The sequence below is a fragment of the Rhipicephalus sanguineus genome, chromosome 9 (assembly GCF_013339695.2).
Source record: "Rhipicephalus sanguineus isolate Rsan-2018 chromosome 9, BIME_Rsan_1.4, whole genome shotgun sequence".
In the NCBI taxonomy this organism is placed as follows: domain Eukaryota; kingdom Metazoa; phylum Arthropoda; class Arachnida; order Ixodida; family Ixodidae; genus Rhipicephalus; species Rhipicephalus sanguineus.
Genome location: NC_051184.2, coordinates 97228327 through 97300415, shown reverse-complemented (window position 1 = coordinate 97300415; position 72089 = coordinate 97228327).

The window sequence follows — 72089 nt, the reverse complement described above, 5'->3', positions numbered from 1 at the left end:
TATTGTTGTGGGACAAAAAGACGCCCTTTTTACTCGATCTTTTCTTAGAGTGCTCTCGATAAAGAACAAACCCACTTCCCCGGCGATTTCGTTATTCAGGGGTTCGACTGTACATCTACCCCCCAACGTTTTTGTCTCCGTGGGTAATAAAGCACGTGGGCAAAAAAAAAAAAAAAACGCGTGACCTGCAGCATGAAGCTCAGTATTTTTAAATACCGAGAACCACAAAACAAGTATCAAAACCGCGCGATGGATGATAAGGTGCCCGTAACCGCCTACATGGCGTCAATAGCGATATGAAATATTAACTACAGCGCAGGTTTGCAACAACACAGTTTGTATCGCTGGACCTGACGTCACTATATTACATATATATAAAGGGACCCGCCTAGTAATGTATTGCATTTCTGTTGTGACGAGGCTAGGGGAAGGCCATTATAGTGAGGACTCCAGAAGAGTAACCTGCATACGTGGAGCAGCATCGAACACAGAGACGAGAATGTGAACCACAGCGTCGAGCTCGTGCCACGGATGAACATCGTGTCTAGGACGCTAAGAGTAAGCAACGAAGGTACAATGCTATCAGCTGTTTCAGGAGCGCTGATTCTAAATTTTATGTACGCTCTTCTCCATAGGCCGCTCTACAAGTTCAACAACATTCGCTTCAACCCAGACTTTCAAGGTCTCCCTGATGAAGGGGAGAGAGACCGAGCCGATGTGGAGAAGCTGATGAACGTCGACGACTCCAAAGCCTCCAAAACAATGCCTTGTGGTTATGAACGCGTCCAGTCAGACAGTTGTGTACAATGAAACATGCATGGCCGGTTTGTAAAATCAGACACAGCTCTTGGAAATCGCTCCCGGTGAAGGTCAGACGCCAATCTCACTCTTGTACGAATCTACTGCGGAAGATCATTCAAGCGACGTTGCCATGGGCAATCGTCCTCCGTGTCGTTTACAGGGGACGTGCGCGAGATTTGCATTCTCCACATCTCCAAAACACACTACAAACATACAGCGTGATCCCAGTGGTGAAACAGTGAAGACGCAGATCGTAGAGGTGCGGGAACAAGATCGAGCCGGAGAACGCAAACGACACTGATACGAAAAGGAAGTTGAGCTTGATGAACAACAGGGGATAAATCTAAATGAAGGCCTAGATGAACAACACGCCAAAGGAGGTCGGAATCAGTTTGTGGCAGAACTGAAACGAACAACCCACAACAACGCCGTCACAGGTAGCCAGGTAAGCCCACCAAGAGACAAACCGTCAACGGGCCAAGTTGAAATACTAGAGAAAGCACTATATCAATAATGTTCGAGGCGATAACCCTGGGAAGTCAGACATTCCCAAATATTCAATGCAACTCACGGCAGATATCAAGAATGAATACCACACGTCACGCACCAGCTAAAAAACACAGCTCAAGCCAAAACAGCCATGAAACATGCCACAGCAGTCGGCACTACATCGGCAGAAACTAAAATGAACCATCACATATTTTTAACGATGGCTCGACTATAAAGCTGCCGAAACAAAAAAAAGAAACCAGTGGAAGCGATGCTTAACACATTTGAACAACATGGGAAACCAAAAAATAGTCGCCCGCATCTTCCACGGGGGGAACTCGACTAAGTGCGTCGCAGAGTGGTGGGGGTACCGCGTGAATGTTGCGTAATTGGGTATGGTTTGGGAATGCTCAATTGTTACACGATGCGCACACCAAGTACGACTTAAACGGCTCCAGCGTGCACGAAGTTCCGGGTCCACACCTCGCTTCAAACGCTTTCGTTCAGCGTCGTATGCTGGTCTCTTCGGAGCATTGTCTTCTGCGTTGCTTGCTGTTGTTGACGCCGACGACGGTGAGGGTGGGGTACCGTCGCCTTCAACGAGTGGTGGGACGCTGATTGAAGGTACTGTTGCTTCAGTCGCATCTACTCGAGTCGAGTCAAGCAAAGCGTCAAAAGTCAAGCGAAAGCTAAGTGAAGACGCCCTTGACTTAATTGAAGACGCCCGTGTTCGAGGGAGGGGAGGGAGGGACGAAGAGGAGAGGCTTGCTGCCGGAGCGAGACGAGCCGAGCATGCGCAGTGGGGGTGTGGACGGCACCGCCGACGCCGAACGTGCGACTAAGAAATGCTCCGCATTTAAAATGCCGGAGGAGTTAGTCACGTCGTAATGGGACTACATTACCTTAACCTGGGAACCGGCAGCACTCCAGCATTTTAGTGTAAGCACTGAGGCAGCTGCGGACATGTCGGCTTGTGCTCAGAGCGAACAACTGACTGAAGAACAACTGTCATATTTCTTCGTAATGCCGTTGTAGATTGGCAACAGAGATACGGTGTTCAGTGGCAACCGCATCACTATGATTGCGCAGCTTCCACTAAGTCACGCAAGGCTGGATCAAAGCAGAGCTCTTGTTAACCATCTGTACACTCTACATAATGCGTGGGCGCCGTCGAGCACGTGCCGGTTCACGATCACAATATTTGTTCTTCGACGACACAAGGCAAACTTTGACGATAACAGCTCTGCTGTGAATGCGTCACTGCAATCAGAAGGCGTGCAAATCAGTACGCGGGCAGTGACCAGAGCTTGATGGAGTGCAGAAACCAAAATTTTCGATCAAGATTTCGAAACCTCTCGCCAAGAGGCAGAACATACCCAGGAATTCGGGACATCGCTTTTAGTTCACCTTTTTTCACACCACGTGGCGTACGGACCTTCAACGTTCAAAATTCGCGCGATGACGCTTGCCGTAGTCGCGCGAATCGAGAAAACCACAATACATAAAAAAAGCACGACGACGATATCCGCTACAAGCAGCGAGCGCGAACCTAAATCGACGACTGTTAACCGCAGCGCATGCAACGAGCGGCCGGTTGGGCTGCTCGACCATGAATCAGCAGTTCTGTTGCAATGAAAGGAGGCTTACATGTCACTTGGCTGCGCTTGATAACGACGAGCTCTCGAAAGAGCGTGCTGCCCTTCTTCGCATCCCCTGCCTCTTCAATATATTTCGTCCGATTATATTGTTGTTGGCTCCCACGGGTTTCCTAAAAGTTCTAAAGCAAGAACGTCCTTTAGCACTGCTGTTTTTGTAGTGTGAAAAAACCTAACTTCCAGAAAATAATACAAGCTTGTGAGGCGGTGATGACGATCGCGGGTTTCAAAATGTGTAGACAGACGCTTGCCGTCCCTAATTTCAGTTGGTCTCAATTTATGAATTCAATATTTTGCGCTTTTACAAGACGTCTTGTCGTGTTATATTCGCTGCCCACAGACATTTTTCTTTAAAGCTCAATTACGAGCAGAGGTAAAGCAACAATACCTTTGCAAGCACAATATTGTTCAATGATCTTCTCAAAAAGAACCATTTTAATAAAGTCACCTTAGTTTCAACAGCGCCCCTAACACGCTCTCGCGGCTATGCGCCCGTGTGTCTGAGAAAAACAATAAGGCCGCCTGTGACATACAGCATGTAAAACCGTATTGTCCATGCGTAGTTCGGGTGGTTTACGAAATACCCCTCAGCTGTGGTAGGACATATAACGGCCACACTGGTCGATGTTTAAATATCCGATTAATGGAACATGAAGCCTCCCTTAACAATGTATCTGGTTTACACTTGCCTTCGCACTGCAAGTCCTGCGCATGCGCGCCCCGGTTTTCGGAAACCAGGGTGCTTGGGAAAATTCGCAACCAAGTGGCCAGAGAATTGTTGGAGGCTTTTTGCATAAATAAGAAGGGTGCCCAGTGTGTTAGTGTGCCTTCCTTGAATTTATATCGCAACGAATTGCACTTTTTAGACAAGTCTTGATAACTCAAAGTAGGTTGTCATTCTGTTACCATGATTGTCAATGTGACTCGCCCATGCGCGTGAAGCTACCTGGAATGCAATGTTCTTTCCAATAAAACAGTTTTTAGTTTGGCACCAGTCCTGTCATTTCTTGTCCTCGTTCCTTTGTGCCTCCAAATTTTTGTCAGACCATGCACCAACTAGCCCAAGAACGCGTTTTAGTCGATAACTAAAGACGCCGGAAATCACCGACTTCATTATGCTCATGACATGCTACCCAGGCCGCGTTTTCCTCTCCGCTAAGTGTTGGTGAAAGAGGGATGAAACAGATTAGACTGATATAAAGTATCGTGGAACTCGCCTTCTGGTTTGACTGCCTATGCTGATCTGCAACCCTTCAGGGTGGCCTAGTGAATAAGGTGCTCGACTGCTGACCCGCAGGTCGCCGGATCGAATACCGGCCGCGGCGGCCATATTTTCGATGGAGACGAAAACGCTAGAGGCCCGTGTACTTAGATTTAGGTGTATGTTAAAGAACCCCAGTTGGTCGAAATTTCCGGAGCCCTCCACTACGGCGTCTCTCATAATCATATCGGGGTTTTGGGACGCTAAACCCCAACAATTATTATTATATTATGCTGGTCTGTAGAATTGCAGGAGGTCGCGGCTTGAAACCCGGTTCTTGCGGCCAGTTTTATTCTGGACAAAATAGCTTGTTTCTATTTTTACATGGTAAAGTTCGTTAAAAAGTCTCTCGTCAGGACCCATTTAATATTTTCATTACGAGTTGAAATCTTTTGCATATGTTCGCAAGTGACGTGGAAGGTTCTCGAAAAGCCGTTTTATGTTTATTCTCTGTGTCGTGACTTTGTTTACCGATAGACAACGTAGCACCACATGAGGCGATGTTTCTCAAATAGTGGATTACACAGAAAGTTGTTAAAGGCAAGCTGAGCAACCTTCCACGATTATATTTCTTTTTTTTAGTCAATTAGTTCACTGTTGAGCGTGAAAAAGCGCGCCGAGAGGGGACAGAAAACGAAAAGAAGCACACATACACATCGCTAGTGTGTGTGCAACTCTTACAATTGCGGGGTGTACCCACTATTATAACAGTTGCAAGGCATTGAGCTGCCCTGTTACCGTGCTGCCAAGAGGTTAACATTGCTGTCAACACAGGCCTTGTGCGCCTCGGTGGAGCAGTAAATATGGTGCTCGGCTGCTAACCGGAAGGCCCCGAGTTCGATCCTGGCCGCGGCGGTCTCATTTCTATGAATGCGAAATGCTAGGGGCCCGTGTATTGTGCGATGTTAGCGCACGTTAAAGAACACCGGATGGTCAAGTATTCCGGAGCACGCCACTACGGCGTCTCTCATAATCATATCGTGGTTTTGGGACGTTAAATCCCGGATATTATTAACGCAGGCCTTACCTATACCACGGCGATGGTCTGCAAGTCTGCAAGCGGAGTTCTTTCCCTGCATTTCGTTACGTACCGTAGGCAATGTACATACTCTGTTTTTCTTACGTGATGAGCCCCACTTTTTTTCTGTGTTGGTTCGTGGCGCTTCTAGAGTGGCCGCACTGAGCTTCTCGCAATGGGAGCTTAACTGAAGCCACGTGCTGCAGTCAATGACGCTGAAAGCAGTGTGTTGCAGTGTGCAACTCACATCTCGCAGAAAGTGTGACCCCCCCCTCTTAAAGGTATGGCCTACTTTTTGATTATTTTCATACTTAGTAGACACGATATTTGCCTGCTAAGTGACGGACCGAATTTGTCAGAAATCTTATATGATCAAATTCTTCGGTTTCCTCGCATCACTCATTGCCATCGTCTCAATCGTACAGTAATGCCAATAAACACTAGAGGGTGCTAAGTAATATCATTAATTAAGAGGGCAGTGTTGTATGGCTTGTGATTTTCAAAGCTCCTAGTGACCCGGTGAGCTTGGAAGCGTGGGCTCGTGCCATGCCAAGGAAAGATCGAAAGCGCACGCCTCGTGACTACGTTTGCGAGAAGAACTTCTCGTAGACAAGGCCTATCATTCGTATAAAAAGAAACGCACTGGGCTCCTTATGCATTAGACTAAGACGACTCGAAGGTGAAAGTTTTCTTCTTGTCGTCATTAGATGTGTCTGTTCTGCCCCACCCTCGTGCAAAAGCTTTCTGCACCTAACGTAGTTTTGCACTGCATCTGTGATTGGCCAACCGATCACAGAGGCAGTGCAATGCGACAATGTCATGTGATGAAGTCACGTTATGTGACGTCATCATGCCGTCATAATTACGTGATCTTGGGAATGTGTGACGCCATAATAACGTCCCATCGTGATGTCATCACGTGATGATTTTTTGTTGACGCCGCCAACGCCGTGGAAGCAATTGGCTGATAAAGTGTGGCGCTGCTGAGTAGCGAGGTCTAGAGTCACTGTATATGCTACCTTTAGGTAGCAGAGTAGCGCATAGGTCCGGCCAGCAACCACAGCTATGCGGTGAAGTCGCACTCCATTTTTGCAGGCGACATGCCTACCGCGTCGCCGATAAACATGTCTGGCGTGTCGAAGGCCGGCGATAAACATTGGCTGTCGATGACTAGAGTTAATTGAGTGAGCTGCAGCGGCGGCGTCGAGAAATACAAAAATTGGCCCGAGCGTCAGCTTCTCCGCAATGCATCGTTGCTAGCGGCGTTGGAAAACAGATGCGCAACTCTGCTACCTAAAGGTAGCATATACAGTAACTCTAGCGAGGTCACGTGTTCTATTCCCTGCCACGGCGGTCGTATTCCGGTGGGGACGAAATGCAAGAACACATGCTTACTTAGGTCTGTTAGATGCACGTTCTAGACCCCCGTGTGTTTAAACCTATTACAAAATCTCCCACTGCGGCTTGGCGATAATGACAATGGGGTTATGGCACGTAAAGACCCTTAAAGTATTATTGTTTACGTAGGCCGCTTGGGGGCAACAAAAATAATGCATGAAAAACAACCTCGTACACACGCGTCATCATTAATGCGGGAGTGTCACGCACAGAGTTCTGCCTAAATTAATATTCTGCATGTTCCATCACAAGCATCTGCTTATCAATAATTCGGAAGTATCCATGTGAATGCGCACATGCATACTTCGGAATTACGCATGCTCTTGCCGCAGGATAAAAAAAAATCGAGATATAAAGGGAGAAGGCTATGATATTCCTCTAGTCTTGCTTGCTTTATTCGCTAGGCCATCTTCTGGGGCTGCTGTCGCATCCGAAAAGCTACAGCGCAGTGTGTCTGTATTTTGGCGGTGTACAAGTAAAGAAATGGCTCCTCCTGGTCTCTGTGTATATGTTTTTTTTTTGCAGTGAGATTGCAAGTTGTGATATCCACAACCCGACTAGACGAATTAATACGAGTGCGGTTTAAACCGATGCACCGTGGAGAAAACAATAAAACAGTTTGAATATAAATGCTTCAAGCTTTCATTTGTGGTAATGCAATTTACATAAACCAACACTCTACCGGTTTCACGCCTTAGTAATACTACTACTACTACTACTACTACTACTACTACTACTACTAATTATTATTATTATTATTATTATAACAATATTATTAATAATAACAAAAATTGTTATTATTGTTATTAGTAGTAGTAGTACTAGTGGCGTTTAATGTCTCAAAACCACGATATGATTATGTGGGACGCCGTATTGGAGTGCTGCAGAATTATTGACCACTTAGGGTTCTTTAACGTGCACCTAAATCTAAGATTTCTTCCAGTATTTTTATATACGGTTCGTCGACGCCCTGATTCCGTTGTGCCTGAATGACTGCTGCCATCTCGACCGAATCAAATACCTTCTCGTAATCTCTGACGGCTATATGTAGGGGTTGGTTATATTCCGCGCATTTCTCTATCACTTGATTGATCGTGTGAATCTGTTTATTGTCGAGTAGCCTGTACGGAATCTTGCTATATTTTTAAATCGCTTGTAGACAACGGACAGTAAGCAGATCGGTATGTAATATTTCAAGCCCTTGACGTCGTCTTTGTTATGAATTAAGGTGATTTTAAAATTATTCCAAGATTCTCGTACCTTCATCGTCAAGAGACACTTTCTATACATGGTGGCCAGTTTTTCTAAAACAATCTGTCCACCGTCTTTCAACAGATCTGATGTTACCTGATCCTAACCAGCGGCAATTGCCTCTTTGCGTTCCCTCTAAGGATTTCTTTATTTCCCATGTCATTACTGGTGGGTTGTCCGATTCCTCTTGCCTACTTCTTACGTTATCGTCCTCGTTGTCCTGGCTACTGTACAGATATTTGTAAAGCTCCTCAGCTATTTTAACTTTCCTATCCATATTGACAGTGACTTTGCCTTCCTCATCCCTTAGTGCATACGTCCGGTTTTTGCCTGTGGGCAGTTTCCTCTTGACCCCTTTGAGGCTTCGTCCGTTCTAGAGATGACCGATAAAAGGATGGGACGAAGTCAGTCAGTCACGTGCGAGTCACGTTTGAGACCCCAGCCCTGCAGCAAAAATTAAATAAAATGATACCACGTGGCTTTCTAGATGAAGTCCAGGAGCGGTCTATACAATTCGCGCATCCATTTGGAATCAACGTCCATCGGCACTGTCGACGAGCGCAAGGTGAGGTTGTGATATTTACAGAGTACTCGAGAGACTGATTAGACTGCGTGCGCGTCGCTCGCACCGCATATACATGTATATAAAAATGATAAGATTCTAGCGCCCTTCGTTGATACTAACTGCAGTTGTTGCATTTTAGAAACGCTGGTTGTACTTTCACGTGTTTACTCGCAGGTGAATGATGCCATAGATATGTGTAGTCGTGCGCAAGGTGAGTCTCTAACACTGAAATTATCTTTAAAATACGCCATAACGGCTAAACGCAGTGAGCAAGCGCAAAAGTGTTCATGACACCAAAGGCTGAGGCGGAAAATTCTATGGCATTTCAATACGGCCCATTCGCATTTGTACCTTCCAAGTATTCATACACTAAACATGAATTCGGTGTTCCGCTCACATTATTGACAAACGAACGTCGTGACGGCATCGGCACGCGATAACGCACATATCGATTAACTGCTACGTCCGATATACATACGCTCGACAATACCTACACTGACTGTGTTATTCCTTTCACATTTCATGCGTAGATATACAGGCAGATGCGTTTGGATAAGTGTAGTCTTTTACGAAGTAAGAATATTCAACAAGCCGCGACGTGTACGTTCCTTTCGTTTCGTGCTCCCACGGCACCAACGAGCCGCGGGCGACCGAACTGCCGGCTCGCTCGATGTACAAACTTTTTCCATAGTGCGCCACGCTCCCGCGGGGCTTTCTGGGATTGCTTGAAAAGGTTCATTAGCAAGAGAATCTCGCAATGCATTCACCCTCTCTCTTTAGACTATCATCTGATGCTTTGCAATCATATGCCTAAATTTATTTCTATCATATATCAGCACTTAATTATTAATTTCCTAAAACTATCAGTAGATTTAATTACTCCTTTAAATTGCAGAAGGGTGTCTTGAAGGGTCAGTTGGTACATGTTACTGCGTTTCAAACAGCGCAAAAACGGGGCGAAGGCTTAGGAACAAACAACAGAAGCGCTGTTACTTTGTTCGTTAGCCTTCCTGCCGTTTTCGCGCGGTTTTGAGTGAAGTAACATGTAGCAACTGGCCCTTGAAGACACCCTTCTGCATATTGTTTCTCTTACATCAGGCTCTTTTGCACCCAGTGTTTTGCATAACTCATCAATGTGCGAGCGCTTGTGTTGTTGTTTTTTCCTTATAGCCTTCGTCCAATTTTCGCGCCGTTGTCAACACAGTACTCCTTTAAATCGTCATCTCTCGTAAACATTTCTCTTGACACTTGTCGGTGATAGATGGTATCTATATTAAACGAATAATTATAATTGATTACGAATTAATGGTATTTATGACTGCTAATAATGAATGATATTCTACTACTTCCCACCACTGTACTGTAACTGCATACATTGAGATCTATAGCTGCATAGATTAGATACTATCTATCTATTATACTGATGTCATACACTGACAGCTTTCACCCTTAAATTGAACATATGTTGAATTCATTGTCACCATTCATTAGTAATGCACTGTGTACCAAGGTGCGAATGTAGATCAACATTAGTAAGATACTCTTACCGTGAATTCTGCTTAGCTGACCTAGTTTTCAAAAATTTGCGCAGCTTGCACTGCGTCGCGCGCCCCGCCACGGTGGTCTAGTGGTTATGGCACTCGACTGCTGACCCGAAGGTCACGGGATCGAATCCCGGCCGCGGCGGCTGCATCTTCGATGGAGGCGAAAAAGTTTGAGGTCCGTGTACTCAGATTTAGGTGCACGTTAAAGAACCCCAGGTGGTCGAAATTTCCGGAGCCCTTCACTACGGCGTCTCTCATAATCATATCGTGGTTTTGGGACGTTAAATCCCAGGTATTATTATTGCACTGAGTCGCGCAAACCTTGGCTAGAGCAGAGCTGGTCGTTACTTGGCTGGTCTTGGCTTGACTAGACACACGTGCATTCACACGACGATGCACGAAGTCTTCACGGGGTCACATTGGTAATCACGAGTATAGACTATGCGTTGATCGGGTTCGATTGGGTATCGCTCGGCAGTCACAACACCGAATAGGTTAATTAGCTTAATCAGATTAATTGGAATAATTAGCGTAATAGGTCTAATTTGCACATTTGGAACTTGGTCTAGCTTAACTTGCATCCCTAGTCAAGCTAGCATTAATTATATTTTAATTAGATTAATCATGCTAATGAGCTTAATTAGTATAATCTACATACTCGAGGCTTCATCTCGACGAGCTTTCACCACAAGTCAATCTAGACCTAATGAGTTAATTAACGTAATTAATGCTAATTCGACTCAAACGTAATTAATATATCGGTATCGCTCGGCATCTCTTGCCGAGCTCGGCATGACTACGAAGACTAGAATCTCAACTCGGCTTAATTAGGGCTAATTAGCCTTCTGGCTGTATTATTCATGGCTAATTAGTTTTCATCGTGCTCAACTAAACTTAATTACAATTGGCTATGATTAACATGGCTTAACTAAGCACAGCTATGCTGAGTGCGCCGGCATAATGATGATTGTGTTTTGTCTACATCGCGAGTAGTACAAAGCGTGGGCATAAGTCTGCTGTAAAAAATATTAATATTATTTACGCTGCAGAGCCCCTAAATGCCAATTAGCACACATTCCAAATGTATTCAGCCTCTTCCTATATGCTTTCATTTGATGCATTACTATGTTGTCGACCTATTAATTTATTGACTATATACCCGCACATGGCAACTGCCTACAACAATCACTAATAAGCTATAATCGTCATCTTTAATTGCTAGGTTCCATAGATTTTCCCCAAATTATCCCTGATTACTAATTATCGATAACTATCACTAAAGATAATTGCATGTTACTATCTATCTCGGATGTTAATTTCATACATTGAATACCCTATATATATCATGTACATATCCTTCTATACTGAAAGATTTTTATTATAACCTTAAAATTGGTGAATTCATTACAAGTGATTACTTATATGGTCAGGGTGCAAATGTGCATAATGTTGCTGAGTAAATCTCACTCAGTGTGAATTCTTGGGGGTCATTGTCAACTCTGTTAATTTTTCATAGTAATTAAGCTAAAAGACCCCTAATCACTAATTAGCAACCTAAGATTCTTATATCTTTGATCCTCTTCGTCTCCACTTCCATGTGATACATTACAACGCAATCCTCGGATTAGTTGATTCTTATTGACCCCTTTTCTATTTACTTCAAGGCGTAAGTATTAATAATGACAGAGTACAATTACCATATCTCTTATACCTTTGATTACTTATTAGCTATAACAGTACCTACTGCTAGTTACTTGCATGCGAGAGCCATCTAATATTAATGGCGTGCATTGCAATACCATATCTAAATATATATATAATATACATGTCCTTCTATACTAACCGCTTTCACCAATAAGTTTTAAGTAAATTGTTAAATTCATTAGTACCCTTGATTACTTCACGCAGTGGAGCAAAATTCGTATCCGTATCAATATATCTTGTCAATTCTTACTTACTTTGAATTACGAGGAGCTATTCTCATTTTTTACCATCTGCTCTAATTAACCTAAGACTTCTCATTGCTAATTAACAACTTAAGACCTCCACAGTATTCATACCCTCCATATCTTTAGCAGCTTCAAGAAAAACAAGATTATATAAAAACACTGACATTTTCACCTGTTTTAGGGCAACCGTAAACACTATGAAGCGTATGCACCCCTATAAGGCGGTTTCGCTGCAATGCACCTTAGACAAAAGTTCCCGTCGAACCTCAGAAACTTCGCCGTCATCCGCCAAACTTCACAGGTACGAATATTGAATCATCGAGATTGGGTCCCTTCCGTGATTTAAGCAGGTGAGGGCGCATTGTTTTTATATTAATTTTTAAATTATCTCCTATGGAGTTTCACATAGCACATAAAAGTGGCTCTCGAACCCAGGAAGTTAATGGGAATAGAGCAAAACTTCTCGCACTGTGGCATAATGACTCCCATATTATATGGACGAAGTGATTTAAGCGTACATTGAAGCGTTACACTACAATAAATGTTCAAAGGTCGTTTCCCATTGAGTGACGGTGCCCCTTAGCAGCTAACACAACAGATGGCGCTAGTTGTCGATGTCCCGAATTCCTGGACATGAACATCTGAGTGACGGCGAAAACTAGTATCACGTCACACAAATAGCACGTGGACGACGAAAATGGACGACCAAAACAGATACAATTCACTCGTGCGCCTCCACTTTTGGGCAGGAGTTCTACCGAAACGCGCAGCTGCGTCCATCGGCAGCGAGACTATGTCTTTGTTGCTATCGAAGTCAAGGAAATCCGATAATGAGCGTCCACCAGGACGCGAGCAAGTGCAGGCGGAAAACAGTTTCGGCTTATAGACATATCAATTATACGCACATTCTCGCTGGGTTTTCGCCGTCACTGTCATGTCCCCTATAAAGTCCGAATTGACACAATCCCTCCGTGCATTGTGTTCTACCCAGGGTAAACGTGCGCAAGCGGGAGCGACGGACGCGGCTACAGCAGAGATGAAACGTGCCGACCCATCTCCGTCGCTCGGAGGGCGGATGCGATGACATCGCCCCGCTCGAGAGGCGTTATGGCGCCGACACGAAGAGCAAACGCCCTGTCCGTCTTGAACGAGCACGCAATGGAGGAGGGTGGGATGTAACTCGAGCAGCAACTTTGAACTTTGATTCTAAAGGCACGGTCGCGATCGCTCGCGCGCGCGCTATCTCGGCAGCCATTAGCAGGTGGCTCGTACAGCCTTCTGCGTGCTGCGTTCTGAACGTTTTGACTCTACGGAAAGAGCATCTCTCCTAGGAGCGGCCGTATGCTTTTTAACCTGGGATTTGTAGAGTTACGCGAGATCGGCTCGAAAAGAGTTAGCTGCCAAACTCACTTTCTATAACAATATGATCTTTGCTATCGCATTCATTGCTTCACCCTTGCGGTGAAACTGACTTTCTTGATCCATTGATATTGCGCGCTGTCATACATTTATGCTACACGTGATCGCGGTCATCATTTTGCCGTAAACATCTCCAACATCACGCATTTTGTAGCTCTCTCATCGCGTCTTGCTAATGGTTTCGCGACGATACCCGTAAAAGAGGACGACTCGCTTCTAGACTTCAAAATTCAAACTATTTTGCTGTAAGTCACTTGCTCCCTCTCCAAATTCGTGGCAGCATTCTTTACGAACACTCAAAGTTCATACTGCAGTCACTTTCGTGTCAGGATAACGTCCGGTTGTGGTGCCTACCCTCTAACATCCTTTCATTAAGCTTAATCAATGAATGAATTATTAATGAGTTTTAGAACTGGAGACCCAGAGAGATAGGGGACTGAAGAAATTTGCGAGCCGCCAGCGCGTTTGCGTACAAAGCAGGCCACTATTTGGCTCTAGCGCTCGCGCCGTCCCAAGACCCAAAAATCGAAAACTAGCGTGTGTTGCCAACGAAACGACGCAGGTACAGCGCGGGCCACCGCGCCGTACGGCTCGCGTCTCTCATCAATTTCATTTGGCCACGCTTGGAGTCCCGTGCGTTTGACCCAAAATGGATCGTTTTTAACCCAACACTCAAACGCGCTTGGTCCTCTGAACACAAGAGCTGCCTACACAACGCAACTTGGGGACGCAGTGTCTTGGGTGCCCAATTCTAAAACCCACTAATGAATGGTCTGCTGTTAACACTCACCGTTCGGATCACTCAACCGTATTCTGTCGTACAGGTGATAGGCAAATATTACAGGTGATAGGCAGATTACATTTTTTTCCAAAAGACTATTAGACGTGCTCATATAAAAGGAAAATCATACTGGTGATATCCACAGATAATGCCTCAATGGCCAAGTATGAGTTTTTGCAAAATTGCCAGAAATAAAAATAAACATCGTGAGAGACAACGGAGGACGTAAGATGGTCGTTCAGATAAGAAAGAGAGCACATTGCGTATGCAGTTGGGCTCCATGAGCAGTGCGCATTCGCGTGCTAGGTTCCTACAAAAGTGCACTGAGTGCTCTAAGGCAGTCACAAATTGTGGTAATCACACGTTTCAGTATCCCATCTTATATTCATTTAACAGGGTGGCTTTCAGAACTCCCACAATAGATTTCACACCGTACTCTAAATCCCACAGCTAGTGTTCTAAACATATTAGTACCTGCTGTTGCCACGCCTCGGACTGTCGGAAACGTAAGTTCTGTCGCCATCGAGTAATAAATATATGCTCGCCCAGAAAAAAAAAGATACCGGGATGCTGCAAACTTTCTAAGAGTGCTAAGGCAAGAGCCTAGTGAGTCCATTGCGCTGTGAAATGAACCTTCGAGCCCACGTAGCGACGTAAATGGCACCGAGAAGAGGGGTTTTCTAAATGCTACAGCAGCGGAAGAAGTCACGGAGTAGCGAGCACAAACAGCTAAATTGGGCCTGCCGCCGGCTAGAAGCGAACGCGACTTGAGCATTTCCGCCCGTGTAGACCGCACATGCTTCGAAGAGCCATCGCTGCAGAACCGCTCACCATCACATATCTCATCCATTCTCACGCCCCTGCGGCACTGCTACTCATGCGAACGGCACAATCAGGAAGTGCCCACAGGTGGCTAGATGGTTGAGCGTCCGCTTACAATCCGGTAAGACGTGGGTTCGATTCCCAGTGCCGACCGGAAACCCACCGCTTTTTCCGCGGGCACAGTATACCGTCCATGCGCTCGGTTGTTCATGGGTACCCATCTCGAAAGATGGCCCCACCAGGTTCTGCAAAGGTTCCTGGGCGTACCTTAACCCTGAACAGCCTTCGTGAAATACTCGAGCATGCGCCGCTGCTGCAGCAGGCAGGGAATTGCTGCCGCCAGGTACTTACTGTTGAAGTAGGTTAAAGCGCGCTTCCATTCTGGTGCTCTGTAAAACGAAGTACATAATTGTTTGAGAGGGCACCCGCCCCGCGGGAAATCGGTGGCATTGTGCCGCTCAACCCAAAGATCAGGTCATCCTCTTTTTCACAGCAAAGCTGTGTACTGTTACCCCCCAACGTTTTCCTCTGCGTGGGCGAAAAAAGCGCGTGGCCAAAAAAGCACTTGGCCTGCAGCATATGCTCAGTATTTCTTTCAAAAGAAAAGCCACGAAACAAGCATCAAAACCGCACGATGGATCAAAAGGACCTGCTACAGGCGGCCTGACGTGAATAGCCATATGAAATATTTATTTAGTTATTTATTTATTTTATTTATTTTTACATACTGCAGCCTCAATGAGGCTATTGCAGGAGTGGGAAAAGAAAACAAAACAATAACAGCAAATCAACATTCATGAACATGCTTCCAGAAATTCTAAAGCGCAGGTTTGCGACAGCACAGTTTGAAATTCTGGACCTGACATCATTACATTATATATATATATATATATATATATATATATATATATATATATATATATATATATATATATATATATATAAAGGGCCCGCCTTGTAAGGCATTGTATTTCAGTTGAGAGGGGGCTATAGGAAGGTCGTCTATAGTGAGGACTCCTGAAGAGCAACGTGCATACGAGGAGCAGCGTCAAAAGCAAGGCCGACACTCTGAACAACGGCTGCGTGCTCGTGCCACGGATGAACATCGTGCCCAGGGCACTCAGCGTAAGCAATAAACATACAATGCTATCAGCCGTTTCAAGTGTGCAGATTCTAAATTTAATAGACGTTCTTCTCAAGAGTCTGCATAACAAGTTCAACAACATTCGTTTGAACCCAGAGACTTGCAACGTCTCCCTGACGAAGGGGTGGTAGACGAGATCGAGAGGCTGATGGACGCGACAACTTCGATGGCCGAAAACAATACGTCATGGCTAAAAACGCGTTGAGTCAGGCATGTACAACGAAACATGCATGGCCGGTCTGCAAAATCAGACGCACTTCCTGGCCATCGCTCCCGGTTTAGGTCAGACGCCAACCTCACTGTTGCTCGATTCTAATGCGGAAGACCATTCGAGCGACGCCGCAATGCGCAATCGTTCTGAGTGTCGTTTACAGTTTCGCTGTCCAACCACGTTCACAGCGTGGATTGGAGCCATAATTTTTTTAAGCGGAGCATTTTAGGGGCCCGGGCTCTCGCATGCTGCTGTATGCTGCTGTATGTTGGTCGACTATCTGTTGTTCTTTAACATGCACTGGCATCGCACACTACACCGGGATCTACCGTTTCGCCTCACCGAAATGCGACCGCCGCTGCCGGAATTGAACCCGCGACCTTCGGTGCAGCAGCCGAGCACCATAAACACAGATTCTCCGTGGCGGACGCTTTCACACAAGTCTAATAAACATTGCATTTGAATCCCTATGATTGAGCAGACTATATCCAACCATTGCTAGACCCCGGAGGAATACGCTAAGAAAAGTTACGTATTATATTCACAGCATCGCACCGTAAAGTGCACTTAGTTTCAATAATATTCACGTCTGTTCACTGATGTGAGTGCAAACGTTACGTCAGGCCATACGTTACCCTTTACACGCCAGTGTAGTCGACGTGCCGGGTACTGCCACTATGCGCACAAAACTACTACGCTTACAAAAAACACGTCAATCCAACTTGCAACGCTTGCCTGAAAGTAAAAAAAAAAATATGCAGCACGTACAACTGCTTGTTGACTGCTATGCATGGAACCGATTCCCAGACGTCGTGAGATCTGTCGAATTTTTTAGGGGCGAAGCTCCTTAAGGCGGCACCCGTTCGTCCCTCGTAGTCGTCGTGGTCGTAGTAGTGAGTAACAAGTCTTACGCTTTGACCTCCAAGGTGGTGCCGGTGGGAGATTTCTCCTGTGCGTTGTTGAACAATAAAAAATTCGCAGCGTGCGCGTTAACTAAAAGCCGAATTCTTCTGTCTCTCATTCCCCATTAGCAGCCATTGGCATGTTCCAGTAGGAAACGTTAGTAGAAGTAGAGGTGTAAGTGTTAGCTAAAGCCGACTTCTTCTGTCTCTCATTGCCATTAGCAGCCATTGTTTACCTCCAAGGTAGTGCCTGGTGAGATTTCTCTTGTGCGTGATTAAACAATAAAAATTTTGTTCAAAACGCCGTTGATTGATGAAATAAACCAACGAAAGACGCCAGATGTTTTATAAAAGCAGAACGAAAGAACGCCAGATGTTTTTCTTAAAGTGTAGTAGTAGTAGTTGCATGTAGCCACCTCGCCCGATCGTCAACGGGCGAGGTGGACCGGCAACGGCGCGAGGACCCTGCCGTACGAGAGTTAAATCACACTAAAAGACATACTTTGCGGGCGATACACTCTAGTGAGCTTTCAACTTTTCGTCTTAATGTACATGATAAAGAAATTATTTCTACGAAAAACGCAAGGCACACCTTGAGCAATATGTTTGGTTTTGGGACGCTAAATGGAACCATGAGGCGATGCGAAGCCGGAGCACTTGCACGATCGCGTTCCGTTGGCTTTCGTTGGGCATGCTACCGACCTCGCGTCGTGGAACGCGCGTCCTGTCTTCCCTCTAGCCTTGCCTTTAATTCGCACAGGGCGAGCGGGGAATGCGGTCGCTCTTGGCGCTCTTTCGCTCGGGAGCGGACTTCTTCCTTGCATTTCACCGATCACAAGTGATAATGAAGGGACCACGTAAACCAACAGTACATTAAAAGTTTGATGTTTAATATATACACGATGTTTCACACTCTTTATATTATGTACTGGGCGCATTTCACGGAAGAGTTTCACGGTTTACAGATGATTCCCTCCGTAGCTTCGCCCCACTCATCATCATTCACCCCGTGGATATGCTGTGATTTTTTTCTCTCTTCTTCATCTCTCTTTTGTTGATGTTCTCTCTGTGTCTCTATTTGTTTCTGCATTCCTTTCTGCGTATTTCTATCTTGCTCATTCTTTCTGTGCTTCCCTGTACTCTCTCCTCTCCTCCTTTCCCTCCCCCCCACACCATCAGATCTCTCCACCTCATGCTAACTTCCCTTTCCCACCCTCTTACTACACTATACGATACAAGCCTACGATGTGCTCTGCTAGCGTGCCTGGATAGCCGAGTGGCTAGGACGCCCACCTTCGGATCGAGGGTACGCTCTTTCGAATCCCGACTTGTGAATAACTATTTCGGCAAGAATTTTTCTCTTTCTTTATATCTTTATTTCTGCCTCTCTGCTTGTTTTTCTCGTTCTTTCTTTCTCTGTCTCTCTCAGTACTCGTTCTCAGGTAGCCGCACAGTGGCACATACTCGTTAAGATGACAATAGTTTTCTGCTATCGACTCATAAGGAACGGTTTGCTAAACAGCTTTGCTCTTCAAAGGCGAGTCTTCCTGCTAAGCAGCACCGTTCTAGATTCTAGCAGTTTCTTACTGTTTGCTGCTTCACGACTTTAGACCTTCACAGAAAGTGAGAAATAAACACGTGCTGATGTGTCCGAGGAGGAGTAGAGGCTGGCACCCATTTTCGGGTGAAGATGGCTCTTGAGAAGTTTGATTCGAAGAGAAAGGCGTTTCATTTACATATATACCGGTGATGTTACAAAAAAAGCTTAGAAAAGCGCCTTTACATCAGACGAGCCCACAAGAGACGAGAGCGTTAGCGAAGGCCAGAGAGAGAGCCCAACGAGGTTAAAAAATCACAGCATATCCATGGAGTGAATGATGATGAGTGGGCGAAGCTGCGGAGGTTCATCGGTAAACCGTGAATCTTTTGTGAATTCTGCCCAGTACATCATCACCGACGTGAGATCGGGCGCGTTATACTAAAGGTTCGATGAGTTATGACGACTTGCAGCTCACTTTAATTTTACATGTACGCTGTGAATTTTCATTGTTTAGAAAACCATTGCTTTAAAAAAATCTGGCGTCTTTCGTTAAGCAGCTGGCGTCTTTTCGTTTTGCTTTAGAAACATCTGGCGTTCTTTCGTTTTGCTTTTAGAAAAGATCTGGCGTCTTTCGTTGGTTTATTTCATCAATCAACGGCGTTTTGAACAAAATGTTTATTGTTTAATCACGCACAGGAGAAATCTCACCAGGCACTACCTTGGAGGTAAACAATGGCTGCTAATGGGAATGAGAGACAGAAGAAGTCGGCTTTTAGCTAACACTTACACTTCTACTTCTACTAACGTTTCCTACTGGAACATGCCAATGGCTGCTAATGGGGAATGAGAAACAGAAGAATTCGGCTTTGAGTTAACGCGTACGCTGCGAATTTTTTATTGTTCAACAACGCACAGGAAAAATCTCCCACCGGCACCACCTTGGAGGTCAAGATCTGGTACTAGCGTTACGACTGGTTACGCACTACGACCGCTACGACTACTACGACTACGAGGGACGAACGGGTGCCGCCTTAAAGGGCCCCTCACCAGGTTTGACAATTTTGAGCTAACGAGCGCAATGCATCCATTGGGCGTTCACGATCACGTCTGCCAAAATTTGCAACGCTACGCGCAGCGGAAATGGGTCAAATTTCAAGGTGAAGGCTGCTTGCCCTTCCTCTCGCGGGCGCGTGCTTTAGAGAATGAGGGGATGACGTACATGAGAAAATGGCCCTACGTAGATGGTAGTGCTGTGACCTCGCTCCTCTACGTAGATGACTGTGCTCTGACGTCGCCAACAGTAGCACGTGACATTGCGATAATTATTTGACACGGCATGTGTAGTTTGTGTAATTTGTTGCTTGAATAGATTAATAAAACTTGAGACAAATAATGAAACACACAAAGGGATTGTGTGCGTCTTTTTCAATTTTTTTTTTGTGAATTGCAGCGAGATGCGGGGCTAATGTGCCTCCCTTTCCCATGCGTTCGTGTTGCCGCGGTTAGCGCATCGAGCAGACGCCAGCCCTGGAAACGAAAGTAATGTTCTGGCGCGTTCGAGCACTAATTATGCTCATTTATTCTACCGCGTCCGAGTAAACGTTAAAGCGGCACTGGATCACGATGCCACCACTCTCGTGCCCGTACAAATGTCTCAACTTTCATGCCCGTCATGCAGAAACAGGCAGTACACCACAGAGAACGCCGACAAAACGCCCACTGCCGCTACATAAAAAAAAGGTAGCGGCCGTGCAACGCCGCTCACGTGCTCGGGCTGGCTCGGGCACGTCATGTGCACGTGACCATGCATGCGCATGACGTGTTCATGCGTATGTGTCAAGTGAAGAGGGCAGGGAAGGGATTTGGCTTGCTAAGGCTACACGGGGCGAGTGGCAAGGGTTTGAAACTCGCCTCCTCGAATCATGGTTTCGCGCCGCTACAAATTATTGTTTTTCTCAGCACGTAATAAACCGATTTGAAAAATTCTTGCGGCATACTGCTCTTCATTCGGCACACAACAACTTCCAACGTCTAACTAAAATTTGCTATGTGGCCTGGTGAGGGGCCCTTTAAGGAGCTTCGCCCCCAAAAATTGCATTTTTTTAAACCTCTTTGAGAGAGCCGAAGCGCCCATAAGCACGCTCCTTTTACACCGGTAAATGCACGCGCTTCTGGTCAAGTGTTCTTGTTGGACGTGGACAGCGAACGCCGATCCTCGTAGCGCACAAGATTTCCCGCATTTTTGTGGGACGCGGACCGCGTATGGCAGGTACGGTGATGACCGTCCCCTAAAGGCCGGATCTTTGCATCGCCGATTATAACAGTGCGTTCTTTTCACACGATTGTCACGGGTTGCCCAGTAATCGCGTCCTTAATTTCTTTCGAGAACGGGAATTATAGATTTTGCCTTGAAGGAACGAAGCTCCAAAGCGTACATAAACAGCCGCTCTTAATGTTAGAACAGTGGCGGCAATATCTCAGTGTGGAGAGTTGTATGCAGCAAATCTAAAGGTTATGCGCTGCCACAGGAAAACACCTTGACGTTCTCGCATTCTCGAGCACAAAGGGTGGCTGCCTCAACACTGGTCGCACGTTCGATAGCACGATCAAGTATCAATAGAATAGGTGTATCTGCATTGCAATACTGTATCGCCTACGTTCTGCGAAATACTTGAAACCATTGATACACCTAGAGGTGCAAGATATGAAAATACTTTCGAATAATAAACTCGCTGCTCGCGCTTCAAACAACATCCGCGAGCTCTCCAAAGGGTGCGCATCGCATAGTGTACTCCAATTTTCAGTGCGCACCCTCTTGTCTAAAATACAGCTAATAAAATCACGACAATGACGAGGGCCACCAACTAACGATAATTAAACGTATTGTAAAATTTAGGAATGCCGGAAGATGGTTGTCTTACACGAGCACAACCACCTAACTTACACGAGGCAGTAGACACAACAGACCAGCGGTAATACGCTCCTACAAATATCTTAAAAGCCTACGCCGCTTTGCGCCAACTTCGTAGGCCTTCAAACCTTACCAGCCAATGAAAATTCCTAAAACGCTGTGCCAATTTCAACGCGATGCTTAGACACAAATTTCCAACAACTTGAGTCAATGAGCATTCGGAATTGCCGGTCGCCAGATTTTTAGCACTGTACCGACCGTTGGTGTTCGGACCCTGAAAGCCGTTTAAGTAGTTTTGACAGTCAGGACTTTATGATAAAAATAACGGTATACGAAGGAAGGATGGCGCTTGTTGAAACGCTTTTCAAAGGCGGCACTGTCCGCCATTTGAGCCAACGTGCTCCCTGAGGTCATCTACATTTTCGCGCATACATTAGCAAGTTTACGAGTGCATCATACTTGCGGGTAAACACTTGCGTCTCGCCAGTCTATGCGAGGGTGTGGAGCGCAAGGAAGTTAAAAAAGATTGCTGGAGTGGCGATTATTGTACAATAGTGAAGCCGTGCCCACCAAAAAATGGCGGCTGCGCCCACCATCTTAGTAGGGGCACGATAAATCATCGGCGTTCGGCGAAGGAAAGCGAGCGTTATCCACGCACGCCAGAGAAGTTTAATATGGCAACTTTTACGGGTTAGATACTGCTGCAAGTGTGTCCTTGTGTTACTAGATTCCGTAAATAAGCCTCAAAGTCATGGCAAATTTTATTGTATATATATCGCCGATACTCCTCTCGACGGGTTACTTTTGTCGGCAACGATCTTTTATTTTATAATTAACGTAGCATTTACAGTAACAGATCAAAGCCATTTGATCTCTAAGTAGGCATCACCAGAAAAGAGCATGTTTCCGAGCTCTTAGGTGGGCAAAAGCTGGCTTCACTTTCGCTGGCAAGGCATTTCGAGAGCTTCCACTCCAGAATTTCTTTTTAAACGTCCTTGGTGGAGCGTCGCGTCGCCTTCTGCTGTAATATCATATGGTTTACTTTCTTAAAGATGAGCAAGAGCAATTACTGACTATTTTATAATGTCCGTGCAAGGAACTATTTGTTGGAAAGTGCATGTTGCTCCAGTTATTTACAAATTACAACTTAAGCAAGACTGAGACCCGCCCATGGTCATTGTTCCCCTTACCAGAGACAATTTGCATTGATGATACATCAAAGTTATTTTCTTCTTCTAACAACGATCCAAGCAGAAATGTTGAATCCTGCGAGGCCTTATTACGCAGCCAAGACGCCGAAGAACAACGTAAAGTCATCGGTCTCTCCCTGACCGCCGCCGAGTCCCAAGGGATTCCGGCCAACTGCTAGAGGGATGAAGGGGAGCAGAGGCCAAAGCCTCCTCCCCCGTCATTCTCGACGGGTGTAAACAAATGTTATCTCTCTATCTCTCCTGATATCAAGCAGGTTGATCTGTATAGCCTCGAGAAAACGCCATTGCGCCGGGCAAATTTTGCCGACACTATGAGATCAGCACTGATCAGCCGAACGAGAAACTTGGACGGAAAGGAGGTAATTTATTTTGTAGAAAAATTTAGAACTTACATCACCAGAGAGAACGTCCTTACTCTTGGAATGACAGCCATCTGTGCTGTGGTACAATGTACTGTTTAAAACAAAAGAAGGCATTACATGGGCAAAATAGGAGAAATACCGTATTCAGGTTATTTTTGCTAACTGGTCGGAGGCCTTAATGCAACAAGTTTGAACTACAACATTCATTTAGAAAACACCGTGAATCAGAACACAGCAGTGCGTCGCGGTAGTAAGAAAATAAGACGGTGTAAAAGTAGCTTCACGGCAACAACACCGTTCCACCACCATGACAATGGTTACGGTGCTCGAGTGCTGAACCAGAAGGTCGCGGTATCGAATCTCAGCAGCGGCGGCCTCACTTCAATGCAGGCGAAATGCTAGAGGCCCGTGATAATACGTTTAGGTCCACGTTAAAGAACCCTCAGTAATCGAAACTTCCGGAGCTCTTCACTACTGCGTCCATTGTGGTTTTGGGACGGAAAACCCCAACAATTAATATTATGGGAATATGCCGTTAGGTGCGTTGTTCCCATGTAACACAATCTTCATGGAGGCACCAGAAAAATGTGCTGTGTGCTCCGCTAATTTTTGAAAATCTCTAAATGATGTAGGTTTGGCGATTTTCACCGTAGATCGTGTCCGTAAGAATGAAAAGCAGTGGAGTGATCACGGTTCACTGAATTTAGTAAATGTATTTTGTAAATGTGTTTTTGTAAGTGATCTTAGTGATCACTGAAGCTCCCAGACGAATACGTGTATTCGTTTAATATCAATTGTCGTGGTTTTACGTCGCAAAACGAGGATGTGAAATGAGAGAGGCCGTTGTGGGAAAGCTCCAGAAGTTTCGACCCCTGTGGTTGTAAAACGTGAACCTAAATCTAAGCGCCCGTGCCTCTAGCATTCCGTTTCCGCCGAAATGCCGCCGACGCGGCCGGCATTTGATACCGCGAAGTACCGCGGAGCAGCGAAGCTCCATAACAATTAAACCACCACGGCACTTCCATATCGGTAAGCGATCCTATATTTGAAGCATGGAAAGTGTTGCAGAGCACTCGTTTATCATGTTTAATAAGCGATTGCAGGATGATGCTAAGCACATGAGGCTCTGTCTCCGGCTGCGTGATTGGACAGCGAAGCTGCGGTATCTGCGATTCGATAGACCAATGTTTCTTAGCACTGCACGATTGAGCAATGGGCTACAAGAAATGATTGACAGCAATAAAATTAAATATACTGCAGCGTCACCTTCCTGCCTTTCCTCTTGAGTTCTAATTATGCGTCGACTTCCCATAGCATGATCACAAGCAGGGCATGGCAGTATCGCGATACAAGAGTATCGCGATAGTATTTCAGAGAAACCTTTCAGTATCTGTATTTCTGTATCGAGATACATTTGAAAAATGTATTTGTACCTCGGTAGTGAAATACTTTTACGATGTATTGTTTGTATCGCGATACTATGCAGGACAAGGGCGTCCCGTTACATTTTTTTGTCTCGAATGAGTTGAGGCGTGTTTCCAAGAGAGAATGACGTTTGTTTTGCTTGTTTGTTTTTGTGCCGAGACAACCAAAGGCACGCCGTCGGTCGCCGACAGCAAGGGCGGCGATGGTTTCCCCTCATGCGCAGAATGGCCCATGTGGTACAGCGCGTGACGCCACAGATGGCAGAATCGCGGAGGCAATGTTGTCGGCCTCTGTCGACGAAAGTCTGTCTCTCAAGGCCAGTGCTGAACGCCTAATTTTTTTCGGGTAGCAAGCCATTACTTCGTGACCCTACTGCGCGTATACCGCCTTGGAACAGAGGTCTTGCAATGCTTCGCGTGCGTTCAGTTTTCAAAGCGGCGGCACTTCGGAAAGCAGTTCCCGTTGTCGCGGTGAAAGTGACTAGAAGATGGCTATCTTTGTCGCGCTTTCAGTCACTTCTCCAGCGTGTCGGGGTGCGTTCCTATTTAATCACAACCGTGAAACGCTCTTTTGTGGTACCAGGCTCCCCACCGTCGGAGCCGACTTCGCCTGTTGCGGCTGGCTGAAATGGGTGCTGGAAGCGTCGGTGGTGGAAGCGTCAGCTGTCCTCTTTCCACGTCTGTTTAGAGAGCTGGCAGGAGCGACTTGGGAGGGCTTATACCCTCTCACCCCCAAACAACGTTATTTTACGAAGCCAGTGTATGAACTGTGCAGTTATGAGGTATTGGTTTCCAATGCGCGTAAGTAATTATGGCCGGCCTATGTGGGCAGCGGAATCCTCAGCACTCTGGCCCGGTCGGTGCCGGGTCAGACGGCTGAGGTTTCTGAAGATGGGGACCGACTTCGGCTTCTGAACTGTCAGAACAACCCACGTGACGGTGGAAGTGTTTCAGTATCTAGATGACCCGAGAAGAGATATCACCATGCTGCAGGGCTAGCCGGCTATGAAGACGGTATTTATTCAGTATAACACAACATGAATTTGTGCTATTCTGCAGCGGTAGAGAGACTTTTTTTTCTATCGCGAGTCTTGTGCTGAGGCCGAAACGACGCTGTCTAGAGGAGAGCCTATTTGAGATGCTCACTCAGCAACCTTCCCAGCAAAGCAGATCTTATGTGCAAAATAGATGTATACTTTTTCTCAGTTCACTGGTGTTCGTGAGTGATTCGAGTGATTTGCTTCAACTGCGCTATTTATAGCATAGCTCATCTTGTTTTCACCAAGTATGTCGATTTCGGTGTCCAATGCTTGTTACAATTGCTGTGAAATAGCATACTTTTTTATTGTAATTGATATGAGTACTTATGTCATTGTTACTAAGTATGCACGCCCACCCGCTCTGCAATGTCTTATGGCGCTGATGGTACTGTAATAAATAAACAAATGAACTGAAAGTATAAATGTGCTGCAACTTCACTCAGAACATTATGCTGCACTTATAAATGTCTTTGCGGAGTATGAGCAACCCTAAAATAGAAAAAAGTATTCCAGTATCTGTATTACTGTATCTGTATTCCGGAATACTTTTTTCGTCCTATTGCGAAAGTATCTCCCAAATATCCCGTTATGCTAAAGGCAAATGTATTTCAGTATCTGTATTTTAGGCTTCCAGACCATGTATTTCGATATCTGTATTCCGGAATACTTTTCCGAGTATATCTGCCCAGCCCTGATCACAACAAAAACGAACTCAGCTGCTAAGGAGCTTCTGTGCATGAGAAAAGCGTGGGGTGAACACCAGCAACTCCGCATTGTTACAACGCGCCTTGTCATGTATTGTGCGCTTTCCATTATTGAAACAACTACTAGTGTGTCTTCTGTGCCTAATTCCTTTGATGTCGACGGGGAGGGTCACGGGGTGCAGGGATACTCGTAGGCAGGTAGCTTTGCGCTCCTTGCTTTAGGAGTGAACTCTGAATGTCATTGGCGAACTTTCTTAACGAAACGTCTACAATGACAAGCCAAATATTGCACATTCATCGTTATTTCTCGGCAAAAGTGATTAAATAAGCGGAGAATTTATTATAACTGAGCGAAAAACCTTTCTCGTGCTTACGTAGATTAAATAGAGATAAGAAAAACTTGGCAGTGGACTAGTTGGTTAAACATTATCGAAGGTTTTTGCGCTAACATTACAAAAATTTGGGGACGCTTAAGCTTCGCCTTTAAGAGTTGAACGCGATAGCAATATCCTGCCCCTAGTGCGCACTTTGAACACTACGAGTGTTTAACAGAATGCGCGCAATAAGGTGTGTGCCTTATGTAATGGGTAGCATGCTTTAGACCAGGAGCAGTTAGGCGCGAGAACCTTTTTCGAAGCTGTGATGCACCCACTACGTGGTCTTAAGGGAATACGCGCAGTAATGTGTGTGCCTTTTGTAAAGGGTGGCTGTCTTTAAACCACCAAGTCGTTATGATATTGACGTGGTGTGACGCCCGATGGCAATGTACGCTTATACCACGCAATATTACCGCCATATTACATCTCGTACTGTGACACCTGTATACAGGACGCGTATTTTTGGGAAACATCAAAGTTACTTTCAGTGCAACTCCAAGCAGAGGCGTGGCTGCGTTTTTTTTGTGTGGTAGAACACCTGCTTGCCACGCAGACGGCCTGGGTTCGATTCGCACTCGGACCCAACACTTTTATTGTTTATTTTATTTGCAGCTTTTTCGATTTTTCGGCCACGGACAAGATGATGATTTTTCGCTCACAACCAACGGTGCCGACGCCGACGGCGAAATTTCTGCGATATGAGCTCTTTAACGCTATCGCGTTAATATTCTGTCCCTGAAGGCATTCCGAGAACCTAATATTTTGCAAGTACAATATCGACACTATTAAGAACGCTACGTGTCCTACTAACTGATAACGAAATAAGCTATGTGTTTAAATAATGGAGAATGATTTCCAGCACTCTGCATTGGTAGAGCGCTGTCTGTCAGCTTTAGATAATGGTAAAGTAATTCTATCAATGAAGCGAACAAACAAAAGGATCACTTTAAACCGTACAGCATGTACAGCAACTCGTGACTCTTGACGGAGCCGTCTGTACTGCCCCTATGGCTCAATGCTCCATACTTTCAGCCACAACAACAGCACGAGTTAGTTCTGAAACTTTTTTTCCTCTTACTTATCTGGATGGCAAAACCATCCGGTTTATATTATATTGCTTCACGTTATTCTTCAGTAGGCGCCAAATCTTATTTTAGAGATGAAATCAAAGGAATACCTCCTCCCTAAAGAAAGACATACATTTACCAAAATAATCATTTGATAGGTCACGCATCGCTTAAATGTGGAGGCAGGTGAATACAACAACACGCCGATAGAAGATGAATAAAGGGGGAAAATACGGGGGAAGCTCAAAACCTTCTATGAATGTGAAGGTGAAAGGTTATTTTAAACCATAGCGACGTGGAATGAAACTCTGAGGCCAAGCGGCTACTTGTACGCAGCATGCAATGGAGTTTTTGAAATGCGAAAGCATCGCAAACACCCACAGCCTAGCGAGTACAGGCAGCCAGATTTGGCCCAGCTATGACTAGGAGCGAACGCAACTTGAGCGGTTCACTACATCGACTTAGAAGATGAACAAGAACATAGCTTTCGCCTTCGAGTTGAATGAGTCGAATACATAAGGGACACTGTGAGTTCTTGATGCCTTGTTTGCGTGGGATCCACTACACGCTGTGTCCGAGTTAACCGCTTCAGCGACCAAAAAAGGTTTAATCACGATCATTGACGTTAGTCGTCGTTAGCCATATAAAACAGTGCTATAGCCGCCAAACACCAACAGATATTGTGGAAGCTCTCATTTATCAATACACAACGAAAATTGCACTCCTTTTGTAAATTGACCTTTCACTTTCGTGTTATACCGATGTCTATGACGGAGGGATCAACGTCGTCGTGCACATAATAGACTCCTGCCGCTTGGCCATAGCTGCGCTGTAGCTCGTTGACTCGATGTTTCCGGTGGTTGACGTGAAATTCGAGGTGTATGCATCTCAGTACTGGTTGAGTGATTCATGCTCGGAGGGAGTTGACGCCGTTTGTCCTCGTTGAACGGTGGAGCGGAGTGGAGTTGTCTCATGATGGCACGGCCAGCTTCAAGGGTGGCTTGCCTGCCGTATTATGATGATAAATGTGCCTTAGTTAACTTAAATAAGTATGCTCCATTGGTACGGCTTCAGCATTCTGGGTGCTGATCTCACCGTTTTCACAGTTTTCTACACCACTAGGGCGCACGTCAGACCTAGCAGAACTAAAGAAATACCGCGCCACCATAGAATACTATCGCCCGTCCGCGGAAGCGAAATAGAAAGAGCATGCCGTGCGCAGCGCGCACAGCCGTTGCGGAAGGAGAATCGAGGAGAGACAGAGAGTAAACACTGACTGCACGATCGGTTTCCCCAGGATGAGAAGAGGAGAGGAGAGTATCGCCACTGTCGCTGCTTTCAAATATTTAGAGGTTTTAGAAGGCATATGAGCTCGGCACCTCTCCCCCCTCACCCTGTTTGTTTGCGTACAGAAGAAAGAAAAGGAAATAAGAGAAGCGTGTTACGGTGTGACTCTATTGGCTGTTCCGTATCACGCCGCGAAGTCGCGCGCTCCTGCAACCAATGACAACCTACGTCGTGACCATTGGGAGCTCCTGGGCTTGAACTCAACCGAGCGATGGCCATCCCGGCTTCATTGTGTTAGCGGTGTGAGTGGTTAGTAAACATGGTGTGCGGCATTGTCTTTCGTGTCTCGTGTGGTCGGGGGCCAGCGAAAAGAAAACCACTAACACGGTGGCTAACGACTAACCGTGTGGAATGCTCTGAGAATTGTTGCAATGCCCGCGTCCGCTTTTCTAGGTGTGCAAGGTGTATTCGCAACTGTACACGCGTTATCGTTCAGCAGATGCAGCGTCGTTCGAGTTGAACGTTCTATTCGTGCCTTTGTATGTTTGTTTTGGCCGCACATGGTGGTAGCTGCAGTGGTTATCTTATAGGGAATTATAGGTCCTGCTTTGAGTTTATATCGGCTTTTGGTTGAATAAATCAACGAAGGCGGATGCAAGATATTAGGTGCCTTCTGTGATTTGAATGCGTGTGCTGTGCCGTTGATTATTCAAGCGTTCTTCAGGCCTGGAAGGCAGCGCTCGACGAAGTCTAAGCACACCCTCGTTCCTGGCAGATAACGACAGAACTTGCTATCAAAACGTTTAATTAATTTAGTAAAACTGTTACAATAAACGGATTACACTTTTTCTTCAGTTACATATTTTGGTGATATAGTTCGATTACATAGTTCTAGCCGTAGAAGGCAGTGGCGTGCGACCAGCCGCTGCACTCAGCTCCGCTCAACTGAAGATCTTACGTCTCGTGACGTAGCTGCCCAGTGTTCTGAGACGATGATCCGTGTTGGGCCAGATGACGGCGAAGGGCACAGTTTCGTTTTCAGAACCTAGGGCAGCGGATGAGCAGCACACTCCCCTTCTGGCGATTCACATTGTGGGCGCCACCAACATTTCATGCAGTCATCAGATGCACAAGGTCTGATATGGGACGAACAAACGTCTTAACAGATTCATTCTCTGTCGTCTTCACTTCAGCCTTCCGGACGTTGCCGTCTGCACTAGGTAGGCATTGCACGATCACGCCGACTGGCCACTCAAAACGAACGACTTGCTTATCTTTGAGCAACACCAAGTCGCCGACTTTGAGGTTTGGTCGGTTGATTTGCCACTTTCTTCGTTGTTGAAGTGTGGTCAAATAGGCGGTGCGCCATCTCTTCCAGAACTGGCTCGCTAGATTCTGTACCTTACGCCATTCGCTTTTGTAGAGGTCGCCAATTGCAACGTCCTTCAAACCTGACGTCGTGCATCCCAACTTCTGCGTCAGGATTGCCGCTGGGGTCAAAATTACGGGCGTTTCCGGATCAGAAGACACGGGAATGAGCGGCCTAGCATTTATGATTGCGGAAACCTCGGCCATGAACGTTGTCAGGATATCGTGGGTCAGTCGATGAGTGTGGGATTGCAGCAGCATCAAGTCGAGGATCCGACGTGCGATTCCTATCATCCTTTCCCATACTCCACCCATGTGAGAGCTGTGTGGTGGGTTGAAGACCCAAGTACAGTCCCTTTCATATAGGAACTTCGCCAGCAGCGAAGGATCCATGTTTTGTGGGCTTATGTTTAGCTCCCTGCAAGCTCCCACAAAGTTTGTGCCGCGGTTGGAGCGAATTTGCTTGATAGGCCCTCGTATCGCGAAAAAACGCCGCAATGCGTTTATGAAACTGGAGGTGTCCATGCTTTCAATGACTTCGATGTGCACTGCACGAATGCTCAGACATGTGAATAACACTGCCCAACGCTTGTTGTTAGACACTCCACATCTTGTGCGGCGGGCAGCGAGCATCCATGGACCAAAAATGTCGACTGCAACATTGGTGAATGGGGGATCGGTGGTCAGTCGGTCCTTTGGCAGATCAGCCATCTTCTGTTCCTGTTGTCGACCTCTAAGTCTCTTGCACAAGACGCATTTTCCTATTATGGATGTGATGCGTCCCTTGTCAGCGATAATCCACAGCCCCGCTGATCTTACTGCTCCTTCCGTGAATTGTCTGCCCTGATGTTGTACTTGTTCATGGTAGTGACGTATGAGAAGCGTGGTAACGTGGTGCCGGCCTGGAATGATGAAAGGATGCTTTTCGTCTTCCGGCAGATCGCTTCTGCGCAAGCGGCCACCAACGCGTAGAAGGCCCTTCTCATTAAGAAATGGATCCAGCTTCCGAAGTGGACTTCTCCTGGAAACAGGTCGTTTGTCTTCAAGAGCGCTTATCTCTTCAGAAAAGGAATCTTGCTGAACGGCGCGAAACACAGTATCTCTTGCTGTGGAAAGATCTTCGACCGCATTCGTTCCCTCAACATCAGCCTTAACACGATGAACAATTCTCAAAAGAAATGCTAAAGCGTGGACGAGTTTCTCCCAGCTCGAAAACCTGCTGAATCGCTCAGCCCCAAGCCCCTCTTTTGTCACAACCGATGTTGTCAAGGTGTTAACTTCTGGGCGCACATCTTTATCTTCATCTGGAGACACCAAGCGGAAAGTCGATGGCTGCAACACAGTTTCTTCACCCTGTCGAAGAAAGTCCGGACCATTCAACCACGATGTGTGTCCGGGTTTCGTCGCCGAGACCATTCTTGTACCATGGTCTGCAGGATTCTGATTAGTGTGAATGTAGCTCCACTGCTCTGGCGTCGTCGTTTTGCGAATGCGATGCACCCTATTTGCCACATACACGTAGAATCGCCTTTTTTGATTGTGTGTGTAGCCTAATACGACCTTGCTGCCGATGTAGAACTTCAGCATGTCTGGTTGCAGATCCAGTTCCCGCTGGATCATCGTCATCATCATCATCATCAGCCTGTCTACGCACACTGCAGGGCAAAGGCCTCTCCCATGTTCCGCCAATCAACCCGGTCCTGTGCTTTCTGCTGCCACGTTATACCTACAAACTTCTTAATCTCATCTACCCACCTAATTTTCTGTCTCCCCCTCACGCGTTCACCATCTCTTGGAATCCAGTCAGTTACCCTTAACGACCACCGGTTATCCTGCCGACGTGCTACGTGCCCGGCCCATATCCATTTCTTCTTCTTGATTTCCACTATGATGTCCTTAACCCCCGTCTGTTCCCTGACCCACTCTGCTCTCTTCCTGTCTCTTAAGGTTACACCTATCATTTTCCTTTCCATCGCTCGCTGCGTCTTCCTCAATTTAAGTTGAACCCACTTTGTAAGTCTCCAGGTTTCTGCTCCGTAGGTAAGTACCGGTAAGATGCAGCTGTTATATACCTTTCTCTTGAGGGATAGTGGTAGATTACCATTCATGATTTGAGAATGCTTGCCGAATGAGCGCCATCCCATCCTTATTCTTCTAGTTATTTCACTCTCATGGTTCGGCTCCGCGGTTACTACCTGTCCTAAGTAGACGTACTCCTTTACAACTTCCAGTGTCTCTCCACCTATCGCAAAGCGCTGTTCTCTGCCAAGATTGTTCCACATTACTTTAGTTTTATGCATATTAATTTTCAGACCTACTCTTCTACTTTCCGTATCCAGTTCAGTAATCATGAGCTGTAATTCGTATCCCGCGTTACTCGTCAATGCAATGTCATCAGCGAATCGCAGGTTACTGAGATACTCTCCATTAACTCTTATTCCTAATTCTTCCCAATCTAGGGCCCTGAAAACCTCCTGTAAACACGCGGTGAATAACATTGGAGAGATCGTGTCTCCCTGCCGTACGCCCTTCTTTATTAGGATTCTCTCGCTTTCTTTATGGAGGACTATAGTGGCCGTGGAGCCGCTGTAGATTTCTTCCATTATGTTTAGGTAGGCTTCGTCGATGCCCTGATTCCGCAGTGCCTGCATGACTGCTGATGTCTCGACCGAGTCAGATGCCTTCTCGTAATCTATGAAGGCTATGTATAGGGGTTGGTTGTATTCCGCGCATTTCTCTATCAGCTGACTGATAGTATGAATATGGCCTATTGTTCAGACACCTGTACGAAATCCTGCCTGGTCCCTTGGTTGATTGAACTCTAATGTCGTATTAATTCTGTTAGCAATTACTTTTGTAAATAGCTTGTAGACAACGGACAGTAAGCTTATGGGCCTGTAATTTTTCAGGTCCTTGACGTCCCCTTTCTTATGGGTCAAGATGATGTTGGCATTCTTCCAAGATTCTGGTATCCTCCCCGTCGAGAGACACTTCGTATACAGGGTGGCCAGTTTTTCTAACATAATCTCTCCACCATCTTCCAACAGGTCTGATGTTACGTGAACCTCACCAGCGGCTTTGCCTCTTTGCATTCCCTTTAGGGCTTTCTTTACTTCTCCTGTCAATACTGGTGGGATGTCAGACTCCTCTGCGCTAATACTGCTTCTTACGTTATCATCCTGACTGTCTCGGCTGCTGTACAGATCTCTGTAGAACTCTTCCGCTACCTCAACTATTCTATCCATATTGTTTGTGGCATTGCCTTCCTTGTCCCTTAATGCATACATCTGATTTTTGCCTATGCACAGTTTTGTCTTCCCGCTGGATGAGTTCAGCCAATTCGACTGCGAGTACCGCCATACACAGTTCCAATCTCGGAATGGTAAGCTCAGCTAGAGGGGGGCAACTTGACTTTCCCCATTAGGAATCCGACGTGGTGTCTTCCTGTATTGTCGGTGACCCTTTAGGTACGCCACGGCTGCGACAGCTTGTGTTGATGCATCGCAGAAAATCTGGATCCCCTTGCGCTCAGCTTCTGAAATCGATATCGGTGCATACGGTCTTGTGATTTGAAGACTCTGCTTGAATAGAGCTTTTCCAGTCTTCGCATTCTTGCTCTCTGTGAAGTGGTAACGGTTTGTCCCAGTCATATCCGTCGGCTGTTATCTCGCGTGGAAAGTGCTTGGCTCGTGCAGTCACCGGAGCCACGAACCCCAATGGGTCATACAAGCCGTTGACCGTTGCGAGAACACCACGACGTGTGCATGGTTTGTCTTCAGGTGGAGTGCGCAAAAGGAACGCGTCGTCGCGCACGTTCCACAGTAGCCCTAGGCTACGTTGCACAGGTAATGCGTCTTTGGTGAAGTCAATTTCCCGGATGTCTGCCGCACGGTAGCGAACGGGAAACGCCTGAAGTACCTTCTCATTATTTGAGACAATTTTATGTAGCCGCATGTCGGCCGTTTCCAGCAATTTCTGCGCCTTATGCAGTAGCTCGACCGCCTCTTGCTCCGTGGAAACGGACTTCAGTGCGTCGTCGACATAGAAATCGTTCTCCACAAACTTCGTTGCCCTCTCTCCGAACACACGTGAGCCCTCTCGGGCTGTTCGTCGAAGCCCGTACATTGCTACGGCTGGGGATGGGCTATTTCCAAAGACATGCACTTTCATTCGGCATTCCACAGTATCTTCCGATATGTCATTGTTCTTGAACCACAAGAACCTGAGGAAATCGCGATGATCTTCTCGGACAAGGAAGTTGTAGTACGTTTGCTGTATGTCCGCCATCACCGCTACCTGCTCCTTTCTGAAGCGTATTAGCACTCCGATGAAGCTGTTGGTGAAGTCCGGTCCCGTTAGAAGGACATTGTTCAACGAAACTCCCTTGTACTCCGCGCTGGAGTCAAACACAACCCTGATCTTCCCAGGCTTCTGTGGGTGGTAGACACCGAATATGGGCAAATACCAGCCTTCCCTCAGGTCAGCGCGCGGTGAAACTACCTCAGCGTAGTCATTCGAGAATAAGTCCTTCATGAAAGCTACGAAATGTTCCCTCATTTCGGGGTTTTTGCACAATGTGCGACGCAGACCCAGGAGGCGAGACCAAGCTTGCTGCCTATTGTTCGGGAGGCGGCACCTTGGCGTGCGGAACGGAAGAGGACCTACCCAGATGTTCGAACGATCTCTAACGAAATCTATCAATGCTCTCAAGAAACTTTCTATCTTCTATGGACAGTGCTAGCTCGTTGTCTTCTTTACTTGTTTCGAACAGCGTTTCGGCAAACCTGCCTCCGACTTCCGCTACCGATAACGCACTCGACCCAGACCATGGTCCACCTTGAGGCTGAAGAACTCTGCTCTTCTTTACAGTAAAGTGAGATACACAAGGCTCTAGGATGGATGGTCGACCACTACTCAACACATGAGTCTTCAGAACACTTGCAGTGCTTGGCCTCCATGCACGGCCGATGCAAATGTTCCCAACGATCACCCAGCCGAGGTCGTGTTTCTGAGCGAACGGAGCATTCCGTGGCCCGTTGCGTGTCTCGCACACCTTGTGTGCTGCAATAACGTCCCGACCGAGTAGAAGTCATATCTGTGCTCGAGGATCTACAGGAGGAATATAGTCTGCTATGGGACTCAGGTGTGGGTAACATTTGGCAGCTTGAGCAGTTGGTATTTCAGTTCTGTTGTCAGGAATGTCGTTGCACTCCAGCAATGGCGGAAGCTCAAGGCTGATTTCTTCTGTAACGCCCCGCACTGAGAATCCTTCGGCCTGTCTTGCGGTGATTTCGGTAGTTTCTGAGCACGTTGTCAAGGTGTAGTTGGTCGGAGACCCCTCTACACGGAAGACGTCCAGGAGCTCAGATCTCACCAGTGACCTATTAATTTGGTCGTCCAAGATGGCATAGACATTGACCGTTCTCAGTGACTGAGACTGGTGAGTTACCTTCACAAGGCACATCTTTGCGCACGATTTGCTCTCATCACCACTTTTGCATATTTCAGTACGTGTGGTGGTGACGTTCCCTGAAGAATTTTGAGCGTTGTTCTCGTCTTCCGCGGCTCCAGATGGATCACAGGTGCTCGTGTCTGAAGGATGAAGTGCTGTGTGGTGCCTAGCCGAATTACATATCCAGCACTTCAGAGGGATGTCACATTGCCTTGAAATGTGGCTTGTCGACTTGCAACAACGGAAGCAAATCCCTTGCTTCTTGAGGAAATCCTTCCTCTCATTGACGCTTTTCTTCGCGAACGCACGACAACATTCGAAGGAATGGGGTTTCTTGTGGAATGGACACCACTTGTTTAAGCTCCCTGATTCCTTAGCACTGTTGACGCTCAACGGCCCCGTATCATTCTTTTCTGAAATGACGTCTGCTTCGGTTTTCCTCGCTGACACTGCTCCACCGCAGGAGTTTCTCGGAACCTGTTTTCCTTTTTTCGGATGGTGATCCGGCAAGGCATCGTTTGTACGTATAAAGAAACTAGGGTCGTTCCTCACCTCATCCTCGTTTCTCACGAACTTCGAGAAGAAAGAAAATGGTGGGAACGCCGTTTCGTTCTCTTTCTTGTACCTTGAGCCTGCGGTCATCCATTTCTCCTGGAGGCCCGGTGGGAGCTTTAAGACGATGCTGTTCACGCCTCGCGCAGTATCAAAGTACTTCAGTCCTGCCAAGTACGGGTCCGCTTTCGCTGCCTCCAATTCAAGTAGCAAGTCTCCGAGTTCTCGAAGCTTCACATTGTCTTTTCCCAATAACCGTGGGAAAGCTTCTAAGCGTTTCATCAGCGCATCCTCCACGACTTCAGGGCTTCCGAAGGTGTCGTCCAATCTTTTCCAGACAGCCTTCAGCCCTGCTTCGAAGTCATGTATGTAAACTGACTTTAGCCTATTAGCTTGCATTGATGACTCCGGGCCTAACCAAGCAATGAGTAAGTGAAGCTCTTCCTGAGCAGAAAGTTCAAGGCAACGCGTTGTTGCTCTAAATGACAATTTCCATGCTCGAAAGTTGGCCGGACAGTCATCAAATTTAGTGAGGCTCGTAGAGAGAAGGTCTCTTCGGCTGAGGAACTTCAGTATTCCGATCAGATCGGAACTTGCGTCACTTGAGGCCGTAGTGTTCACGGACAGCTGGTTACCCTGCAGAACAGTCTGGTGGTCATGAACATGTGCACCGTCGTTCCGCCTGCTGTTGAGGTCATCACGGGGAGCGTTGTCTTCTGCCTGAAGCACAGAATGTCGATTCGTTGGCGCGTGCGCGGCCTCTTGGCTCTGTACGTAATCCGCAGTGCGCTGATCGGGATGCAGTAGCGGTAGTGTGTGCAAGCTCTCCCCGCCATCCTGGACCACGGCTGCTTCGAGAGCACCAGCACGCGCCTCTGCCGCAGCTGCCTCCTTTTCATGACGAAGGATTTCGAGCTCGGCGTCGACCTTGGCCCTCTCTAGCTTCATAGCTGCCTCCCTGCGACCGAAGTGAGCCCTCGTTTTGGCGGCCTCGGCTTCCGCACGAGCTTTACGGCAGCCAGGCTGATAGTTGACGAAGTGGTGAGCCGTGATGACGAAGAGCGTGTGGAGTGGACCGAGAATGAACGTCTCGATGGTGTCTCGTCTTTAAAGGGGCCCTGCAACACCTTTTTTAGTTATATTGGAATAGTCTCATTATTGACGTATGACTCTTCACGAGTCATATGCCGCAAAAATTTTTCGAATCCGTCAAGTCTAAGTGGTGTTACCAAATTACAGAGATCACGTTCCGCAGCTTTCTTCCTCAACTCAACGCAGCGAGCGCGCGGAAAGCTGCGCGCGGCGTGAAGGGCGGAGGTCCGAGGAGGCGACGCCAGCGCCGGCGGCATTTTTTTTTCTTCATTTTTTTCTCTCTGGCGTCTCGGCGCAACCCCGTGGTCTGTGGCGCCACTTCCGGTCGGCTCGCGCGGTCGTCGTCGAGCGGCGGAGCCCATGGCACCGTGTATCGCGCGTGCTTGAAAACGGCGAGTCGGTTTGATAATTTTGGGTGTGCACCTCGAACTGCCGTAGTGTTTTCATCGCTCTGCCAACTGCAGTCGTAGCTCTCCCCGCTTGCAAAGAAACAACAGCATCATAAAACCGCTGAGCATCACGAGAGCATATGAGGTTGAACTAGCAGCCGACGTGAATATGCTTCACTTTGGTGCGTTACAAGATATCAACGACATGTTCGTGGTGTTACAACTAAACAATTAATTCTCAGTTTTCGTGAAGAATAAACAAACAAGAATTTATTCAACTTGTGTAACGCATAATGCTGATTCCGTTTCTCTATGTTTAGTCGAAAATGGGACCAGTCAGTCAACACTGCATGAAAATGTGCTTAGGTCATAGGCTCCGATCCACGGGCCAGAACCACGATCACACAGTAAGTTTTACCACCTGGGGCGCTAAACGGGCACCGAAGCCGTCTACTTACGTCAAATGTTTAGTGACCACTAGGTGCGAGAAAAGTTCCAGTTTCCCAGCGATCTCCGCCTGTATTCGCTCGAACTGCACAGTAGATATTAGCGCGTATAAGAATGGCCCGGAAATCTCAATGCAAGGCTGTCTGCCGAAACAACGGGAATATTCAGCGTTTTCTTGAGACTCATTGTCTCTAAACTTTCGACGCTGACAGTACCTGAGCGTATTCAGAGTTCGCCCACTCTTAAATGCGACAGCCATGACGGGCGTAGAAACCGTAACCCGAGCACCTGCATGCCAGCGACGTGTACACCGATTTTACCGACACACCTGCTGGCAAATCGAACTAGTCTCAATCAATCGTTTTATACACGTCTTGTGTGCATATTAATATCCGCGTAACCATTATCGCGCCAACAGACACGCTTCACAAGTTTCGAACACTAGGTCCAGTCGAAATTCCAACGCATCCCTAAGCACACGCTAAAGAAACATTATGGTCGATCGTACGAACGTATGAGGTAGGCCAACAAATTTTTAGTTGGCATCAGTTCAAGTTCAAACATTACGGCGTTTCACATTGTTTGGAACCTACAAGTTGGCCACGTTCTAAAAGAAAGAACGTTTCAAGTGCACCTTCCCTGGTCTAAACAGTGGTGCGCTGTCTCAAGCTCTATAGGCGGAAACAATGCGATCTACGCAACAATAATGATGAGGAAATTAAGTAGGCTAACCTGTATGTAATGAGCGAAGCCATGAACATCTTTCAACGGACGGCAGCATCACGCCGGGACAACCAGCTGCATCGAGGTAACGCCTCCTCTAGATAGATGCCTTCCGCGTGAGCCAAAAAACGTCCCTTTCCCTCCTTCACCGTTTCTAATGAGGGCAGTAACTGGCGATGCTTGCGGTGGCCGCTTGCAACAGACATTTGCGCATGCGCACATTACCCCCCATCGACGTCACACCACGCCAGCTTCATTGAAAACAATAGGGGAGAACGTGGCGCCATCTCTCGACAAGCGGCCACAACTCAACGCAGGGCGGCTACAATGGGATAGCCAGCGGCTCCGCAGGCATCTTTCTAGAGGAGGGGTTGATCGAGGCGAGGGAACAGAATGAGCTGTGGGTCCCGTGACAAATGACGTCGTCGTCTGTAGTTGTCAGACGAAATGTTCATTCTTCGTTGAAACTGGCCTTTGACGGGACTAGATAATGTCTAGCAGTCATGGGTCATTGAAATTAAGGCTGTGGAAACAAACTGTGACTTCTACACTTCTTCCAGTGTCGAAAATGAACACCTGGAAGGCACCACGATGCTGGTCGACCATGTCTGACTGCCCTGCAGGTGATTTATTTCAACCGAATATTTCACCCGCAGCGATAGCTTAACAAGTATACGTGCTAACCTAGCGCGGTGCATTCCAGCACTCTCGCACCCAAAGTTCACAGCGCGACCAACTTTAGGTTGCCTCGTTGCTGATCTGGAGTGCGCGTGTTCGTGTCCAGTCTACGGTGGCCGCATTTCGATGGGGCCTCAATTCAAGTACACCTGTGCACTTTGATTTAGGTGCACATTAAAGAACCCCAGGTGGTCCAAATTACACCGGAGGGCCCACTCCGGCGTACCTCATGATTATACCAGCGTTTCAGGACGTAAAATTCTGTAAATATTTATTATTTAACCATATTCCAGGGTGACGCATTTCGCAGCTGATGGTTTGTAGCGGAACGGGACCGACAGTGCCAATTAACGCGGTGAACGAATACCTCCGCGTGAAATTTTATTGTAATGAATGAAATCCAACCCATTGCTTCGTATCACTCATCAGGGGTAAAAAAATGTGAACACGGGGCGTTGCCGGGGCCGACGTTTCGACAAGTGGACTTGTCTTCTTCAAGGCTGCTGCTGCAGTCAGGGGTAGTACGGAGGGTTAATGGTTCAAGCTACCATTTTCCTCAAGTTATGGTTAACGACAGCTGGAGCGAAATTAGGTTTCCTGAGAACGTCGCTATTTTGGTTCCACACCGGGTCCTTGTTTCTTTTTTTTTTCAAGAAACACAATTTCACGCAACACAAGGTGCAGAAGTGAAGAGAGGGCTTCCTTGCCGTGCCCTGTGATCTCTGTGCTTGTTTGACAATGTTTTACCTAACGGCGGTACTGGCAAAACAGCATATGATGCGCCTTTAGATTTCAATAAGCTAATTGAGTTAAGTGCACAGGCTACTTATCTCCAATGCACGCAACCACAGGAAAAGAGTCTACTCTTTCAATGAACTCATTCAGTTAATTTTCAATGATTATCCTGACAGTTACTTGGCCCTTACTGCAAGCAGGCTTATACTCTGCGATATCATGTTGCCACGCGTGCTTATTTCTTTCTTTTGATGCGATCGTGTACACCCTTAAAATTCGTTACCACCACTCGCTGCAGGCCACGCCGCAATATTTTGAAATTTCGCGATAGTTTCAGGGTTTTCTGTCGAGATTACGTGCATGCCACGAGTAACCGGGCCCAATCAATGAAATTATGACAGGCCACGTGCTCTCTTCGTCCTCTTCCTCATTCTCTGTTTTGCTCGCAGAACACGTGCGCCAATTTATCCGGTATAGGATGCAATAACTGTGATCGGCAAGAAGACGAGTACTGAGAGAGAGAAAGAAAGAGATTGAAAGGAATAAACAGGTAGATAGAGAGGCCAGAATGAGAGAAAAATATCGAGAAAGAAACAGATACAAAGAGAAAGAGATGCAAATACACATACACAATAAGGAGAACAAAAAAAAAAGAGAGCAAGAAAAAAATAATAGAGAGAGAAAGAAAAAAAGATAGAGAGAGAGATAAAAGGCACGTTCATGCATTCTCTGTCATGTGACTGGCAGTAGCTCAGTGGGCTAAACGCCAACCAGCCGTCTTCTCAGACCGAGAGGTCATGGGTTCGAATCCCGTCAGCGGATTTTTTTTATAGTCTTCTTCTTTGCCACTTGATGGCCTTCATTTTGCTGACGTATTTCGTCATGAAAGTTTTGGTGGACCTTGGCGCAAAACACATTCGTGTTAAAATTTATTATATTGCACACGGTTAGCATCAACAAGAATTCAAGACAACGTTCGCTTGCTAGACATACGTATGTTTGGAACACATACCCGGCGATTTATAGCACAATGTACTTTACCATTAGTAGTAGTAGTAGTAGTAGTAGTACAAATTTATTCATAATGGTTGGGATAAGGGGTCATGAGCTCGATGGGTGGGGCCCTAAGTCCAGGGCTCCACTGGCTACTGCTGCCTGTCTGACGTGACCCAGGAGCGCAAGCTGTACCTCCGGGTCAGAGCTGGCGAGCTGGGCCTCCCATTGCTCGAAAGTATTAGATAGGTCACCCCTGAGGAAGGGACCGAATCGGTCCCGAAACGTCGGGTCAGTTTTATAGCTTTTAAAGTTTAACTTTAGCAAAGTGGCTGGAGTTTATTATTTTTCGTATGAATTTTTCACCCAGCCAGACAGATCTCTGTCGAATATGTTCACATATTAGATAGGTTGTACTGACCTAAAAAGGCATCTAAATTTGCTGGTCGATTTGGGCATCCCCACGAAATGTTATTAGAGATGGCGACCTGCACAACACGGACAGGCATGCTCATACAACATTGGGAACATTTTGTTCAATCTTTGTAGGTTTGGAAAGACCCCCGTTGGAATCCTACGGAGGTCAATCACGTCCTCCCCTTCTAATGATTTGGGGGGGGGTGCTGTATTTTTGTTGAGTGCCGCGTTGATGAGCCAGAATTTCGCGAGGGGCCATTCTGGATGGGTCGTTGTCCTCCTCGTTAGTATTCTCTTGGAGTGTGCCGCCTGTGTCCTAATCGTTTCGCGCCGTGCGCTGCGTCGAGAGGGGTCGCAAGTTCGACTCCCGGTGACGGCACTTTACCATTTACATTCATGGTATGCGGATATGACCGCTGATGGAGCCGGTTTCCCAACTAACAGCAGCGCAAGCCTCATTTGTTTCACCCACCTTACTACCACAAGGTGTTTATCAATTGTTTCTTGCTGTTACTCATCTAAGCTGCAATAAGTAGCGGTATACTGAAATCACTGGTGTTCGTAGCTCGCTAAACGTGGTATCTTATGTATAGACATTAAACAAGTCACAGTTTCGCCGCAACGGCGATACAGTGAATGCGATAGCAACAAATTGGAATGTAACACGAAGAACGGAAGGCAGCTCGACATTTCCAGCGCGTCGATCAAGCGCAAAGGACGCACAAAAAGAACACACACTGGACAAGCGCTATTGGCCGCGAGATCGAGCGGAGTCGCCGCCTGGCGGCTACTGGCTGAAGCGCACCTAGTGTGGATTGCTCTCTGCGTCGTCTGCAAGCCACGTCGTGTTTGCATGTGCGCGTACGTCCTGCATGTTCGCAAAGGGCGGTTTGTTCTGTTATTGTTAGCGCGAGTTTAACTGCTCGTACGTATACCTAACATGGTGTACAGAAGCAAATAGGCTTGCTCGGCTGCATGCGCATTGTGGTAAGATCAGTGAGTGCGACTTTCGAGAGGGCTGTGTATTGGTGTCGTGCGCCAGAATCATTTCAGTGTTGATGCCGCTTTCTGGTTCAAGCACACCCTAAAGGGCACTTGGCATAGTCGCAAACATGAGGAGCATTAAATCGTGTGTAAATGCAGCGTTTCAGTGACTCGGTGGTAAACAAAAACGAGGCTCATGCACTTTCGCGTTGTTGTTAGGTGTATAACCGCAGCACTCCAGTTCATGAGAAGCTTTAGTTGTGCTTAAGACGTCCTTTTATTGTACGGTCATGGTCCCGCTACAGCGTAATATTTCTGTCAAGTGAAGTCTGAGACTTCGGTACTCAAACTGTCCCTTAAAAAAAGAAAAGAAAAAAAACAGACAATGGAATGACACGGCAATGATAAAACGTAGTTGCCGCGCGCAATTTTAACTTGGGGCGAAATTTATGCAGAACCACCCGTGTGCTTAAATTTAGGTACGCTTTGAAGGACCCATATGTTCAAAATTAATCCCGACGGCGTGCCTTACATTTATGTCGTATAATTTCACGCAAAACCTCATGCTTTCTTTTCACATTATGTTGATCGTTAGTGTGGAGTTGTTAAAAAAACATGGCTGATTCCTCCGTCATAGGAATCGGTATAACACGAAAGTGAAACGTCTCTTCACTAAGGTTGTGCTTATCGTGTAGTGATATATGAGAGCTTCTACAATGTCTATTGGTGTTTGGCAGCTATAGCACCGTTTGACGTCGATGCACCCATGTTGACGCCTAGTTGCATGTCTCCTCCGCGACGACTAACGCCCATGATCATGATTAAACCGTTGTGGTAGCTGAAATTGTGAACATATATTTGGAATCAGCGAATCGTGAATCGCGCGTAAAGATGACATCAACAAGCTCGTATACAACACGGGTACCCGACATGCACTTAGCCACTTCTTCGAAACATCGCCAATTAGGGAGAGAAGCGGCACGGTGTGCGCTTACTTGTAATTGGTTACCGACGCCTGTGTTCATGCACACAATACCACAGTGCGCTTCAGCAACACGGGAGGCAGATGTTCGTAGCTTGAGCCGCAAACGCGTGCGTCCCTCTGGCCTCCGTCTCGCTCCACCAAGGCACCACATTCGCCCGTCGAAATCGCGTCCTTTTTGCAACGCGTATTGCAGCAGTTTTGTTAGTCGGTGCTCTCGCAATTGAAACAGTCGGCGGCGGAGAAATCCCGTTGGTGCATGTGGAACTTGTGCTACTCCGATGAGACGGCACACGCTAACACGAAGCGAACAGCGGAGAACGTAACTGCGTCGAGGTTCCTTCGGCGACGACGCCAGCGCGTCCAGTGTCCCTGGCTGGTATCGAGACGCTTTAACCATGACCCCCGATATCGCGCGCAATCTCGGAGTAAGCGCTAGTGAATGTCGATCGTGACGCATTACTTCTTTTTACCTCTCACAGACGGCGACACCGCCCCGCTCCGCCCCGCTCCGCCCCGCCTACCTACACCGCCAACAGAGGATATGTGAAAGATATAAGGCGCATTCGTGGAGTGTCCGTCATCTGCGAAGTTGGCTTAGTCAGTACCTTACCACAGCAAGATGGAGGAAGAAAGCCATGTTTATTACCTTGCTGTATGTACACTAACCTAGATAAAAATTATAACGAACCGAGTGCACCACGTGTACTTTTAGAAGTACCTATAGGCAGCCGATAGGACGAAAAAAGTATTTGTGGTAGCATCCTTTTCATATATGATAAATATTTCATATGCCACTACGGCTACTTTATACAGTCCATATGTCTCTTGTGGCATATTTTATAGTTTATTTCTTCACGTGTTATTGTGCAAAAATTCAAATTATCTAGAGATTCCGGCTTTAAGCACGCCATCCACAGTTGTATTACATATCCTGCCACGCCAAAGTTTCTCGCACTGCATGCGCTAGCTGCAGGGTGCACATCTGCTGCCTTGCGAAATGTGAAGGCGTCGGCAGCCGTTGTTCTCAATTTCTACCAATGGAGCAAATTCAGGATGTCTTTGTGGACCTCTGCAGAATGAATGTAGCTGTGCAGCTTATCTCATTTCTATCGTTCCCGAACGTCGTGACACTCTTCACTATCACCTATAAAACTCCTTTTTGAGGGCTTCTACTTGCAGTTTTCAGCAGTGTATGTTATGCACGGCTTGCACCGCGCTCTTCTTTTCTTCCGTATCATAATGTTCTATGCCTTCCTAACGATGCTGTACTGGTAGAAGGTGACCACTGCACTACGCGGGTAGGACTGGCAGGAGGTGGACGAAGCGATGCCGATCTGTTTTTGCTGTTCGTTACACCACGGCCGCTAAATAAAAAAGAGGTGCGGCCTGCCGAATGGGTGCGTTTTCAATGGGGGAACGCGTGACATGCAGAGTTTTGAGACGCTACCGCGGTGGCGCTGCACATCGGTAAACAGCGGCCGCTAGTAAACGAACGCTCGGGGCGTTGGCTCGGGCGAGCCCAAGCAAAAGCTCTTGCTGGAAATGGGCAGCCGTACGCTTGCTTGCGAGGTAGAAAAGGTGCGGGTTTTTTTGTTGCGTTGGCTCTGTCAGTGAGTGCTTATTGTGATTGGACATTTCGCCATAACTGCGATGCCCAAGACCTGTCGCCGTGGTGGAGATCGGTCTCTGCGAAGAAGTCGCACATTCACTTCGTTCACTTCAGCAGTACGACTTCAAGGTACAGCGCAAGGTGCTGCGACCGACAGCCGGGCCGACCATATTTTCATCTTTTCCAGCTTACAAGCTAGCCGCGTCCTCATTGAAAGGTAGACCACTTGTTCGTGTTTTGCCTACTCCTTTCATATCGAACAGCAAACAATATTAACTAAACGAGTGTCAAAGCTCAAAAGAAGTTGTCAATCCCTTGCGTGCAGAAGTTGCTGAAACAGAAAGCGTAATGAATGGCATGACGTCGAACGTGGAAGGATTTTCTGGACTGGACGGCCGCCTACACAGCCCTGCCGTGGAAGACCGCGTTAAAACGCGAGAGTTAAAACCCAATGAACCTCCAGTTCGGTGTGCAGCGCTGTGTGTCCTTCCGCCATTTCTTGTTTTCGTTTTTCATCTGCGCCGTTTCTTCAGGACGTGAGTACGCGCCAACTCGCCCAACTTGATATTTTGGTACAATGTGTAGGAAAGTCGTTTGCATTTACTGTGTTTCAGTAATGTATAGTTCAATTGTAACAACTCATGTTTGAATCGGGTGTCATTAAAAAATGGCACTTATTAGTGCAATGCGAAGCAGATATACACCAGATTCAGCAAGTATATACGTGGGAGATATTCAATGTCAGGCTAGTTTATTTTGAAGAGCAGAAAGTAATCACGCGTCTCTAAAAAAGCCCCCGCAATGAGGAAGTCGTCCACGCAGATAACGAAAGCTAGAGCATTCAAACGACTGAGGACGTAAACGAACAGCAGTGGACCACTTTTGTTCCCAGTAGAAGAAAAAAAAAGAACGATTGTTCAATAAAATTTTACATTCATCCATCTATCTTTTGGCAGCGGCGCTGTACAGCACGCTTATAGGTGTGTCTTCATGGGAGCATGCCCTTCTCGCGTATAGTAGCAATGACCGCAAAGGAAACCATACTGATACGTCATCTGGCGTGTCTTGCACATAAACAGCCGAAAGGCAATCACAGGTCAACGCGAGGCGACTGTAATGACCACTAAAACGTATGCACGCAGCCGGCTGGCCGCCTGTGCGAGCGGGTTTCCTTTACCGTTGTGCAGCGCTGCGGCGGCGGGAGCAAGAACTAGCGCTGTCACCGGCGCAAAAGAGCGTTCGGCAGGCCGCACACACTTTGGTAATAAATGCGCGAATAAGCTTCTCGACGTTTATTCATTGAATGCCAATGGTTCGAGGTAAAGGGACATCACTCGGCGCGGAATTCGTAATTGTCTTTTTTCAAGCCTGATAATTCGTCAAGCGAACATATTTTGCCTCACGCATTATGCTCTTTCAAGCTATGCTATTCCTGCACATTCCAACGGTGTCGTGGCAGTGTCATGCAGCCATCACGCTATACCTAACCGTGAAAGGAAACTCTATATTTCAAAATCGGTGTCCTAATTTTAGTCATGTTGAAGATAGGTATCGATATGTTGGAATCCTGCCGCCAAGCACCCTTCAGAAACGACCAATATGTGACATATGGGAAAGCGCTTCTTTTAAATGGCAACGTTAGCTGACATTTAGCACGACCTAGCCCCTCTACCCCTCCCCCCCCCCCCCCCCCCCCCGCGCGCTTTAAGCTGCGTTACTGTCCTGGCCCTTGCGGGAGTCAATTTTGCTGAATGCGGCCCGTTAGATGAGAAGGGTTTGAGACCCCTGATAACACATTGGGCGCACCCAGCAGGCTGTGCACGTCCATCTCGCGTCACATGACCACTGGGGGCCATGACGAAGCCACTGCGAAACGAGCTGTCTAACGCTATCGCGTTGAAATAGGCATTTGTCGAAAATCCGGTCTCTAGTAATGAGGCATTCGACGGTCCGCCGGTCACATGCGTATTTTACATTTCACATGCGGTCACATGCGCCGGTCACATGCATGTATGCACCGCATTCTATTAATTAAGACTCTCTCGATCGTGAGCTTGTCGGCGATCAGCCGTTTCTGATGTTGCAGTCTAATCGTTTATATTTCACGCTGCCACTTTTCGCAGTTGCCTTTCATTGTTTCACACACGAGCGTCGTTGTTGCGACGCCTGTAGCAACAGCAGTCTAGCACTGCTGAGCACGTGGGAGAAGGTCCAATTGCCGGCACGGAGAAAGGATAAAGTTAGGAGGGAGCATTATGCAACGCGAAAGAAAGAAATAAAATTTAAAAAATAGTAGGTCTGACACACTCACGCAAAGCTTGCCCCTCATTTTACCGACTGGAGATGCGCTACTATTTTTTTTCATGACTCTTTCTAAATATTCGGGAAACCGGAAATTGGTCCTCGAACGCAAGTGCTAGAAAAAAAAAATAGCGTCCCTCGGTGCTCGCGCCGCTTGTATTCTTACAGATTTGTAAACTCCTTGTTCACGCCGCCGGTTACACAATAGCGAATTTTATCAATACGTGCGTAGCATCCGAAAGAGCGTTGCGTGCGTAACAACTCTGCGTTTCGCATAGAGCGCGTGCGCAGAACTTCTGCTCATGCGCACTATGCGAAACACAGCGTACTTACGTAGGCAACGCCGTTACGGAGGACGACGCTACGAACGCAATAGTGAAACTGAGTAATAGAAACATTTAGTTGGGCCTACGATAAACCTTCGTACGCAGTGCACAATACGTTGCGTGCGCTGCCAGCGAGGCACGCCACAACATTTTTGGTTTGCCTTATTGCGATACGTTTCGCTCAACTAGATAAATCAAATGCGAGATAAAAGTGTTTTCCAATTCTCATAAGTGCCACCGACGTCAAAATTATAAGAGTTCCCAGCAAGAACGTGGCCTCCGGGATCTGCGCGCAGGGCCCTCTCGATGGCCAGTGTAACGGCAAGTCAGGCCTCGGCGTTGGCTGTGTGCATTGTTCACGTCGTTCCTGCGCGCATTGGTCACGCGCGTTGATTTCTGCCGCGTACATTCAACTTTACTATGTGTGTACAAAGTTTGACTGGCCACACTATGTAAGCGGGATTTTCATGAGGCACGGCCGCGCTTTATGGAACGCAGCGTTCTATCCAACGCGGGCGTGGATTAGGCAGAAAGTATCCTGAAGCAACTGATTGCATTTCAGGTGTTCCTAAGTTTCCGATCTACAAGCCGCACTTTCAAGGAGTTCAAGCTCACACAACGCTCAACGCATGGTTTGTTATAGCGTGCAATAAATACATCGACTGAACATCCTTTTTTCGGAGTCATTTGCCCAGTGGCTTGCCAGAAAGAGATTAATGCGTTCCCGCAAACAATCTGTCAAGGACGGTTTCACGATGATTTTTTAAGACGCCAGGCCATGCCTTCACACTCGTCAAGACGCCGGAACGTGTGGCTTGTTTGTACATTATGTGGGATGGCAAGATGACATTTCAATGTGAAGCATTTAATAGATACGACTTGCGTTGGGTTCGCTATTGTGGTCTCCGTCAGACGCCGCTGCAGCCACCATGTGCTCTCGTTTCTCGTTTGTTCGAGGTCTCGCGAGAGCGCAGCTCACTAAGTGTTGCGTTACATACGCAGTGTCTTACGTACGCGCACATCCATTAAAACGATGCGCTACGTTCTGCGCATGCGTATTTCTTTCCCGAAGCCGTGCTGCGTACGTAGGCTTGTTAGGCACGCCCAACTAAGACTGGCTAATAAGCCTTGAAACCAGAATTCCCTTTACGTAATGCCTTACGTAAACTGGCAGTCGCACTCAAGTGTAAAATGGAAATTCGCTTCTTCTTTTTTTAGAGAAAATAGAAATTAGATAAAGCATTTAAGATTTTCGCACTCCGGATCACCAGGACTGTTTCATGTTCACCGCATAAGAGCGTTATCAGAGTCTTGGAAAACATTTTGCGCCCGGAAGCCAGGACAAGTAGAAAGGTCCTGTACGATAGGAAGTACGCACTTTAAATTAGAGTTAGGCTCCATTGGCGGTGCTGCTTGTCTGAAACAAAGTGCATTGTTCGCCGCTATCCGAAGGCAGGCTTCATAGCATCCTGAATCGTGAACAGTTTGTGCATGAACAAGAAATACTGTCGAGAGTGACGTAATGTCGCGCTCGCTCTCTTACTGAAGAACACTTACGCTTCGTCCATGAAAACAGCGCAGGATGAACAGCGACACGAGAAGAAGACACACAGCACAGTCGCTCACTTTCAACAAAATGTTTACTTTGCATGTGCACAGCTACTTATACTAAACATCATAAAAATACACATCATCTCCCCCTACGGGCAACCATGGTGGGATGCGAAAGCATCGCATGGGGTGCGCATCGAGTTTCCGTTTCTCTTATGTGACTTATGAGACGGTGGTAGTCGAGGCGTTTGAATTACCGCTTGCCGACGCTGACGTTTATATTCGACTTCCCGAGCCTTCCTCTGCTCCGCTCCGGTGGCGCTGCCGCTGCAACTAGCGCCGACGTTGACGTTGGTTATGGCGTTTCGCAAATCGTGGCACAGAGAGAGAATGATGGAAGCACATCGAACGTGCCCTTTCGCGTTGCCTCGCAGCTTGGAGATTCGCTTGCCGGCGTTGCCGTTTACGTTCAGCTTCGCGAGTGTCCATAGCGCCGTTGCGAAGGAGAGTGCAACGGAAGCGAGTGCACGCCGCATTATATAAGAGCGCACAGCTGTGCCGGAGAGAGAGAAATGGGAAAGGAGAAACGAAGCAGAGGCAGCGCTCACGCCACCTCATCCACCCCACATTCTCCCACCTCCTCGCGCTCACGCAAGGATCGGGGGAAGAGTTGGCGCATGCGCGTGGGGGAGCGGACACGTGAGGGAAGGGCGGACACCGCCCCGAGCAAAAGCTGCTTCGCATCTAAAAAACTTACAGGGTCTCTGGTGCATTCAGTAAGACGACTCGAAGGCGAAATCGATCTTCTGCTTCTTCTTCTCAGTCCAAGTATTGATCCTTCCCCGCCACCCACCGAAAGCTTTGCTCACCTAGCGATGTTTTGCACTGCCTCCAAGATCTGCCCGCTTTTGACCAAGCTACGATATCATGTGATGACGGCATTATGTCACGTCACGCGAAAATTTGGGACGTCATGATGACGTCATATGGTGACGCCATGACACGATGGTGATTTTCTACATCACTCGTGTCCGACGCCGCGGGACGCCTACGGTCATATTTCGGGTTTGATGAGGCATTTAAGGCTTTCGCCTTAAAATGCGAGAAATCATCCAGACAGCCGCCATATTACGTGCGGGTCGCAATTGCGTTAGCTGCCCATGTGTTGCCTTGAGTAAAGAAGAGCTTACGTTTCTAGATAATCATGCCAGGGCGATAGCGACATGAGAGGGATCTGTGCTCATGTGTCATGTGTGATCTTGTTTTTACAGCGAAAGCTGTTATGAGATCACAACAACAGCCGTTTTTGGCGCCGTAGTGGTCCGCCGTCGATTTCCGTAACCGCTATCGTGCGAAATAAAGAAAATGAAATAAGAAAAAGTATTCTGGATGAATTGGGATTCGAACATAGGCCGCCTGCGCGGGAGCCCAGTGTTCTACCAGAAAGTCATGCCGCTCCATGAAACTCCTTCGCGAAAAGACCTTATACAGACACCGAGGCGTCACACAAAGCGAACTCTGTAATCAGGCGTCACAGAATGCGACTTGCGGAAGCAGTGGGTCGTGGAATACTTCCAACCCATTACAAAGAGATCATCGATAATTCGACGTCATCACGCGCAGCATCAACAAAGTACACATAATGCCGTACAGGTCTGTAGCGGGTACTACGGTTCTCCGCAGAATGGCGAAAAATGGCATAGTGGGTGCTTCCCTATTTCACACGGTATTCGTGTTAAATGCGAAGCATTTCTTAGCGAACCTTTGGCACTTTGAGCGTTTCTATCTACGTATCTATCTATCTATCTATCAATCTATCTATCTAGCCGCCCACGTCTGCGTGCTCTCATGATCGCCTCCTCAACTTGGCGGAGATCAAAAGCGGCATGGGAGGGTAAGGAAACTTGATGAATATGAATGCCGGGTCATGACATGAATAACGTAAAAATTATGTCGCGTACGTCGTCAAACCGTTTCCTCCAGACACATGTGGCACATACCCGTTTACCACGGGCCGCGGTGAACGGGTATGCGCCACAGGTGATTGAAAATTTATATCTACCCAGGAATGGCGAGGACAGACATGGGTAACTTAAATGCGAGAAAGTTAAGAGAAAACCGACATCGGCAGCGATGACCCGACGAATGGAAAGAATGAAAATTAGGATCCCAGCAGGAATCGAACCCAAGCATTCTGCGTGGCAGTCAGGTATTCTACCATAGAGCCAGGGCAGTATATTTCAAGCCAGGGCAGGTCTATAAACTGGTTTGGAAAAACAGGCTATGCAGGCGTAATCTCGGTGGAACGTCAATTGTGGTTATGGTGCTGGCCATCTAATTTTGCAAGAAAGCAATAAACACTACATGATACTCCTACGATGTGTACTACTACGGTACAGGCGTCATATCAGGTTAACGTCTGTAATATAGACGGGAATTTAACCACTGTTGCAGTTGTGCTCTCGATTGAAAAATAAATCATTCTTTTCATACCAAGTAAAGGACTGAATGTGTCAAAGTGATACTAAAACGTTCTTTCTGTTGTCCCTGATGTACAAACACTTTTTTCATGCCACGGCACGGAACAAGTCCTTTTCGAGGAAACAGATATCCGCTCGACAAACAGGCAAACAAGAGAACATCTAGAAACTGTACTCGGTTATACTCGTGCTAAATATATTCAACGAAACACGGCACAGTGTAAAACTACCGCTTGCGCCCAGGTGAGATGATCATATAAATCCGGAACGTTCCTGGCACCACATTTAGGCAAGTATCGCTCCGAGTCTCCTCTCATGCAACTTCGGAAACCGCCCAGGAAAATGGGCAGTCGTGTGCCGTGTTTCCCAATCTGAATTGCTAATGCCTCTGTCCACGTTTTGTGTTCGCCTTGGGAGAGCCAGCCAGCCAACCTGGTTTGTAAGGTGCAGCATGTCAAACCCTTTAGCGCGATGTTGCGGACAATGCCCGGAGTATGGCGAAATCCCAGAGACAAACAAACAAACAAACAAAGAAAGAAAGAAAGAAGGAAAGAAAGAAACAAAGAAAGAAAGAAAAAAAAGGAAGAAAGAAAAAGAAAGGAAAGAAGAAAGAAAGAAAAGAAAGAAAGAAGAAAGAAAGAAAGAAGAAGAAAGAAAGAAGAAAGAAAGAAAGAAAGAAAGAAAGAAAGAAAGAAAGAAAGAAAGAAAGAAAGAAAGAAGTGCAGGTGCCACATTTGATATTGAACTTCTACTGATCCACGCATGCGGCTTTGCGGCACGTGATTTTGCTGACAGCACAGTACAGCGCATTCAGAGAGTTTATTCAGAGCTGGAATCTGTATGCCGGTCATAAGAGTTGAGTGAAATCTTTATGCAGGTGAGACATGGGCCCAGTTTGACGTGTTGCTAGCTCTGTATTTTTCTTTTTTCATTCCAACTGTACCAGAGGTTGCCGAGCTTACTCTGGTTACAGATACAACTTTAACGCGGCTCGCCTACAGCCAAGTTTTCAGATAACCTCACCGCTCCTGCTTCGATGGAGTTGATAGTTTCGCGTTGATTCAATGCGCGCAATGAGTACTTGTACGTGGCATGTGTTCGTGCAGCAGCGTCGCTGAAGTTGTCGTTATAGGAGGGCAAATGTTTACACTCATTTGCTGCTGAATTGAGACATATGTCAGTGAACAATTCCGGCGCCAAAAATGAGCCTCTCCTTTCCACGCATAACTAACAGAGTAATGCTTCTCACTTTCTCCTCCTTCGGTAACAGCTCGAAGTACTTCCATCGCTGCCACATGTTCCTCCCAGGGTCCCATGTCTACCGGCAAAATAACTTTCGAAGCGGTTACACTAGAAACGTCAGAGCACCGAAGTTGCGGGTCATTTACAAGTCTGACGGCTTTGTTACATGAAAAATGGAAGCTGGGGATCATGTTGACGGTTTTCATTTGTCGCAAGGTCGACATCAGCTTCTCCCTTCATATGAGGCGAGTGGAGTGCAAAGTCGCTGCATTCCATGATTTACATCACCGGGCAAGCGTCAAGCGTCCCAAATTCCCGATTTCTTCGTTCAAGGCCGACAGGATCGCAGCAGTAAATAACGGATTGCCTGGAATAAAACCGTACAGATCAACCTGCTTGCGTTTGCATTGGTTGGTGCCAGGAAACGGCAGCAGAAGGTGGGTTCTCAACGCTATTAGCGACACGTGTTAGAGTTGTTCTCGAGAATGGTCACACGGCCCTTTATGCATTTGCCTACGATACCTCGAAAGCGAAAACCAGCAGTTTTTTCTTCTTTTTCTTTTGTATGGTTTTGCAGAGCGTTCGAAGTCGGCCCACTTTCGAACAATCAATGGTGTCATGTGACACCGCCGTCAACAGACGTCACATGCAAACAGACAGAAAGCTGTGTTTGTATAGAGAGGTTGGAGCGTGCAGATGCCGTGCGCACGTTTGCATACACATTTTTATTTTGATTTTATTTTTTGCCATTTGTGACTAGTACTGGCAAACAAAAGCGACACTCACTAAGATCGCGGTGAATAAAACAACTTCATACAACAAGTGGCTCAGTTAACTTGTACTCCAATAGGTATTGCTGAAGATAGACGACGCAAAAACGTATTATCACGCTTCACAGCCTGTCAGACGGGCCGCTAAAGTGACCAATGTCGAAAGAACATATTTTTCTGACTCATTTCTATCCTTGCAGCCAATGAGTAAGTTGAGAATGTACTTAGAGTCGATTATTGAATTATTTTTATGTAAAAAGGCAGTATGACGAACTGCACAATAGTTAAATATTTAAGTACTTCGTACTTGTCATAGCTCTCTAGAGCATACACAAAAAACAACATTCCACCTCGTTTAATATCTTGTAGGAAAGTGTCGGGTCCCTTGTGATATAACATTGATAACTTAGCGCGTACATCAGCCCCCCGTCATAACTAGCGCCTTAAGGGGTTCAATTATGCGCACAGCCGTGGCTTCAGTTGCGTGGTTTAAAGCCAATAGCAAGGTAACGTGCACATTCTGCTGTTTTGATTATATTTTTTTTGCAGTCTTTGAACTGACAGTCGCCAATAAGCATTGCACTGGAACCCTTCGCCAGAAGAGTATGAACAGTAACTGCAATTGCTTTCGCCGTCACCCTCACTTTTTCCATAGAAATTGTTGTAATGCGACCTTAAAAGCGACTTACCGTTTTGGCTGCTTTCTTCCACGTTATTAGCCGCGCTTCTGCCGCTCTGGCATTCCCGCCTCGCAGGACCTGCTTCGCCGCACTGAAGTCACCTACTTGTAACCGCCATCTTCGTTTTAATTATGCATTTTAACCGTCACCGGCTTTACAAGCTCCTGGTGCGTGTTCTTTACCGCACAACGCAACTAGGCGAACTACGTTGTAGCGGACGCCAGGTCCCTACACGCACTGGACGCCTTCATCTGGGCACAAGAGCTGCGTGACATGCGTGAAGCCACGGGACCACGAGGTCCAAAATGGTGGCGCTTCGAGTAGCGGTGGGGGTGAAAGTTGTCGCTCCATACTGGAGCCAGACAATGTAACCCGCAGTGAGGGTTTTAGAGGCGTTCAATTCCGGGTGAGGACTCAAGCCAGGCACGACCAACCATATAAATGTGCAGGGGCTGTAGACATTCTTGTACCGTGACGCAGCGCTCTCATCTGTACGCCGCAACTTCCCGACGGCAGAAAGGGTTTTTATCTCGCGTTGTTATAGCAACCGGCACGTCGCGGGTCATCCGAATTCAACAACAGATATGCGCGTGTCCAACTTGGCGCGTCTGGCCAGCTAACGGACGCGCGCTCCGTCCCTGACCTACTTCCGCCGTGCGGCTCAACCATCGTCGATTTCCCGCGAATCGCCGGCTGCTATAGCAACTGGAGATAGGAAATTTTGCGTCTTGAAGTTTCGTCGTACCGCCAACAGATATCCGCTGCCGTGACCGCACTGACCAACGCGTGACGTTGCCACTTTATCTTGCCGATCGCACCTTGCAAGCAAGCCGTCCAGTGTCGCCACCTAGAGTTTAACACTTGTATTGTTGCTCGAGTCGCGTTAAGTGTGGCGAATACTTTCTATTGGCGAAAAGGGAAGGCCCAGACGTATCGGGTTTACAATATAACAACGGTTAGACGCCATAGTGCTCGCATGCGCCAGAACCAACCTTCCCTTTCGTAGAGGCATTGTTATCAGCGCCGCGAAGCAGGTCAACGAAGCAATCAAGACGGTAAGTCTGCCTTAATAAGCAGCACACGTGCATTACACGAGCTCCGAGGGATGTATGTGCCTGTGGGATGAATGTAAACGCAAGTTCAATAGTTCCTGCTATTCTGGACATTGTTTCGTCTGTATCACTTACCGCCTGCGCTCTTGTGAAGAAGTGCCGCGATGAAAAAAAAATGATTTGGCGAAAGTTCACCTAGGCCTACACATGGCTTCAACATGTGTGATCGCAGCTGACAGCTGGGTCCGCTTGGGTATCAGCTGTAATAGCAGAACAAAAGGAAAATAAGAGAAAGCGTGTTGTTTGTCTTCCTGGCCAGCTCATTCAGTAGAACATGTGAATTGTTATCTCAGGGTGGTGGGTGCGGACCCTACGTCGGCCATTACATTGTTGGCACAATTTGCTGCTTACCGTCTGTAGCATCAGGCATAACAGATTAAGGACACGATTGAGCAATAACAAAATCTAAATACATGCCAAGCGTGAGATTCCTTGCAGTTCCTCGTACAACAACCCCCGGAGGCACCTACGAAGCCAAAAAATCCCGATGTGTAAACACAAGGCTGACGTCAACAGTAAAGCAATATCCTGTTATAAAGCGATTGAATTTAGTTACAGAGGGCTTCCTGTTGGTTGTACTGAGTGTGGGGTTTCGTGATATTGAAATGCCGCGTGCTTAGCCCTCTGTTTGCCCATTGTAACTTATTTCTGTGAGACTATAGGAGCTTCTTCAATGTATTTTCATGCTCGTGTATACATACCGGGCGCTGCACCCTGAAATAACATGATCTAAAAACTACCAACTCGTACACAGTACAGGTACCTGGATACACCGCAGACTGCAGTGTACAGAGAAAGGAAGTGCTCTTAGTTCATTTTTACTTTCTAGCACACGAGAAGCTGCAAGAGGTACGCCACACAACATGAATATATTTGATGTAAGAGCGGCCTTCTGCATAGAGCCAATACAGAGCAGCACTATTGTCTGGAGCACTTCTTTTTGAAAGCTAAGCGCTCGTTGCCATAATGGATTTGGTGAATCGGAAACACAGGACCCGTGTTATATATTCAGGGAAGTCAGTTTGAAGCGCGCGTTATGTTTCTCTGTATACCATAAAGAAATAATAAGCTAGGGCCCAGGTAACATGATATTCAATATTGATGGATTGCATTATCATGAACAAAAACCTACGCGAGAGAGATGGAAATGTTAGAGACGCACTTTCTTCTGAAAGCTCTAGGCTTGAAAACTATGACAGGCATAGAAATATTGCACTTAAGCCTACCATCACGTGCGGCATTTGTTGAATAAGTGAAAGCTGCTCTGGATGTCAATACAAAGGGCAGGCGCTCAATAGGGAGGCAGGCACTCATAGGCAGGCACTCAATCTGGGGTGACAGCAGACCCGCTGACCTGTGTGTAGGCGCGTACAGTCTGTCGATTTCCTGAAAGCCTGCGGAGAGAAACGCGACGTGACATCGAGACATTAGATAGTGTAACATGAAAAGCAATTCTGTATAATCAGGTTTGCCCTTCCTACAGTTCGTCCGGCTTGTTCACTGCCAGAGATTCCTATAGAAGAAGACAAGTCCGCTTGTCGAAACGTCGGCTCCAGCACACAACCCTGGTTACAAATTTTTCATCGCTATCTTAGATTTCAATATTACAATAGTTGAGGTTTAATGTCCCAAAACAGCGATATGATTATGAGAGATGCCGTAGTGGAGGGCTCCGGAAATTTAGGCCGAGTGGGGTTCTTTAATGTGCACCTTAATCTAAGTATACACGGGCCCCAAGTATTTTCGTCTGCATTGAAAATGCGGCCGCCGCGGCCGGGATTCGATCCCGCAACCTACGGGTCAGCAGTCGAGTACCATAACCACTAGATCACCGTGGCGGGTCGCTATCGTGCATTTCAAGGCGTGCATATATTGTTAGCCAATTGAATGCATATTAGATGCAAGAAAAAATTTCACAATCTCCCACTAAAGGGAACCATGTGGGGATGCGAAGAAGCGCATGGGTCGACTTAAAGTTCCGTTCATCACGGGCACCTTGCCCGATGTTAACGCGTCCTTGCATGTGGAGCACACCATGAATTCACTGTAGTTGATGTGGCTGCTGCTCGTCCCGAACTCTTGTTGGAGCACGCCACGCGGGTTCATCGCGCGTCTGCTGAATCTCGTTCCCCGATGCCACCACGTTATTGCTGAGCGAGCGTGAAGGGGAAAGGCCACAGCGTCTTACCCAGCCCCTTACACAGGCCCGAACGCGACAGCGCGTGCCAGCGCGTTCTGACTAGAATACAACGCGTTGGTTCATCACGCGTCTGCAGGACCTCGTTGCCCGACGCGATAACATGATTGCTGAGAGAGTGTAAGGGGGAGAGGCCAGAGTGTCTTTCGCAGCCCCTTACACAGGCCCGAACGCGCTAGCGCGTGCCAGCACGCGTGGTTTTGTCTGCGTTACGCCAAGCTAGGAAAACAAACGGCAGCCCGGGCCCTTAAAGTGCTCTGCACGTATCATCATCAAGGCGGTCGAAGAACAACACGAAGAAGACTTCTCCTTGGCGCGAGCGCGCGCTTAATATGTTACAGATGGCTATGGTAGGTTTTAAAAAGCGGACGGTCGCCAATGGAGCTACGGACAAAGCCCAGCGCAAAAGCTGCTTCGTATCTGAAAAATAGAATAGAATACAATGACCACAGGAAAAAACAATATCAGACTGAGCTAGTTGATTAATAGGTATAACTAGGCAACTAATCCGTAAATTCACCATTTGATATATCTCGCAAGGACCCGTAAATATCTTTCGCGAACAACGGGAATTTTACGACGCGAGTTATCATCGTGGCATTGAGACACCCGGTATAGCTTGATTATTGGGTTTTAGAAAGGCTAGTGGAGATTTTTTCAACATGCACATTAAAATAGGTGCGCCAAGATTATTGTACTTTTCTGCCATTAAAATCAGGACGCAGCTGTCGGGGATCGAATCGGTGACCTCTTACGCAGCAGGCTCAGCGAAATTATTATAGAATTAGGAAAGAGTGAGTGAGTGAGTGAGTGAGTGAGTGAGTGAGTGAGTGAGTGAGTGAGTGAGTGAGTGAGCGAGTGAGTGAGTGAGTGAGTGAGTGAGTGAGTGAGTGAGTGAGTGAGTGAGTGAGTGAGTGAGTGAGTGAGTGAGTGAGTGAGTGAGTGAGTGAGTGAGTGAGTGAGTGAGTGAGTGAGTGAATACTTTATTCTACAATGAGGACATGCCTTTCTTTTACGAACATGTCAGGACAGGCAGGACAGCCCAATCACAAATCAAGAGCCGTATGACAGAACGATTTCGTGGCTTCTCGTCAAAGAAACGGTAACGATCCAGGTTAGAAAGACGAGACTGCCCGGAGGCACAGGAACGCGGTGACAACCATGCGGACTATACCAAACGGAAAGAAAAATGTCAGCGGCTGCGTTCTGTTGTCCTAGACTAATCAACGTGCTTGTAGCGGAGAGCAGACCTTATGCTCTATGATACCGCCAGGAAGGGCTTACCCTGTGGAGATGCGGTTCGTTAGGTGGCGCTCTCTTTACTCGTGGCCGTCGTCAGAGCCCAACTTTTTTCCTGTTACACGTGAAGACGTGCATCTGACAAAAGCCCTGAGAGAGAAGAATAAGTTGGGCGTGTATTTGCCGCGAAGTGATGATGGCCAAAGTGGGTCCTCGAGCGGGCTGTCACTAGCCTCCAGGTAGCCCCGATGGACGAGATGGATGCACCTTAACGAACTGTTCCGGGGTGTAAGAGAAAGGTTGGTCATGTGTATCTTTTCTTGAGAGATATACCTGCTCAGCAAAGAGAGAAGAAACACCATGAAGCAGTGAGTTATCTTTTTATGAAAGAAATTTGGAAAGTAAGGCTTAGGCATGTCGACACCGTTTTATGCAAATAGATCATCTGTTGACTACGGACTTTCATTCAACGTTTATTTTTTGCAGGGGGAAAAGAGAAGCATGTTGACGGGTTCTGAGCTAAAAGTCGCAGATATTCAAGAAAAACAGTACCTATCGTATATCTGCGCGTCTGCAATAGGCGATCTTATGGCACTATCGTGATAGTTGTTCACAGCATAATATTACTGATATTGCTTATGATTAAGAAAGCAACAAAATATTACGAAATTTCTTAGGGTGTTTCAAAACTAGAGGCCAGATTTTTAGGCACCAGAAAAGTGCATTTTAAGCGCCAGAATTAGGCAGGCAAAGCAACGCTTTAGGCGCCAAAAATAGGCAGGCCAACAGGTTTTAATCCTCTAACGTCGTAAATGCAGGCACAATTAACACTTTAACTAGTAGCAAATAATTTCAAAACAAAGGCATGCGCGACCTGTATCTGCAACAGGAAAGCAAGAAAAGTTATTGTACGGTTCCACAAAGGCGCCAACAGTTGAGCATAGCCGCGCAATTGTCCTTTGTGCCGCACGGTTGGCAGAAAACGGTCTCTCCTTTTATTCCCCAGCATGGTGAGTCGGCTGTACACTGTCGAGTAAACACACTCCCGGTCAGCACCTTAAGAAGTAAATTACACACATAGCAAACGCCGCGTGTACGTCACATTCCTTGCAAGCCTTTTTTAACATCTCGGATACCAGTCTACTTTTAGAGAACCGCAGAGGAACGCTTCTCAAGCATTTCTCGGTTGTGACTGTCTAAGTGTGCGCGGTGAACGCTGATACGTGTGTGCGCGTATTACTCGCTCTCTCTTTCCTACTCGCTTTCTCTGCTATTTTTCTCCCCTCTCCCCGTGTAGGGTAGCAAACAGCGAACAACCTGGTTAACATCCCTGCCTTTCTTTACCTCTCTCTATCTCTTTCTTTTCGGCATGACTCAGAAGGGCAGCACAGGAGGAGGGAGCCAGAACTCTAAAAGACTAGAAGGCAGGGATGCTTCGTATTGGCCGGTTGTAATCGCTCGGCGGTCTATTTCTCCCACGTCGTTCAGCAACTTAAGAAGTAAATTACACGCAAACCAAAAGCCGCGTGCACGTCACATTGTTATTTCTTTTGATCTTGACTCTCCATTGCCCTTACGGCTATCTACTGTTTTGCATTCGCCGACCGCTCGCACCATGTCAGCGCGGTGGCGTATGGCGGCCGGCACGTCCCATTTCACCGCTGCTAGCGGTTGTTTTCCTGAAGTTGGTTAAACTGAAACCCCTCTATGTTTCAAAAGTAGCAAAATCTTTTGATCCAGCCGCCGCGCCCTGCGATAGGCCGGTTGGCGACACGTGACCGTTCCTGCTTCGCTCCCCGCCCTAACGGTCCAGCGGCGGCAGCGCTGTGCCGGTGTTAGGTGCGTATGTCTGTGTTTTCAAGCGTGGGGTTGGACCATTTTAGTAAGCAGGGAGTACCTCACGTGACTCTCAATGCTGTTGCAAACTGGAAGTGTCTCTGTACCTGATGCTTGAGTGGACGAAGGAATTTTGTGTTTGAATTGAATACTGGGAACGTGACGTGCTAGTATGCCGGACTTCGGTTGCCTCACCGCGCGGTGAGCTTTTTTTTTTTTCATTCCACGCGGTGACAACAATATCTGCTGAAGAAATGTATGGCTCCACAAAATCACGCGTAATGAATTTGTGTCCACATAAAACACCCGGCTGTGCAAAGTAAGTGATTTTGCAATGTTTATAACTTCAAGCCGCCTTTCGCCTGGCCGGCGTGCTTTTGTTCCGGCATTTGCATGAGCATTATCACAGCACCGGTATTATTGTTTCCGCATTCCTTATGCTGCAGGTTTCTGCGTAGTAATCATTGTACTGCCATGCGCCATGTTTCTCCCAATAAATAGCTTGGCACCCCAATGCAGCTGCGTTTGTTTGTCTCACCCGGGTGGTTTCGAGACTAAAAGCTTACAAGCGAAGGAACATTTTGGTCAATGTTTTGCCACATCTTGCCGTGTTTTGCCGCACGAGGTCACTCAAGGCTCCTTCACTGAAGCATTCGGTGTGATATCCGCACTGCTTCAGATGAGTTCGGATAAATAATACTGCAAGACACCGGGTGGAAACAAACTGAAACCATATGCCGCATCCAACATGCCAAAGCAAAAGGGACGAAAGCCAACGTGCAAGCGAGTGTGGGGGATCAGTTATTCAGTGTTCACAAGAAACGTTCCAAAGAAAACGTTTGCTATGAATTATTGCAATGGAAGCCATTTTTAAATAAGTGCTCCTTTATTCTCTTGCGTCTGTACAAAAAGACACCTTTTTTGGTCATGGTCTATTCTCCGCGCCTGTTAGTGTGTAGATGCGCCAAATTTATTTGAAATTGCATTGGGTAACATTGGAACATACCTTCACACGTACAGGACATGGTGGCGGCGGAGCTAGTAAAATGGGGACGGCTCCTAATAAATGCATTTTTTTAAAGCAGATAAACATTAAGATGGGCGAGCCACTAGTGGGCATGCTTTATTTCCTCGATCTTGAAACGTAATCTGGTATCAGTGCACCCACTACGTGTGTGTAACAGAGTGAGCGCACTAAGGTGTGTGGTTTATGTAATGGGTAGCATGCTTTGAGCGAGGAATAATGCGCGAGAAACTTTTTCGAAGTTGCTATGCACCCACTATGGTCTAAAGAGAATACGCGCAGTAATATGTGTGCCTTTTGAAATCGATGGCTGGCTTTAAACCACCAAGTAAGTCAATACGATATTCACATGGTGTGAAGCACGATGGCAACGTACGCTTGTACCACGCAATACTACTGCGATACTACATCACGTACTGTGACACCTGTATACAGGACGCGTATGTTTATGAAGAATGAAAGTTACTTTCAGTGAAGTTCCATGTGGCTGTGAGAGTTCTTCACATCTTGTTATACACGATGTGAACAACACTCACAACCACACCTCTTCTTAGAACTGCACTCTCACTGTTCTACTGCACGCTGTGTTAGCCATCTAGTGTGTCCTTAGTAACGCTTCAACGCTTATTGTCGCTATGTGATTGTACTTTTGTCTGCTTTATTTGTGCTCTTATTGCGCATTCTTATACTCAGTGTAACAAATACCAAGAAGGAAAAAAAAGAGGAAAAAAAGAGGTGTGGCTGTGCGGTAGAACGCCAGCTTGCCACGTAGACGGGCTGGGTTCGGTTCTCACTCGGCCCCAACATTTTTTTATTTATGTTACTTGCAGCTTTCTCGATTTTTCGGTCATGGACAGATGATCATTTTTCGCTGACAACCAATGACGCCGACGCCGACACTGCAATTTCTGCGAAACGAGCTCTCTAACGCTATCGCGTTGAAATAGGCATTCGACGGTCCGCCGGTCGCATGCGTACTTGTATGTGTCGCTTTCCATTAATTAAGACTCTTTCGATCGTGAACTTGTCGGCGATCAGCCTTTTCTGATGTGGCAATCTGATCGTTTAGATTTCACGCTGCCACTTTTCGCAGTTGCATTTCATTGTTTCACACACGAGCGTCATTGCTGACTGTACCAACAGCAGTCTAGCACCGCTAAGCACGTGGGAGAAGGTCCAATTGCCGGCACGGAGAAAGAAAGAACTTAAAAAGGAGCATTATGCAACGCGATAGAAAGAAAAAAATGAAAAAGTAGGTCTGGCACGCTGACGCAAAGCTTGTCCTTCATTTTCTCGACTGGATATGCACTTCTTTTTTCTCATTACCCTTTTGGGATATTGTGGAAACCGGGAATCGCTGCTCGACTGCAAATGCTTGGACGAAAAAAAAAAAAATAGTCAACCTCTGCGCTCCTTGTTCCTCCGCTGGTTAAGAACAGCGAGTTATATCAGTCTGTGCGTAGCATCCGCAACAGCGTGGCTTGCGAAGAACACTGCGTTTCGCATAGAGCGGGTGCGCAGAACTTCTGCTCATGCGAACTATGCGGAACGCGGCGTACCTAGGTAGGCAACGCCGTTACGGACGCTACGAACGCAGCAGTAAAACTGGCTAATAGACAGTTTTAGTTTCACGTACGTAGAGGCTTTGCGTACGTAGAGCTTCTGCGTGCAAGCAGTGCGCATGCGCAGAACATAGCGGTCGCGCGCTGGTCTCGCGGACGTACGTGGGATTCGATTCTTTGCGTGCGTTTCTTGCACACGTAGACAGCTTTGCGCTGAGTTTTCGCGAGATCACGAACGAGCAATATCTTGATCGTCATCTCGCGATAGATGGAGCTACGTGGTCCCTCCTGGCAGGCCTCGCGTACGTGTAGCTAAAAGCGTTTCGGATGGCGTGCACGTAACGTACGTACGGGTAGTGGGTTCGATTCCCAGCGACAGAACATTTTCTTCTAGTTTTTTTCTTTCACATCTGCTAGTGTTTATCTTACAACGTCATATCCGTGACGGAAATACGTCAGTGAAATCGTGGTGGACACCGGCATAAATCGCTTTCGTGTTCAAGAAACATAGAAACGCATTTTTGTGGAGGCACCGTATGTCCCGTGAGTGCGGCACCTTCTGATTTTTGTTGTCCTTCACCGCACAATAACCTCGCAATGCGGCGTAGCAGACTTTCATTTTCGTTCCTCATGAGATATCTAACGCCTTTGTTGCAGTTTTCGACGACATATGCCCACCAAGCTACTTTTTTTCTGCGCTTACATATTTGAAGAGGAAACCTAGCTAAACAGAAGTTGAATGTAGCTGCAGACCACAAAACTATGCTGTTGAGATTGAATTGGCCTGGGACATTATTATGAGCGTTCTTCGCTAGGGAAAAAGATAAGGCACCTCTTTCTGTTAGTTTAATAACTCCCCCCCTTCCTTTTTCTCTCACTGCAATTAAGGGGCCTCTCGTCACTTCCACCGGTTCACAAGAGGTTCCAGAAACATCCGTGGCTTTGAATCACTGGTGTAATGCTTCTCAGCCATCTTAGTGGTTCTCAGCCGTCTTTTCATCAGCACCGAATAGAACAACAGCGAGTGTTAAGTATTGAAGACGCCTGGGTAAATGCAGGGATCTATTAGGCGTTGTCGAATCCAAAACACGATTCTTCGTGTGGATACACAAAAAACTTTTGGCAATACTAAGAGGTACGTGTTGAGACAGAAGCAAGTAAAGAACGTGTCGTTGTTCCTCGGCGCTGGTGCACTTATTTATGACGAGGATGAAAGAAAAATAGTTTTGCATACGGAAAAAGAAAGGAACGACCGAAAAACATCTTTACCGGCTAATCAAACTTGTGCTATAATTATTCTGAGCTGCTTGTGACTTTTCCTCGTCATGAGTAGCCACATCGTCTGCGTCTGTCACCTGACTTCATTATTGAAAGACGTGGAAATGATCCCATGGATAATTACTTTAAATCTGTCCCTGTATACAACCACAACGCGGGAGAACTGGCATTTTGTTAGTATAGTATAAGTTCTCGAAGGGAGCGCCTGTTCATGGAGTGTGGTGAATTAGTAAGACCGAAATCACCTGGCACCATGCAATAGATGCATCATGCCAGGCGATGCATGCCACGACAGGCGCAGTTGCTACAGAGTCCGGAATGTTGCGCGGCGCGACGCAGGGCCTAAAAATTGAGAACAAGTATGTCGATTTAAATTAGAAGCACTTCCTAGGGAACCAAAGGCACTATCTATCTATCTATCTATCTATCTATCTATCTATCTATCTATCTATCTATCTATCTATCTATCTATCTATCTATCTATCTATCTATCTATCTATCTATCTATCTATCTATCTATCTATCTATCTATCTGTCTGTCTGTCTGTCTGTCTGTCTGTCTGTCTGTCTGTCTGTCTGTCTGTCTGTCTGTCTGTCTGTCTGTCATGCGTTTTAGCGCTCTCGCGGGCATCTCCTTAGCTTGATATATACCAAAACTGGCATAGGAAAACGAGTGTAGACGAACAAAACTCGAAGGTCATGACATGAATAATGTGACTCCCTGTAGTACACGTGACGAAATCCTTTCCACCAGAAGCGTGGTAAGCAGGGCCAGTTGGTAATGGTTCATTGCAGGACAGCGGTGGTGTTTTGTCCTTTTTTGCGTTGTTGCGCAATAACCCTTTCTACCAGTCACGTGCTGCACACAAGCGCATAGCCGGCCCGCGGATTGAAGGTGTGCGCCAAAGGTGATTCACAGTCTATATCAACCGAGAATTTAGAAATCCAAACGGGACGTTTCTAAGAAGCCCGTATCGCAGCCAAAGGCAGTGCCGGCGTCGGCAGCCATATCCCGATGAAGGGATACATGGAAAAGCTTTCTTATGGTCCCTCGGAACGCGTTCTAGTACGTTGCGGGTCGCTTCCGCGGCAGAACAGAAAAACCAAGTCTCTTCTGCGTCGCCGGACCATTGCACAGCCCGATGCAAGCAAACAATGGGCGCGTTAAGTTAAGGGGCTCGAACGCGCTCTAGCTGGCGGAATGCGCTCTTGTAAACTTAACGGTTCAAAAGCGACTTCCGGTGCGTGATTACGGAGCGCGCTCTACGCGCTCCAACGCTTAGACGGTGCACGACAGCTCGCGCCTGCTACGGCTTCCTGAAAAATGACGTGTTTTCGACTCTCTCCTCCGATGAAGTGCGCTCTCCTTCCCCACTCGTCCCTACCGCGGAAGCAACGTAACATTCGCCATGTAACGCTTTCGTGCCCCCGAAGGCAGTCGGCAAAAATTGCCGTTTAACCAAGCTCCGAAGGCGTCGCACTCGAGCACATTCGAGCATGTTGCTTTGGAGTTCGGAGCGCGCTAACTTAACGCGTCCAATATAAACAATTGTGCGAGCCGGAATCGCACACAGGCATTCTGCATGGCCGTCATGTTTTTTACCGAGGAGTGACGCGAGTGCTTCAAACTGCTTCGGAAGAAGATCCTATACGAACGTCAAATCAGCAGAAAACCAATTGGGGTTGCAGTGTCGAGATAAAAAGGCAATATAATTAATAATTGTATTACCTTTTGTAATTAAAAAATGTAATTTAATTTATAAAAAAGGGTATAAACATTACATGTGTACACCTATTACTCGCGTTGCGCGATCACGCGTACGACCGCTGCCAGACCATCGCACAGTAGTGTGCACTTCGTGGCGGTAAAACTGACGTCACTGCTCTAACGTGAGTGCCGACGTTACGTGAGACCACGAGCTACCCTTCACACACCAGTCCGCTCGCCAGGCCTGTAAAGCCCACGCTATGCGGTCAGCAAAGACGTCAATCCACATCGTAATGCTTGGGTGAACGCAAAAGAAATCCGCCATAGGATGTTACTGCTGACTGATCGCATAAAATTTATTCCCACAATGTGTGGTATCTTCCGGATTTTTTTTCGGTAACGAGAAACCACGTGAATTGAGTGGGTACACCTGTACATAGGCGTGCGCAGGGTCGAAAGGGGGGGAGGGGGGCGAAGGTTCATCGCAGCGCCCCCCCCCCCTACTAAATCAATGGCGTGCAGGTCTTGCGCCCCGCCCCTCTTATGTGACAAGGGGGCGGCCGCCCCTTTGCCTGCCCCCCCCCCCCATGCGCACGCCTATGGACGTGCATTGTGTTGCACACCGTGGCTAATATCCATTGAAAGGTGAAAGTGGTATTCTACAGCGTTACAACTAGACCTGTGCACCGCCTGCGCTGCCTGTTTTGCTCGCGCTGCAGCCAAAGTCCCAAGAGTGATCACTTCGCCGCCACCGCCGCCGCCGCGCAATATTGCGGCGCGCCGCCGTTTGTCCTTTCTTTTAATACGAATGGGGAATCTGTAATATATTACATCACCAGGGGAGCTCTTCTCGATGTGTTCATGTAATAGACTGTCCATTTCAGCCGCCGCTGATTGGCTGGAGCTCGGCGCGCCGCGCGGCCTCTGTTTCCGTTTTAGGGGCGAAGCTCCTTAAGGCGGCACCCGTTCGTCCCTCGTAGTCGTCATCGTCGTAGTAGTCCGTAACAAGTCTTACGCTTTGACCTCCAAGGTGGTGCCGGTGGGAGATTTCTCCTGTGCGTTGTTGAACAATAAAAAATTCGCAGCGTGCGCGTTAACTAAAAGCCGAATTCTTCTGTCTCTCATTCCCCATTAGCAGCCATTGGCATGTTCCAGTAGGAAACGTTAGTAGAAGTAGAAGTGTAAGTGTTAGCTAAAAGCCGACTTCTTCTGTCTCTCATTCCCATTAGCAGCCATTGTATACCTCCAAGGTAGTGCCTGGTGAGATTTCTCCTGTGCGTGATTAAACAATAAAAATTTTGTTCAAAACGCCGTTGATTGATGAAATAAACCAACGAAAGACGCCAGATGTTTTGTAAAAGCAGAACGAAAGAACGCCTGATGTTTTTCTTAAAGTGTAGTAGTAGTAGTTGTATGTAGCCACCTCGCCCGATCGTCAACGGGCGAGGTGGACCGGCAACGGCGCGAGGACCCTGCCGTACGAGAGTTAAATCACACTAAAAGACATACTTTGCGGGCGATACACTCTAGTGAACTTTCAACTTTTCGTCTTAATGTACATGATAAAGAAATTATTTCTACGAAAAACGCAAGGCACACCTTGAGCAATATATTTGGTTTTGGGACGCTAAATGGAACCATGAGGCGATGCGAAGCCGGAGCACTTGCACGATCGCGTTTCGTTGGCTTTCGTTGGGCATGCTACCGACCTCGCGTCGTGGAACGCGCGTCCTGTCTTCCCTCTAGCCTTGCCTTTAATTCGCACAGGGCGAGCGGGGAATGCGGTCGCTCTTGGCGCTCTTTCGCTCGGGAGCGGACTTCTTCCTTGCATTTCACCGATCACAAGTGATAATGAAGGGACCACGTAAACCAACAGTACAATAAAAGTTTGATGTTTAATATATACACGATGTTTCACACTCTTTATATTATGTACTGGGCGCATTTCACGGAAGAGTTTCACGGTTTACAGATGATTCCCTCCGTAGCTTCGCCCCACTCATTATCATTCACCCCGTGGATATGCTGTGTTTTTTTTTTCTTCTTCTGCAACGTCATTTTGACGTCACGAAGCTTTCACAATTCTCAACACAAATCAGAGGGACGGAATGCGCTTCAGCGCAACGAAGGCAGCCTCCAGAGATCCGGTTCTGGGCGCACATCTTTGAGGCCGTGCATCAAGTCTGATTGCTGTAGCCCTCGAATTAGTTTTAATGTGGCCGCCCGTCTAACGCAAATGTGAAGGTCGATACGCATACCGTGCATCGTTCTAAAACATCTAGGACACGTTCATACGCAAGTTCAGAGTTGGGAATGTGCTGGCAGGTTCGGTGCGTCGACGTGGTCTAGAGCGCGATGGCGTCACTTTGGATAGTATATTTTTGGAGTCTCGGACCTATTTTTGTAGTACGCTGCGCATAGATAAATAAAATAGGAAAGTAATATGTATTGATGCAATAGTACATTTTTTTTTCGTTTCATTTTACTCGAGTAAATTGATAAATAAATATAGAAGTAAAGACAATGAAAAACTTAAAAACAGATAGCTCGGCTAGTTGGTAGGTATTCATCTTCAAAACAGAGGACGTGGAAACACGGACACAAGAGAGGAGTCAAGAGAGTGAATAATTGTCTCTCACCAACACCACCACGCGCGCCGAATTGATAGGTACCGCCTCTTGCCTGGGAATACGCAGATAGGTAATTGTGTGTACCTTCTTTTTCCCCACTGTAGTGCGTGTGCTCGTTTCTTCACGAGAAAGCCTATTGCACTAGAGCGCATACAGCACCCTAGAGCGTTCACAATTTGTTCTAAACACACAAATTTTAGGTTGTTCAGCGGCGTTTGTGGTGTCTTTACTACTCTTTCGTGTACTCGTTTGCACGCCCTGTCTTTATAATATTGTTACGGAAAAAGACACCAACTCAGAGGGATACGTATACCTGTATTGTTTACAGCTTAAGCGATCAGCACAACCGACGCGAACAGCACGTGCCAGTCTGTCTGTTTCGTCCTTCTCTTCGTCTCCTTGGCCGCGATGCCGCTGGTACGTAGCAATATGTACTGATTGTCTAGTTCGTGAGCCATGTCATTTGATGAAGCAGCCCACAAAGGGCTCAATCACGCGCACATAAGAATGAAGCAAGCAAAGGGGGCCCGAAACAATCTCTGAAAATACAGAAAACGAGCGCGTAATTCTCTCTTGGCGTTTCTCATCTTTTTGGTGCACTTCGTGACGCCAGGACGGTGATTCACGTGACGTCAGTAAAGTACGTACTCTCGACTGGTCCACATACGAGACATAACCGTTGCGAATTGCCTCCAACCCTATTTTGCCATGCAGTCGCCCACCGGTTATTCCTCGTCTCGCATGAATACCGTGTGCGATCAACTGATTTGACTCCGTTTTGTGTATTTCCTGCTGCTTGATAGGCTTAACGCTTGGCCCTGACACTGTACGCGTTCTTTATGAAGAAATAAGTGGCAAGGAGATAACGCCTGTGAGAAGGCTAGTGAAGGCAAGAACGAAACCAGTCCATCTTCTTTGTATTCGGATTGGTTTAGGGGCCCTTTAACAAAAAAGACGGCTTCTGATAATTTGATTCTTCCAAAGCCCAAATTCTTTGCAGTGGAGACGATGCAGCTCTCCAGGAAAAAGGTGAGCCCGCTACCACGGTTTTTGCATATTTTCTTAACGCGACAGCAATTATTTCGACACTGTCGGTGGATTTTCGCCGCTGCCGTCATGTTCCATAAAAGTGCGAATCGATACCATCGCTCTACTCATCGTATGTTCTATCCGCGAGTAAAAGCTGGTGAGGAACATGGATGAAGCAGATATAAAGCAAGCTGGCCATCTCAATCGCACAGAGGAAGCATGCGATAAAATCATCTAGCGTGCGAGACCAGCCGTCAATTGCTCCTCAAGCAGATAGGAAACGGCGAGCCCGTCTTTCACTGAGCGAAGGAGCGTGCAGGGAGGGCGGGGAAGGCGGAGCTATGTGGCTCGAGCAGAATCTCTGAACTCTAACTTAGGGGCGCGGTCGGGAGCGCTGGCGCACGCGTGCTATCTGGGCACACATCAGCAAACGGCTCGTATATACTTCTACACGCTGTGATATTACCGCTTCGTTCTGTCCTCTGAGACGCCAGACTGCACGAAAAGCGCTTCTCTCCCGGGAGCGGCTGTATTCCCATGCACCAGGTTTTTGGAGAGTTGCACGAATACATGTGTTGCTATCGTAATCACTGCCTCGCCCTTTGGGCGAAATTGTGATTTTTTTTGAAAATTCATAGGACAAATGTTCCTTCCCACAAACTCTCAAGCTATTTTTCCCCCTCACCCCCCCCCCCCAAACACACCCCGCGCCGTGCCGCGGCCGATCTGTTGAAACGCGCGCCATTCACGCGCCACCGCCGGAGGTGGAAACACCGGCGCGCCGCTGCCGGCGATTACCTTACCGACGCACAGGTCTAGTCACAACAACACTTCGTAGCCTAATTAGCGGCCTCACCACGTATTGATACAGGGTTCCTAGGTAACCGAGGGAGAATATATTTCTAAATAATAGGAAATAATGGTTTTTCAGTTTCAGGTCATCCTCTGTCACTGCGCTATCACCCAAGGCAGCTCTTTAGAAACCACATAGCGGTAAGCTCTTCTTCGTCCGGACGACATCACTTTCCCCGTTTGGCTCTATAGCCACCTGTCTTTACCTATTAAAAATCAATTCATTTATTTCACCAATTAAACTCAGAGTTGATGTCTCTAGTCATCTTGAGATGTCTATCGCTATGAAGAAACTAAGTACGACAGCAGCGAGCAAATATTCAGTTTTCCTTAGTTTTCTTTAATCACCCGGTATATTACCCGGTATCGCCGATGTATTAAAGAATAAAATTTATATTGTATATTCCATATCAACTTCATTATTGTTGCTTTCAGTAGTAACAGTACTAGTCACCCCCGTCTTTTTGACAAAGTCGTGTTCTTTTCTGTCTTTTTCTGATCCTGTGCAAACACGTACCTTACTGAGCCTCTTAATTTCGAGCCGCATCTTTTGATCGAAGCTTACCACACGCTTAATTTTCGATATCTGGGCGTTTCGCTTGCCACATACATTAGAATTTGCTTGCCTCAAACGGTATCTATATTCGCAAGAGTGATCCTGAGTGGTTGAATGCCAACTCAATTGTCCTTTGCTGCATGGCAGGCCAAGAGATTC